General features: G+C 37.4%; 1 pseudogene; it reads right to left on the bottom strand.

Annotated features, from left to right (window-relative positions):
• Positions 1-16,869: 16,869 nt before the first annotated feature.
• LOC138984369 (rho GTPase-activating protein 17 pseudogene) lies at positions 16,870-58,486 on the bottom strand (annotated as a pseudogene).
• Positions 58,487-72,089: the final 13,603 nt, after the last annotated feature.

Raw genomic sequence — 72,089 nt, 5'->3', positions numbered from 1 at the left:
TATAAAACATGTGTGAAAGATTAATAATTGACTATATAGTAGACAGAACTATTCAAGGGGTCTAAGTATTTAATTAGCTGAAACAAAGTTAATTGGAAGTATCTATCTTAATCTTGTTTTATAAGGCAAATGAATAATACTGAGTTAAAAGCCATTGTTAATTGAGTTTTCTGATATTTTCAGCCCAAATATTCCTTAAATAAATAAACCAAGTTCAGAATAAGACATTATTTTGCTACTGTCTGTGCTTCCTTAAGTCCTATAGCAATTCCCATATGCATTTAACAGGTCTTTCCAAGTATTTAATATTATATTGATTGTTAATTTTTGCCTCTGGTTATAAAAGTTTTGAGTGATTTTATCCTGAAAGCATGGGCTTCTCTGGTGACTCAGTGATAAAGAATCTGCCTGCAATGCAGGAGACCTGGGTTCTATCCCTGAGTCTGGAAGATCCCCTGAAGAAGGAAATGGCAACCCACTCTAGTATTCTTGCCTGGGAAATCTCATGGACAGAAAAGCCTAGCAGCCTAGAGTCTGTGGGGTTGCAAAGAATCAGACACGACTTAGTGACTAAACAAACACACATCCTGAAAGCATAACCCTTTTAATAAATCACATAAAAACACTTACGTTTACCTCAGGTATAAATGGCATTGTTTTATATAGAATGACATATGTTTGTATTATATACAATCATTGTATGAATTATTTGCTATCCATTTTTTTTTCTAAGACATGACAGCTCATTTCATATTTTCACTTTCTATTTTAGGTTTTGAAACATGAGAAAAGCTGACAGGCTAATTAGCCCAGATCATTTGGATGAGACTTTTCTTCTTTCAGTTCAGTTCAGTTCAGTTCAGTCGCTTAGTCGTGTCCAACTCTTCACGACCCCATGAATCACAGCACACCAGGCCTCCCTGTCCATCACCAACTCCCGGAGTTCACTCAGACTCACATCCATCGAGTCAGTGATGCCATCCAGCCATCTCATCCTCTGTTGTCCCCTTTTCCTCCTACCCCCAATCCCTCCCAGCATCAGAGTCTTTTCCAATGAGTCAACTCTTCGCATGAGGTGGCCAGAGTACTGGAGTTTAAGCTTCAGCATCATTCCCTCCAAAGAAATCCCAGGGCTGATCTCCTTCAGAATGGACTGGTTGGATCTCCTTGCAGTCCAAGGGACTCTCAAGACTCTTCTCCAACACCACAGTTCAAAAGCATAAATTCTTTGGCACTCAGCCTTCTTCACAGTCCAACTCTCACATCCATACATGACCACAGGAAAAACCATAGCCTTGACTAGACGGACCTTTGTTGGCAAAGTAATGTCTCTGCTTTTGAATATGCTATCTAGGTTGGTCATAACTTTCCTTCCAAGGAGTAAGCATCTTTTAATTTCATGGCTGCAGTCACCATCTGCAGTGATTTTGGAGCCCCCCCAAAATAAGTCTGACACTGTTTCCACTGTTTCCCCATCTATTTCCCATGAAGTGATGGGACTGGATGCCATGATCTTTGTTTTCTGAACGTTGAGCTTTCAGACAACTTTCTCACTCTCCACTTTCACTTTCATCAAGAAACTTTTGAGTTCCTCTTCACTTTCTGCCATAAGGGTGGTGTCATCTGCATATCTGAGGTGATTGATATTTCTCCCAGCAATCTTGATTCCAGCTTGTGTTTCTTCCAGTCCAGCGTTTCTCATGATGTACTCTGCATATAAGTTAAATAAGCAGGGTGATAATATACAGCCTTGACGTACTCCTTTTCCTATTTGGAACCAGTCTGTTGTTCCATGTCCAGTTCTAACTGTTGCTTCCTGACCTGCATACAGATTTCTTGTTTGGTACTTGGTTAATGATTCTTTTCTAAACTAAATTTTTGATTGAGCTATTATTGTATTATTTACATTCTCCTTTTAATCTTAAAAAAGTTCCACTAGAATTTTGATATTAGATATTTGACACGGACATTTTAAAGAGTCCACAATAGTTGTATTGTAGAACTATTCACATTGCTTCCTCTGTATTGCTTTTTTTAAAGTTAGTCTGAAACTTTTGTTCATTTTCTTTCCTTTTTTTTTAACATAAGGGAGTGCTTTGATATAGTTCCAAATTTAAGAGGATTTGCCCATATTTCTTGTTTTTCAAAAACTGTTTTATCATTTGGAAAATGCAGCAGTGGCCACAGGACTGGAAAAGGTCAGTTTTCATTCTAATCCCAAAGAACAGCAGTGTCAAAGAATGTTCAAACTACTGCACAATTGCATTCATTTCACATGCTACCAAACGAACGCTCAAAATTCTCCAAGCTAGACTTCAATAGTACAAGAACTGAGAACTTCCATATGTTCAAGCTGGATTTAGAAAAGGCATAAGAACCAGAGATCAAATTGCCAAAATCCACTGGATCATAGAGAAAACAAGAGAATTCTAGAAAATCATCTACTACTGCTTCATTGACTATGCTAAAACATTGGACTGTATGGATCACAACAAACTGTAGAAAATTTGTAAAAATATAGGAATATCAGACCACCTTACCTTGCTCCTGAGAAACCAGTAGGCAGGTCAAGAAGCAACAGTTAGAACCAGACATGGAACAACAGACTGGTTCCAAATTGGGATAGGAATACATCATGGCTGTATATTGTCACCCTACTTATTTAACTTATATGCAGAGCACATCATACAAAATGCCAGGCTGAATGAAGCACAAACTGGAATCCAAATTGTCAGGAGAAATATCAATAACCTCAAATATTTAGATGACACCATCCTTATGGAAGAAAGTGAAGAGGAACTAAAGAGCCTCTTGATGAAGGTAAGAGAGGAGAGTGAAAAAGCTGAATTAAAATTCAACATTCGAAAAACTAAGATCATGGCATCCTGTCCCATCACTTTAGAGATAATGGTAATTTAGAGATAATGCTAAAATGCAAATTGAACACATCAATATCTCATTGAAAGGGATAGAGTATTTAATCCATAAATATTGTATTTTAATGCATTTGAGTGGGTGCCTTGTTCTTCATTAGCTACCTCATTTTGTTAAGATCTCTCAAAAGATGTATTTTTAGTTTGAATTTAGATTTCTTTTGCTTTAATGAATAGAGTATTTGAAGAAAAATATATAAATGCATCATATGATGTGGATTTCCTAATAAATTCCAGAAAAATTGGCCTATCTATGTTCTATATAAATATGTGTGGATATGGCCCTATTTGTTTCCCTATTCTGGGTCTGTTGCTGGGGGTTACAGTAATGTAGTCTACTGTAGATGATGTAAAATGCAAAATATTTACACAAAATACTATTGTTGTTTTTCCAGGATTTTGAAAAAATCATATGGAACTGCATTTAACTATAATGCTGAGCCAGGAAACTGTTCATACAAATGATGTCAAATGGATTTATGTGCCACTTATTTATGAAGACCTGAAAGAATCAATGTTTTCAGAGTTAAGTAAATCTCAAAATGCCCCTTCAATAATTTTTTGAAGGAGATGTGGGACAAGTATATAGACCTAATGAGGTTTTAATTGATCAAACAGAATTCTATACTAAGCAAGAATAAAAAGTATAAGTCAAATTGTATGTAGTATATATACAAACATAGACTAAGATGTAAAACAATTACATATGCCAATGTTTTTCACAAATTACTTAGGACAAATGTACCGAAGTCTAAAAGTGATGTCCCATTTACACTTTAAACGTACTTTGGACATAATCTGCTTATATCCTTGCCAATTTTTAGTATCAAGCATTCATGTGTACAAGCTACAGTCTTGCGATAAACAATTTATATTTTTGATGTCTGGATTTTCCATGTCATAACTGCAAGCTTCTTTCCAAGTTTCCAAGTTCAAGTTTTGAACCATAAAGGAAAATTGGAGCAGGTCGTGAGTGACTCAGCTCCTCTCCTTCCAACAAGGTGGCTCAGGTAAAATAGTCATGTACATCTGACCTTTAAAATGTAATACTCCAGTAATTGCAAAAAGGCCAGTTTGATGCTTTACTGCGTTGCTGCACTTTCACATATAATACTCAGGAGCTGACATTTATAAAACTGCTGGTGCACTCTGGAGAAACCTTGATAGCTGAGGTGTTATATGAGTCTATCATTATCATGATAATGGATATGCAAGTGTGTTAGAGAGTTACACTGAAATATTTTGAAAGAGAAGAGACATTTATAATTAGTTGACTTGAGTAAATATAATTTCATAAAGGTATTTGCTATTCATATACAAATTAATATTATTTTTACTCAGAGTAACAATTTGAGCAAACCAGCAAGAAAAATGTAATACAAAAACTGTCAAAGAAAAATGTTAAACAACTTTTAATAATCCACAACAGATATTAATTTTTTCACTTTCCCTATATAATATCACTGATATAATATTTACTTGGCAATAACTTTTCTCATAGAAGGTAAATGGGAGATACTTCATATGTAGCTAAAAAATAAAAACAAACAAAAATTTACTTAAATGATTTTGGGGGACTTTGTCAAGATAAATTATTTCTAATATGTTCCTATATTTTAATAAATTCAGATGAGAAAAAAGTGAATATTGTTTAAATATATAATGAATGCTTTTAGCAATCATATCCAACTGTATAGAACATTTAAAGCGTTAAATACATGTGCTGTGTATAGGTTTAACCATCCTGGTGAATTTCTTCAAGATTACAATCAAACAGAAATTAACTTTCAGATATGCAATCTGGTCTATTATTTATGTCTATTTTAATGTTTTTAAAAATTGGATATCCATGTCTAGTTATTTATATTATGGACATCACTACATTTCTCATGTTTAAAATTTGATATAATTGACAGAGGATGTGTTTTCAGTTAGAAGATTCTTCCTGAATTTAACTATTTATATAATACTTATGTTGATAATGACATTTATTATTTTCATTTAAATATACTTTCAAAAAATGCAAGATTACATTTCATTAAAACATCAGTGATATTTACTTATAAAGCCATAAAAATATTTTGAAAATATTTGTTCACTCTTTGTACAACAAATTGGCCATGATACATTCCTGAGAAACATCCACATGAACATGCCTTGCCTTGCTAAAAGCCACTCAGTCGTGTCTGAGTTTGCAACCCTGTGGACTGTAGCCCACCGGAATCCTCTGTCCATGAGATTCTCCAGGAAAGAATACTGGAGTGGACTGCCATTTCCTCCTGCAGGAGATCTTTCCAACCCAGGGATCAAGGCCACATTTCCTGCATTGCCAGGTAGATTCTTTACGACTGAGATGTCAGTGAAGCCCAAAGAACTTGTACACAAATTAGATAAGGAATACTCAAAACTCAACAGAGTGAAGTAAGCCAGAAGGAAAAACATCAATACAGTATACTAACGCATATATATGGAATTTAGAAAGATGGTAACAATAACCCTGTGTACGAGACAGCAAAAGAGACACTGATGTATAGAACAGTCTTATGGACTCTGTGGGAGAGGGAGAGGGTGGGAAGATTTGGGAGAATGACATTGAAACATGTAAAATATCATGTAAGAAACGAGTTGCCAGTCCAGGTTCAATGCACGATACTGGATGCTTGGGGCTAGTGCACTGGGATGACCCAGAGGGATGGTATGGGGAGGGAGGAGGGAGGAGGGTTCAGGATGGGGAACACATGTATACCTGTGGCGGATTCATTTTGATATTTGGCAAAACTAATACAATTATGTAAAATTTAAAATAAAAAATTATTTTTAAAAAAAAGTCAGAAAAAAAAACAATAAACAACTAACCCAATTAAAAGTTGATCTTATATTTTTCTAGAGAATAAATATATATGGTAAATAATCATATTAAAAGATGCTTGGCATCATTATTCATTCACTTCAATTCAGTTCAGTCGCTCAGTTGTGTCTGACTCTTTGCAACCCTATGAATCGCAGCACGCCAGGCCTCCCTGTCCATCACCAACTCCCAGAGTTCACTCAGACTCACATCCATCAAGTCAGTGATGCCATCCAACCATCTAATCCCCTGTCGTCCCCTTCTCCTCCTGCCCCCAATCCCTCCCCGCATCAGAGTCTTTTCCAATGAGTCAACTCTTCACATGAGGTGGCCAAAGTACTGGAGTTTCAGCTTTAGCATCATTCCTTCCAAAGAAATCCCAGGGCTGATCTCCTTCAGAATGGACTGGTTGGATCTCCTTGGAGTCCAAGGGACTCTCAAGAGTCTTCTCCAACACCACAGTTCAAAAGCATCAATTCTTTAGTGCTCAGCTTTTTTCACAGTCCAACTCTCACATCCATACATGACTACTGGAAAAACCATAGCATGACTAGACAGACCTTTGTTGGCAAAGCAATGTCTCTGCTTTTCAATATGCTATCTAGGTTGGTCATAACTTTCCTTCCAAGGAGTAAGCGTCTTTTAATTTCATGGCTGCAATCACCATCTGCAGTGATTTTGGAGCCCCAAAAAATAAAGTCTGACACTGTTTCCACTGTTTCCCCATCTATTTCCTATGAAGTGATGGGACCAGATGCCATGATCTTTGTTTTCTGAATGTTGAGCTTTAAGCCAACTTTTTCACTCTCCTCTTTCACTGTCATCAAGAAGCTTTGTAGTTCCTCTTCACTTTCTACCATAAGGGTGGTGTCATCTGCATATCTGAGGTTATTGATATTTCTCCCGGCAATCTTGACTCCAGCTTGTGTTTCTTCCAGTCCAGCATTTCTCATGATGTACTCTGTATATAAGTTAAATAAGCAGGGTGACAATATACAGCCTTGACGTACTCCTTTTCCTATTTGGAACCAAGATACTAAGCATTGGCAGATGATGGAGAGCAATCAGAGCACCCCAAGGAACTCTCATTTCCTTGGAGTAATAAAAATTTGTAAATCCCATCAGTAATAGTTGGACAGTTACTGACAATATTAAATATATACTTGTCACATGATCTAGTAATCACACGTCGAGAAGTCTGACAAAGCAATATGAAAACCAACATTGACACAAAGCTGTATGTGAACGTGTATAGAGGCTTTATTAATAATTACTAAAAACTGAAATCAACGCCCATGTCTCTCAAATGTGAAGTGAGCAAACAAACTATGAGACATTCAGATCTTAACAATGGACTCCTAACTATTCTTCCACCATAAGGAATAAACTATGGCTACATGTGACAATATGGATGTAGTGAAAAAGTCCAAGTGAAAAAATTATAGACAAAAAATTACATAAAATTCTATGATTTCATTTAGATGACATTACTTCAAAGGAAAACTTTAGGAATAGCTAACAGGTCAATGGTTGCCAGAGTCAGGAGTAAAGTGCAGAGACTGGCTACAAAAAGACATGAGCATTTTTTTAAATGATATGCTTCTCATGTCCTGAATTTAGTGATAGCAATAAGTCTGTATACATTTATAAAGATTCACAGAACTGAGCACTTGTGTGAATTTTACTGTATATTAATTATGGCTTCAATTTTTAAATGAAAAAAAATCTATAGTCAGCATTTCATACAAAGCCTGGTTAGTTCTCACACAATATAACCTAATAATATAATTGTTATCGATTGCACACAAATATATAAAATAAAGATGTAAAAATTGAATAATAGAGAAATTTTATCATTTTGATAAATTTACTTTGCTATACTTCACATTTTCTTAAAAATCTCCTTGGTGGACCAAATTTCAAAAATTGAAAGACACTATTTCTCTGATGTGTATTTTAATTCACTCTTTGAATAAAAGAACATCATACTTTCCCAGGCATATAATTTTTCATTTGTATAAATTAATTAAAATATATATCAACATTGAATATAAATGCAAGTGTTCAATAAATTGTACAGACAATTTTTTGAGTTACATTTACAAAAAAACAGGTTTCTTTGCCTTATCATTATTCTCGTAATATCATTTGTTGTTTTTGTTTTTGAGTTGCTAAGTCCTGTCCTGTCTGACTCTGAAACCTCATGGACTGCAGCACACCAGGCTCCTTTGGCTCCACCATCTGAGTTTTCTCAAACTCATGCCCATTGAGTTGGTGATATTTTTTAGCCATCTGATCCTCTGCTGCCCCCTTTTCCTTTTGCCTCCAATCTTTCCCAACATCAGAGTCTTTTCCATTAAGTCAGCTCTTTGCATCAGGGGGCCAAAGTGCTGGAGTTTCAGCTTCAGTATCAGTCCTTCCAATGAATATTCAGGGTTGATTTCCTTTATGATTGACTGGTTTGATCTCCCTTCAGTTCAAGGGATTCTCAAGAGTCTTCTCTAGTGCAATAAATTGAAAGTATCAATTCTTTGGTGATCAGCCTTCTTTAGGTTCAACTCTCACAAGTATACATGATTACTGGAAAAATCATAGCTTTGACTATAGGGATCTTTGTCTGCAAAGTGATGTCTCTTTTTAATACAATGTCTGTTTTTATACATTGCCTAGGTTTGTCACAGGTTTTCTTCCAAGCAGCAACTGTCTTTTAATTTCATGGCTACAGCCACCATCTGCAGTGATTTTGGAGCCCAAGAAAATAAAATGTGTCACTGCTTCCACTTTTTCTCCTTCTATTTGCCATGGAGTGATGGGACCAGATGTTGCTATCTTAGTTTTTTGAATGCTGTTTCAAGCCAGGTTTTTTTCATTCTCCTCTTTCACCCTCATCAAGAGGCTATTTAGTTCATTTTCACTTTCTGCCATTAGAGTGGTATCATCTGCATATCTGAGGTTGTTGATATTTCTCTTGGCAATCTTGATTTCCGCTTGTGATTCATCTAGCTCAGCCTTTTGCATGATGTACTCTGCATAGAAATTAAATAAACAGGGTGACAATGTATAGCTTTGTCATACTTCTTTCCCAGCTTGGAACCAGTCAGTTGTTCTGAGTGAGGTTCTAACTGTTGTTTTTTGAACCTCATACAGGTTTCTTAGGAGACTGGTTACTTAGTCTGGTACTGCCGTCACTTTGAGAATTTTCCACAGTTTGTTGTGATCCACAGAGTCAAAGGCTTTAGCGTAGTCAATGAAGCAGAAGCAGATGTTTTTCTGGAATCCCCTTGCTTTCTCTATGATGCAACAAATGTTGGCAATTTGATCTCTGGTTCCTGTGCTTTTTCTAAATCCAGCTTGTACATATGGAAGTTTTCAGTTCACATACTGCTGAAACCTAGCTTGAAGAATTTTGAGCATAACCTTGCTAGTATGTGAAATGAGCAAAATAGTGTGGTAGTTTGAACATCCTTTGGCATTGCCCTTTTTTGGGATTGGAATAAAAATTGACCTTTTCCAGTCCTATGGCCATTGCTGAGTTTTCCAAATTTCACCCACTGTTAAAAAAGAATCTCCTTGAATAATGACCTTGTGCATTAAAAGTAATTGAATGTTCTTTAAAACATCATCTGAGGCAATATTCAGTGAAAATGGAAATAATTAGGGTAGGAACTTTTCTCAAAGTCTAGCTCAAATACTAAAATTAATATTGATTATTTTTACTCAAAGTTTCCAAGTTTTTAATAAAATGTAAAATATCTCAAGACAAATGTTCAATAATAATAAAAGTTACATAAATTTGCTAAGAAGTAATTATAATTTCCAAATGTGCAATAAGAGAAAAATATAAATGATAAACCTTAAGGTAAACATTAAATGCATATAAATAGGAAGGTAATTTAGTATTTTTATTAGCATTATTATGGTACATCATTCTTTGCCCTTTTGTTTTTAACTCATCTATGTCTTTAAAGTGTTTGGTTTTTTTTTTAGTTTATGACATATAGCTGCGTCTTATCTTATTTATTCATTTTGGCACTGTTATTTGGTTGGTGTGTTTAGAACATTTCTATTTGAAGAGACTATTAGTACAGTTGGATTAATTTCTACCATATTTATATCTGTTTTCTATTCATTGTGTTTTTTGTTGTTTCTCCCTCTTCCCCTTTTTCTGCCTTTTCTAGTTTTAACTATTTTATATAATTCCTTTCTCTTCTCCCTAAACATATATATTATTTATATATTTTAAAAAATGTTTAGTGGTTTCTCTAGGGTTTAAAATGTATATTTTAAAACAATCTAAGCTCACCATTGAATAATACTATATGGCTACCCATGCTACTATTGTACTGCTATGCATGCAGTGCAATGACCTTTAGGCACTGCTTCATTCATTTCCCTTATCTGTACCCCATATTCACCCAGTACATGTGCACTACCATTACTTAGATAAAGTATTAATATTCCTTCTCTCATGCTCTTCTTTATTTAGATCCTGTGTCAGATCAATGGAAGTTTCCTCTCCCTGAAAAAACTTCTTTTAACATATTAATATTTTGCAAGGCCAGTATGCAGGACATGACTGTTTTTATTCATATGAGGGAGCCTGTTACTCTTTCACTTCTGAAGGATAATTTCCTGGAAATGAAATTCTAGTTTGTTTTGGCTTTTACTTTTAACACATTAAATATTTAACTCCCCTCATTGCTTGCATAGTTCAGCAGAAATTTCACTATAATTCTCATCCTTGTTCCTCTCTAAGCAAGGTGTCACACATCCTCCTCTGGCTTCCTGTAAGATTATCTTTTTGCATTTGGTTTTCTGTGTTTAAAAATAATGTGCCAAGGTATGGGTTTTGGGGTAGGGGAGATATTTATCCTTTTGATAGTCTCTGATTTTTTTTGACAGATGGTTTGTTTGTTGTCTGTTGTCAATTCTGGAAAGCTCTTGCCCATTATTTCTTTAAATATTTCTTCTGTTCCATTCTCTATAGTTTTTGTAATCCGCTTATGTGTGTGTTACATATTATGATTTTGTTAAGCAGTCCTTGGATGTTTCTTTTTCTTTTGTTACTGTTTTTAGAATCTTTTTTTTTTTATCTTTGCATTTCAGTCTATAGAATTTCTACTGGTCTCTCTTATTCTTCACTAATTCTTTCTGGCCATGTTGAATCTATCGTTGAATCTATCAATGGATCCATTAAAGTCATTCTTCATTTCTATTACTGTTTATTTGATTTCTAGCATTGACCTTTTTAAAAATGTCATTGTGAATTGCCTTTTGAATCTTTCATAGCTTTTTATCCGTCTACATTACCCACCTTTGCTTACATGCTGTTTTCTCTCTCCATTAGATCCCTTGCCATCTTAGTCATAACTATTTTAAATTTCTTTTCTCACAATCCCAATGTCTATTTCATATATGAATATTGTTTAGATGTTTGTTTTACCTTCTCAGACTATGGCTTTCCTGACTTTTGGCATGCTTTTAAATTTTTTGTTGACAGCTATACAAGTTGTATCAGGTAATAAAATGAAGCACATACATCTTTTATAAGAATTTATGTTAATTTGGCTAGTACTTGGGAGGTGTTATTTTAATGGTTAATATGTCTAACGCTTATTTTATCTTTAGGTACAAGAAGTTTCAACTTATTCCTCTGTGTGTTTGGCTTTGTTTTCTTTTTTTGGCTTTGAGTCTTTCTACAGGCTGCTCTTGAAAAGTGTCTGTGTCATGTAACTCTTTCAACCTGTAACCCACTGTAATTAAACTGGATGCCTGTTGGAGGTGGTGGTAAGGTATTAGGAGTATTCTACAAACTTCGGATTTACTATTCATCTTTCAATGGCATTGCAGGAGTGTGGCTTTCACAAGTGTTTCTGTTCCTTCTCCCCACTCTCTACTCCCTTCTCTAACTGCAGAATCCCCAATCTATTTCTTCAAAGTACTGTCCTCAGTGAGAATCTTGTTGTTCTGTTTTTTTTCCCCTCCAGGAAGACAGGATATGACAGAGCAAGGACAAATGCTCTTCCTCTATGTAGAATACACTTCCAGATTTGCACTCTGTTGAGGTTCTTTCCCTTGAAGTATAGGCCACTCTCATTGTTGAAATGCTGCTCATTCCCAGGTGGCTCAATAGTAAAGAAACCACCTGCCAAGCAGGAAGTGCTGGTTCAATTCCTCGGTTGGGAAGATCCCTGAGAAAAAGAAATGGGAACTCACTCCAGTATTCTTGCCTGGAAAATTCCATGGACAGAGGAGCCTGGTAGGATACAGTCCATGGGGTCACAGAAGAGTTGGATATGACTTAGTGATTAAACGCCAACAATGACACCTTTCACAATAATTTCATTTTGCCTTCCTCCTCCAGTGCCGTGAGGGGATCTTTCTCAAATCTCACTATGATTATCAGCTGAAATTCTCAGAAAGAGAATTCACACAAGTTTGGGCTCCCACTAAGAGCACCTCCTCCCACTTCCTCCCATAAGACTGATGTCTCTTAGAGTTTCTCATTCTCCTATTGAACCCTTCACTGAACAATCTCTGGTGCTCCCTAGTCAGCCCACTGATGGCAACAGATGAGTGGTAATAGATATTAATCAATATTTCTCTATGATGATTTTTATCACTGTAGAGACAAACTGGCTACAAACTCAAATCAACATTGATGGGAAGCTTTAAAAATACATCTGAGGTTATTTTTGTGTCATTAATCACCTGTCAACCACTTAAACCTGGAAAACCTGTAAAGGTGGGACCGGATCAGGAAGCAAATCCTTAAAGAATATTTGAGCAACCTGCATGGCTTTGATCCAATGTTCCTTCATGATGGGATTTGAGGATGTTTTAGTTGCTATATGACTATTTTCAGAATAGACTGAAGAATTATTTTGATAAAAAGTCACTACCCTAACAGTCACTAAACTGCTGCTTGATTTTATGCTCCGACCTGGGGCATTTCAACATTCACATAATGTGCCCAAGGCACATACTTGGAAACCTTTACAAAAGAACTCTGTAAGATGTTATCCACTGCTGAAAAACCACACTGTGCTCGCCAGTCACAATCTTCTGGAAAGGTTGAAAAACCCAATGGCACCCTTAAATTACAGTTAATATAATTTTGAAAACCTTTTAATTTCTTTGGTCTAAAAGTACTTCAGTTAGCCCTAATGGCCATACAGTCCTTTCATTCACAGACATGTTGATTTACTCTTTATGAATTGGCAACTGAAATGTCTATGTATTTAGAGATTTTTCTCTTTTATACTAGTATATGATTTGTTATATGCAGCCATGGCAAAATATTGCAAGGAACTTATGTACTCTACCCTGTTCTATCACAAGCAAGTTAAGATTGCCTTCCTTCTTCATAATTTTGAACAAGGAGTTTCATATACCAGGGGGTAGGGGGCGGGGGACTGGAGGGGAAAAAAAAAAACAACTACTTTTAACCTTGTAAATGATTTTATCAGGTTCTATTAACAATTAAAAAAGCAAGTTTCAAGAAGTCAATGCTTAGGTTTATATTTCACAAGTAAAGAAGCAATGTAGAATTGCATGCAATTGGATAGGTATTCCAATAGGGGACCTCAAAATGAGGGTTCATGGATACCCTAAAGACACAGCTCATCTTCCTAAGTACAAAGCTGACCAAGACCTTCAGAACAAGCAGATGATGTCAGATAGTGGACTGCTTCCACTCAAGGTGTCAAACCTAGGTTAGTTTGACACCTAAATCCTGTTTTCTTTCTTACTTTCTCACTTAGAATCATTCTTATTTTCTATAGATTCCTCATTGCTGTAAACCTATAACAACCCTTTTTCTCCTTTATTTGCTCTTTATATTTTTTTAGATCAAAACATATATAACAAAATTCTAATTGGGTCATAGGGATAAAAATGTATACTATGGCACATTTTTTAGAGTGTGCTATAGTACACATTTTTTTTAAAAATGCATTAAAAATACACATTCTAAGATAATTTTTAGATTATCCCAAATGTAGTTACTGCTTCTAATTTTACTTATTATTGAATATACCATGTATCACCAGACCCCTTTGATAAGTATTTCTGGCCAACTCTGCTCTCATAAAATGATACTTTAGGGAGTTACAGGTAGATAGTGTCTTTACTTGCAAGTATAAAAACAAATGACCATACACAAATCAACCTGTGACTTGGCCAGCACCACTCCCTCCCCAAAAAAGAAAAAAACATTACAAATCTATTAATCAGATGTTAGGTAATTTAACATTTGAATTCAACAATCTTCTTGGGGCAATAGGCTAAGTACTTGTCACTTGGAAGAGATTAACAGAGATCCAAACATGTAACCAAGCTAATGAAAGGCTTCGAGTCTGACTCTGTATTGTGGACAATGCCTTTGTTTCTCAGCATCTCTGAGTGCTTCCAGCAGGTACTAAATTATCTGTAGCCAGGGTTCCAGGTCTTGTTTGCCTTAGACAGATAACTCATGAAATTTAGGAATAATATAGAAAGGAATAATAATATAGGAAGATGTTTCTATGCATAGAGACCTTAATTCTATAACAGCTAAGTTGGAAATTCTTACCCAGGCACAATATCCACCACAACATCACTTTTGTTTATTCATAGAAATTAGTGATTCATTTTTTAACATGAACAATCAGGGCAATGTTCCCATTGGTACTAATAATACACATAGAAAAGAGTAAAGGAAACAAATTAGTAACTCTGACAGAAGTTATGAAAGACATCACCTCTGCCCTAGATGGAATATTGGCTAGTCTGAACTCATTAGCATGACTGGTGACGTGTACAAGCTGCATGGCTCTCAATTCTGTGTTGGCAAATTATAATGACGTCTGTACCATTGCTGACACTTCTTGCTGTATTTGGATGAGTGGAACAAGCAAAGTAAAATAGGGTAGGTATTATTGCCTTAAGGAAGAAGCTACTTGAATGTCTTAAATTTCCTCCTTGTGGTCTATGAGGCTTATCTGTTGGCCTTGTTTGGGATGGCTGCATTCCTGGTTCCAAACATCTTAAGGGAATTATTAATTATTGTTACTTCATGCTCATTTTAGTAAAAAATATGCTGTTTCACTACAATATATCCAGGATCTTAAATGCTTCTATACAGCTGCTCTTTTGTCAGATGATTACCAGAGCGGTACAACAAAATGCCAAGAATAGTTTTTCATACAATTGCATGGAAACAATCCTACAGCAGTGAGGATCTGGGTCTAGCCTTTTCCTCAATTGGTCAACTTCTTGCAAGGACCATATGATCAGAAGAAGGACCAAGAGACAATGTACATATGAACAATAGCCAGGGCCTACGTGACAATTAGAACTCTCACCCACAACCTCCAAAAGAACTAGCCCAGGAAGACAAACCACTACTTCTACAGACACCGACCCATAACAGTCAAAGACTTTTGGCTTCCTGGTTGTTTTCCTCACTTCCAACTAAGGACCACCCAAGTTAACATGAAAGGTTTTGGATTGAGAAGGTTAGGGGAGAAGTGGACCATATTTAATACTTGCAGCAAGAATGAAGGAGAAGCACTCATTCCTAATATATAAGAATAAAAGTCCAAGTAGCAGGAAGTAGATAATTTGCAATAAATGCATGTTATTAAATAAATCATTAATACATTGCTTCTTCCTCATTTCAAATTGCCTTGATGCTACTTGCATTAACAGCTGTGACTAAATAACAATACTCTTTCCAGGCTAGGTATTTTTGTTTTGTTTTGCTTTTGTCATCATTTCTTTCCCATTTAAAGAAATTCAACTTTCAAGACACAAGCCATTCAGCATTGTCAGCCTCCACTCTTTTTTCTTCAGCTGGGCAAAAGGTGAAGTCTTGCATAGTAAGATCTCCTTCTTCCCTCTACTGAAATCTTTTCACTTGTTTGTGAAGATAAATGTTTTCCTGCCCTATTAACTCACCAGGAAAGCAGAGGTCAAGGGCCAGAAGGTAGCTTTTTTCATAAGGCTATACTTTCTGTATCATCCATATGTAACAAAATGCAGCTGAGCAATTTTTGCTTCCTGAATATGAGTGCATTTCAGGAAATATGCTGCCAAGTGGTTTTGAAAACCTAGAATTATTGTCATAAAACATTATTAAGTTCAGTTATTACTAAAGGCAGATTGTATATCCATTACTATTTTAGGAACTGTTAGTGCTTTGTTAGTGAGGTTACCTTCCTCAGAAGGATGGCATCAGGAGAATAAGGGGTTGAGGGAACACTGGGTCAGTATCATAGCTTTAGTAGCTGTGTTGGCCTCAGTAAAATTCTGCTATGTAATTGCACAGACTCAAGATGAACTCACAGCTTGAATCTAAGAAGCTAACAGTCAAGACTGCCCTCTTTGGGTGGATTACCAAGGATGCTAGTCTCTGGAGAGACGTGAGATGACTGTTCAAGTCAGTATTCACTGGGCAATGCCATGGGGTTGGAAGGGTTCTGGTCATCCAACTTGACTGACCTAGGTTGGAGCTGTGTCAGTGGGTGTGTGTGAGGTTGTACAGGGCAGGCCATGGGAATACCTCCAGAGCCCAGAGCGCCGGAAGGCAGTGGAGGGCCAGCCTGGATCCTGACCTATACTCTGAGTGCAAGGAGCATCTGGTGAGAGACTAAGTGGATGCTGAGATATTCTTGGACAACTCTGGTCACCATGATACCCAGAAGGTAGCCTTCCTGGATTTAGGGATACTGAAGTAAGATTTAAGATTTTTAACAGCTCAGAGCAAAGTATGAGTGCTAAGATCAGAGGGCCTGTGAGCTGGGCCAAAGCTGATGGGACTTGGCAGCTGCCTCAGCTTGGTTTTGCCTAACAGTTATCTGACTCCAGTTCCTCCCTGGTGAGGAAATGGCTATGGGAATAAGTCCTCAGGTTTCAGAGGACTGCTGTATCTGGGCTCAGCCCCTGCTCCAGTGTGTCCATAGAGTAGAGGTAGTCCTATTCACTTCACTGCTTTCAGAAGTAGAGTTGTGGGAGGGTGCTTGGCCCACTGAAACCAAGGTGATGTGGTCTGCTGATGGGAGAGGCAGCTGGAAAACAGTGGTTATATGCTTTCTTTAGACTGCTATCCTAGCAAACCATAAGCTTTACATTTAAGTTCCCCTTCTTAGCCAAGTCTCCCTCCATCATCACCGTACTGGCAGGCCACTTGTCCAGGGCCCCTGAGTTAGTCATGTCCAGTGTGGGATGAGTGATGGAATTCATGTGCAGAAGAGCACAATACTCTGATACACTGCATCTCACCCTCATAGGGAAGAGCCAGCTGGCATCCTGCATGATTGGTTCAATCACCGTAACCATGTGAGTGGCTGCAGCCACAGCCATTTCTGAGAGCATTCCTTCATTTTGGTCCATAACAAGCTAACTACAGAAATGCTTACAGCGCATTTTGTTACTGTTGTTGGTATAAGCAAGCTTTGCAAGGAATTTAATTAAACATTTAAAGTTAACAAAATTTTGTGGTGGCAACTTTTGACCTGTTCTCCATAAATCTCGAAGTTTTTTTGTCTTAGCCTTGCACACTTGCTTCTATCCATTATCCATACAGATTAAAAGTCATCAAAATTTAAGGCAATTTCCATAATTAGGGTTTTAAATCAACAGCTTACAGCATGGGGGTTATCCAGGTGAGAAGCAGGGCAGTCTAAAACAGCTCTGTTTCTTTAGCTTGGAGGCCCCAGCATCAACTTAAAAATGCCCTTCTTTATCTGCTTCCTTAGGAGAAGCAATAGCACAGGCTTCAACTACAACCCCCTTTAACTATTCTCAAAGGAGTCTCCAAAGCTGGTCTTTCCCCCCACCTATCTTGATTGGCTCACATTTCAGGGAGAGCCCTTCCTAAGACTGCCAGTGCTTTTTGATGGGATTATACAGAAACATCACAATGAAACAAATAATTTGCTATACTTCCTATCAATGGCCACACAGTTGCACCTGTCTGCTGCAAATTGATCCTTACATGCTCTACTTGATTTTCTTGTTCTACTTTATTTTCTTTGGCTCTAGAATCACTGCAGATAGTGACTTCAGCCATAAAATTAAAAGATGCTTACTCCTTGTAAGAAAAGCTATGACCAACCTAGACAGCATATTAAAAAGCAAAGGCATTACTGTGCCAGCAAAGGTCCATCAAGTCAAAGCTATGGTTTTTCCAGTAGTTGTGTATAGATGTGAGAGTTGGACTATAAAGAAAGCTGAGTGCTGAAGAATTGATGCATTTGAACTGTGGTGTTGGAGAAGACTCTTGAGAGTCCCTTGGACTGCAAGGACATCAAACCAGTCCATCCTAAAGGAAATCAGTCCTGAATATCCATTGGAAGGCTGATGCTGAAGTTGAAGCTCCAATACTTTGGCACCTAATGAGAAGAACTGACTCATTGGAAAAAACCCTGATGCTGGGAAAGATTGAGGGCAGGAGGAGAAGGGGAGGACAGAGGATGAGATTGTTGGATGCCATCACTGATTCAATGGATGTGAGCTTGAGCAAGCTCTGTGAGTTGGTAATGGACAGGGAAGTCTGGCGTGCTGTGGTCCATGGGGTCACAGAGTCAGACACAACTGAGAAACTGAAATGACTGACTTGATTTGTAGCTTCAACCATTTCTCAAGGCTTTTTTTTTTTTTTAATGGAAGTCCCTGAAAGTTGATTTCTGAAGATTTGTGAGCTTAGTTCCACCTGCCTCTAACCAAATCCCAGTTTATCAAGCAGTTTCCTCTGTTTCTGGATATTTAGGGATCTCCACTTCTGTTATGCCATACAGAAAGTATACCATCTTTTCTTCAACAAGGAAAAACTCTCCATCATGATGAAGAGAGATTAGAGTTAGCTGATTCTCAGCATCCCCATGTGTCCAGTATTTTCACCAAGAGAAAGTCTTCTCGCTGAGCTGATGCTTCTTGAATATTTTGAGTTCTTATAGGGGTTCCCAGTACCTCCTCTGATATCAGTGCCATGCTGGCCCTGGAAGCACACCATCAGGTTCTTGTGAGGACAGTAGTACACTACACCATGTTCATGCACAGCTTGAATTCCCACAAAAGACTTTTGCTTTCTCACCTCTGCCCACAGTCAGCAGTGGCTAGGCTTTAGGGACTGGAGCCTGACAGGGCAGGGAGGCAGTGCCAGTGATTCTCCAGGCCCTCCACTGACCACGTCATATGTCACTCACAGTGACTCAGCCCTAATTCCTTTTTTATGTTTCTGTTTCTGCTATCTCACCTCGCTGCTCTCTGATAGGAACTCTAAGTAGAATTTGGCTAAATCATCACGTCACTTGCACATGGAGGTGTGCAAATTCATGGAAGCCTGGTCCTTCTATCAGGTGAAATGTGGAAGCACAGAAACATATGGCATATGCATGATGATGCTTTAGTTTAAAATTGGTTGCATGATGCAAATATAAACATTATTATAAAATGCATATAAGTATTATAAAATTATATAAACATATATGAATTTATAAACATTAATAATCATACAGTTTGAATCTTTGTAGGAGAAATTCGTTTCAGGATGTATTGTTCTCTCTTGTAAGAAATAATTATACAGCTGCTTAATTGCCATTTCTGGAAAAAAAAATTAATTTTAACTTGGTTGTTGCTGAAGTGTGACCTTGAAAATGACTTGTCTTTTAACAAAGGAAATGGTGAAATATGTGCTACCAAAATACAAATTTGCTCTGTCATCTTTTAAAGGTACTTCTGAAAATATTCCATACACACTTTCCATATGCAGTATAAACATCAATATTAAAATAGAAGTTAGGGGGTTTTGTGCCTGCTATGCACTCTATCCAATATTTCAAACCAAACAGTTTTTAGTTAATACTGTCTCTAGTAATCACTCTATTGTTTCCACTAATGTTGTTACTTTATGCATAAAACAAAAGAACTTCTGAGTTTTAGTTTCAGCCTTTACCCGATAAAGAGTTTGAAATGTCAGTATGCAGTGTAGTATAAATACATATTAGACAAACTGAATTTAGAAGGCAATGATATGGATGCAAATTTGAAAGGAGATTTAGAGTTTGTTTATATTTTGCAAGTTCAGCATTGCTGAATCAAGTGATCAAGGTTACTATAATAGATAGTTGTCAGTCAGAGTCCTTCAAGACAGAGAAATGGACAGTTGAATTGTCAAAGTCTGCATAAAAAAAGAATACATTATTAATTCACACACCAAAGAAAAAAGATATCCTGGAAAATATTTTCTAGGAAGAATTTTTTTAGTGGTTTTCTCATCAATCACACTAATTATCAATTTACAGACTACATACTAATAATATAGATTCAGTAGTTCCATTATTCATCCCTGCTTACCTACACATCTGACATATTTCCATTGAGTATTTTTTTTCAATTACATATTTTTCTAGAACAAATTTTGGCGTCAATTTTCCTACAATCAAATCAGTTCAAAGTTCAATGCCATTTTTTTTTTTTTTTCAAATCACATGCAACTGTGTTGGATTTTGTCACAGACAGGATAAATAACTATTGTCCCTATGTTAATTCCTCAGAGGGGGAAAAAGTATTGCAGTTGTGTAAATAATGATTTGTATTTATCAAGAAGCATAAATCATTCTGAATTTTATGGAGAGAAGGGAAAACACCTTTAATAAAAAGAAGCCAGAGTTTGAGAAAGCCGGCTTAAAACTCAACATTGAAAAAAAAAAAAAAACTAAGATCATGGCATCTGGTCCTATCACTTCATGGCAAATAAATGGGGAAAAGGTGGAAGCAGTGACAGCTTTCCTCTTCTGGGCTCTAAAATCACTGAGGATGGAGCTTGCAGCCATAAAATTAGAAGACGACTGCCTCTTGGCAGGAAAGCTGACAAATCTAGACAAGCAAACAAATCTTTTTTTTGTTAAAAAGCAAAGACATCACTTTGCCAACAAAGGTCCGTATAGTCAAGGCTATGGCCTTTCTGGTAGTCCTGTATCAATGTGTGAGCTGGACCATGAAGAAGGCAGAGCACAGAAGAATTGATGCTTTTGAACTGTGGTGCTAGAGAAGACTTGAGAGTCCCTTGAACAGTAAAGATATCAAATCAGTCAATCGTAAAGTAAATCAAACCTGAATACTCATTGAAATGACTGATGCCGAAACTCCAATATTTACCCACCTGATGCAGACAACTGACTCATTGGAAAAGACACTGATGCTGGGAAAGATTGAACGCAGAAGGAGAAGAAAGAGCCAGAGGATGAGATGGTTGGATGGCATCACCGATTCAATGGACATGAACTTGGGCAAACTCTGGGAGATGGTAAGGGACAAGGAAGCCTGGCATGCTGCAGTTCATGGGGTCACAAAGAGTAGAAGACGACTTGGCAACTCAAAAACAACATTGTTTGAGAACAATGTGCACATGCACATTTTTAAATTTTATTGAATTGTTAATAGAGAATGTTAGGGCTTCCCTCATAGCTCAGCTGGAAAAGAATCTGCCTGCAATGTGGGAGACCTGGGTCCGATCCCTGGGTCGGGAAGATCCTCTGGAGAAGGAAATGGCAACCGGCTCCAGTATTCTTGCCTGGAGAATCCCATGGACTGAGGAGCCTGGCAGACTACAGTCTATGGGGTCACAAGAGTCGGACATGACTTAGCGACTAAACCACAAACCAAGAGAGACTGTACGAGGAACACTTTAAAGGCATAAGAAGATGTCCAAGCATGCTTAATTTTTATAAAATCAGAATCATATAGCTGAATGTTGTCACACTGGGCAGTATAGAGAGAATGTTTCAACTTGGCTCTGTTTTGGTGTGATGAGAGCATTTGACAGAAATTCCATAACATACTGCTATGATTTTTGTAATGTAAGAACATTTACAATATCTGCCCATCTTACATTATTATTTTCTCTACGTTACTAGGTTTCACAATGCTTTTCTAAAAAAAAAAATGGTTTACGTTTTATCTTGTGAATTCACTGAATTGCATGACTCTTAGCTGCTATATGGCTGTGGAGTTCTTCTGTCAAAAGTGCAGAACCTCAGAGCACACACAACACACACAGGCCTTACTCAGTTTACCGTCGCTTTCTTGCTCTCTTGGTCGAAATCATTTGTGTTAGGACTATTGTGTAATAAATCATGTATTTAGAATGAGGCAAGGAATAAATGAAAATGATACGATCAAAAACACAAGATTGATTGAGGTGGTAGTTTACATAATCTCTATAGAGGGAAAAGTCACAGGAACTGCTCAAGCAGTTTTCATTATAGACTCAAAAGTCTTATGTTGATGTTTTAAAATGCCAGTTATTTTTACATTGAGACATTTTGAATGGAAGGTAGATTATGTCGTGGTGCTACTTTTCTACCAGGGCCACGTATTTTACTTTTAGGTAGCTATTTATTCCTTCTATTAGATTCAGTGGTTTTTCTTTTATTAGTGACAATATACAGCCTTGATGTACTCCTTTTCCTATTTGGAACCACTCTGTTGTTCCATGTCCAGTTCTAACTGTTGCTTCCTGACCTGCATATAGGTTTCTCAAGAGGCAGGTAAGGTGGTCTGGTATGCCCATCTCTTTCAGAATTTTCCACAGTTTATTGTGATCCACAGAGTCAAAGGCTTTGGCATAGTCAATAAAGCAGAAATAGATGTTTTTCTGGAACTCTCTTGCTTTTTCCATGATTTATATAAACTCTATATTTAACAACATGCTTTATGCTCTTTTTGATGAAAACATGAATGCTTTACCCATAAGGCTAAAAATAAGGCAAGGATTTGTACTTTCAACCTTATTTATTCTACATTATACTTGAGATCCTAGTAAGTTCAACAATGACAAAAATGAAATAAAATGTATACATTTTACTAACGAAGGGATAAATCAGCTTTATTCATTGCAAAGATAATGTTATACATCTAAAAGCTTAAAAGTATACAAAACTATTAGAATTAATTTGATAAGTTCACTTGTTATATCACTATTTAAAGTTTAATTGTGTTCTGTATACTATCAACAAACAGAAAATAAAACTAAAATAAATACATATTTTACAAAAGCACTAAAGAATATAAAACATACATGGATTAATGTAACAAAATATATATAAGATGTCTAAAATAATACCTAAAGGACTGGTGATAGAAGTCAGACAAGACTTAAATTGAGATTTATATAATGTTTATACAATGCTTCCCTGGTGGCTCAACTGGTATAGAATCTGCCTGCAATGTAGGAGACCTGGGTTATATTCCTGCCTTGGGAAGATCCCTGGAGAAGGGAATGACAATCCATGCCATATTCTTGCCTGGAGAATGCCATGGACAGAGGAGACTGGTGGTCTACAGTCTATGGGCTCTCGGTCAGACATGACTCAGCTACTAACACACACAATGTTTATGGATTCAAAGATGCAATATTGTTATATTAATTATCCCAGAAATTACTATTATAATTAACACATTCTAACAAATTTCTGAAAGAAAATGTTTTTTAAAATTGATAAAATGATCTAAAATTAATGTAGAAACTCAGGTCTAAAATAGCCAAAATAATTGTGAAGACATAATTTAAACATTTTGAAAAATCATACTACTTTTTCCATAATCAAGACATATTGTGGTATTGACACAGAGACAGGTAACTAGATCAACTGAACCAAATTAAGTGTCCAGAAACAGACATACATTTATATGGCTAATGAATTTTTAAAATGTACCAAAGCCAATTAATGGCAAAATGTAGTCTTTGGCAAATTGTTCCAGGGCACTGACTATTGATATGTGAAGAAAATGAACCGCTATTTCATACCACACAAACACTGAGATTGATATGTGACCCCAGTCTGAAAGCTAAAACTACACATCTTCTATAAGACTATATGGTATAATATCTTTACAATCTTGGCATAGTAAAGATTTCCTAGAGAGGACCCAGTAAGCATTGAAAATAAAGATCTTTAATTAAAAAAAAATTAATCAACAGACATAGGTATGAAAATTAATAGGAAGTCACAGAGTGGAGGAAAATAAGGGTTATACATAAATGTTTGGCAAAACACTTGTTTTCAGAAAACATGAATGAATGAGAGTCACTCAGTTGTGTCTGATGCTCTGCCACCCCATGAATTACCTGCCAGGCTTCTCTGTCCATGGAATTTTCCAGGCAAGAATACTGGAATAGGTTGCCATTTCCTTCTCCAGGGAATCTTTCCGACCTAGGGATAGAACCCGGGCCCACTGCACTGCAGGCAGATTCTTTACTATCAGAACCACAGGGGAAACTAAAAAGTTGCTCAGTCCTGTCCGACTCTTTGCAACCCCATTGACTGTAGTCCATGGAGTTCTCCAGGCCAGAATAATGGTTCAGTTCAGTTCAGTCTTGTCCGACTCTTTGCAACCCCATGAATTGTAGCACACCAGGCCTCCCTGCCCATCACCAACTCCCGGAATTCACTCAGACTCACGTCCATTGAGTCAGTGATGCCATCCAGCCATCTCATCCTCTGTCATCCCCTTCTCTTCCTGCCCCCCAATCCCTCCCAGCATCAGAGTCTTTTCCAATGAGTCAACTCTCCACATGAGGTGGCCAAAGTACTGGAGTTTCAGCTTTAGCATCATTCCTTCCAAAGAAATCCCAGGGCTGATCTCCTTCAGAATGGACTGGCTGGATCTCCTTGCAGTTCAAGGGACTCTCAAGAGTCTTCTCCAACACCACACTTCAAAAGCATCAATTCTTCATCGCTCAGCTTTCTTCACAGTCCAACTCTCACATGCATACATGACCACAGGAAAAACCACAGCCTTGACTAGATGGACCTTTGTTGGCAAAGTAATGTCTCTGCTTTTGAATATGCTATCTAGGTTGGTCATAACTTTTCTTCCAATGAGTAAGTGTCTTTTAATTTCATGGCTGCAGTCACCATCTGTAGTGATTTTGGAGCCCCAAAAAATAAAGTCTGACACTGTTTCCACTGCTTCTCCCTCTATTTCCTGTGAAGTGATGGGACCAGATGCCATGATCTTCGTTTTCTGAATGTTGAACTTTAAGCCAACGTTTTCACTCTCCACTTTCACTTTCATCAAGAGGTTTTTTAGTTCCTCTTCACTTTCTGCCATACTGGAGTGGGTAGCTTTTTCACTTCTCCAGCGGATCTTCCCAAACCAGGAATCGAACCAGGGTCCCCTGCATTACAGGAGGATTCTTTACCAGCTGAGCTGTCAGGGAAGTCCCATGAAGGAATACATGAAGACTGTCCATAAATCAATAATGAGCAAGTAAATCAGCAAAACAATAAAAACTTCAAAAAGAAAGTTACACATTTATCAAGAATTTAATAAAGAAGCAATCAGCATCATTAGTTATGAAGGGTGTAGAAATTCAAATATAGCACTGTTGGTGAAGACTTGAGTTCCTGACCAAAAACCTATGTATGATTTTTCAGTCCTGACCATGGGAAACTAGAAAGGCTCTACCTGGCAGGCCTCTTGGACTAAAGATGCCCTCTCCACCCCAGAACTGGCACACAGCCAGCACACTGCAGTCTTTGAATGGAGTTTCAATCAAAGATGCAGGCCTTCTCTGGCTGGCCATACTCTTAATAATATCTGCATTTCTAACCTTGGTACTTATTTCAAAGACTGTATAAGTGAATGTTGTTAGTTGCTCAGCTGTGTCCAACTTGTCACAACCAATGGATTGTAGATGGCCAGGCTCCTCTGTCCATGGAATTCTTCAGGCAAGAATACTGGAGTGGGTTGCCATTTCGTTCTCCAGGGGATCTTCCCACCCAGGGATCGAACCCAGGTCTCCTGCATTTCTTTACTATTTCTGCAGATTCTTTATCGTTTGAGCCACCAGGGAAGCCCATAGGATCATGAACATGATTGTGTCCTGTTTCAGATGATGTACTGGGCTTTATTCACTCAAAGAAAACATTTTAGTATTACTTTCAGTAAAACCTTCACTTAATCAACAGGTAATTATTAGATACATTTTATTGCCCTGCACTATATAATGTTTATGAACGCCTGAAGAAGAAAATCATTAAAAGGGTTTATCAAACATGCCAAGTTTCATAATGGAAAGAGCAAGTGAATTCACTTGCAAGAATATTTTCTTAAGCAAAATATAAATGCATCCTGAATAACTCACTATTTTTGGATGAATAATTGAGAAATCATAGAATATATTTTTTTTCATTTAAGCTTTTTAATGCTATGTCATACTATAAATGGGGGCTTCCCTCATAGCCCAGTCAGTGAGGAATCTGCCTGCAATGCAGGAGACCTAGGTTCGATTCCTGGGTCAGGAGGATCCTCTGGAGAAGGACATGGCAACCCACTCCAGTGTTCTCACCTGGAGAATCCCATGGACAGAGGAGCCTGGCAGGCTATAGTCCATGTGGTTACAAGAGTCGGACATGACTTAGCGACTAAACCACCATACTGTAATTGTCTGTATTCCCTATTTCAAAAATAATAGCTATGAGGGCTTCCCTGGTGGCTCAGTGGCCAAGAATCCACCTGCCAACACAGGAGACATGTGTTCAATCCCTGATCCAGGAAGATCCACTGAAGCCCTCAAATTCTACAGCCCATGAGCCACAATGAGACGCTGCTGCAATAAGAAGCCTACGCACTGAATTAGATAACAGCCTCCGCTCATTGCAACTAGAGAAAAGTCCATGCAGCAACTAAAACTCAGCACAGCCAAAAGTAAATAAATTAATTTTTTAAAAAGACTCTGAGAGAAAATGACTTTAAATAAAACACTAGTTATCAAATTAAATATCATTAACTATTATTATTATAATTGTTGCAACAATTATAGAAAATATTTAAAGAGCACTTATTATGTACCTGACATTGTTTAGGTACTTTACACCTCAAAAATCATTCTGTGAGTCAGGTGCTAATACTGTCATTATTGTAGCAAGTTTAGTGTCTGTCTATAAACTGCCAGAGTATTCAAGCCTGAAAAAAATGTTGACTCTTAATGAGATGATAATTATTAAAGTTGTGAATTTTATTTTTTATCTTTATTTTATTTGTTAAATTATGAAAATATGATAACACATTTACAGGAGACTTGGAAAAAAACAAAACAAAGTTACATATAGTTCCACTATATATTATAATTGTTTTAAGCAGATAAATCAAGATTTTTAGTTGGAGTTTCAAAATCAAACCCTCAGAAATTAATAGAACAAATGTACAGAGAAGTAGAAGAATATAGTAGACCTGAAGAGCATTATGAACCAATTCAACATAAGCTTTATATAATTTTCACACAATAGGAGGATACAAATTCTATTCAAGTTTCCATAGACTATAAACTAGAAAACAGCAGGACATATCCAGAGACATGAGACCAGGTATAGAAATTTCATGTCTAAAGGTATAGAAATCATACAGTCTGTTCTCTTATGACTATGGAATTATGTTAGAGATTGATATCAAAAGATATTTGAAAATAACCCACATATTTTCAAGTGCTATGTGACATGTACCAAGAGATATCTTTGATTTAGCCATTGAAAGTCTCAATAAAGTTAGAAGACTGGAAAGGATGATGGCAGAGAAGAAAGTGTGTAAATGAGAAATTAATATCAAAGACACTTTAAAAAATCCCATGTATTTGGAAATTAAATGTCCACTTTTAAATGAGGGGTATATCTAAGAAGCCATAACAAGGAAAATTAGAAAATATCTGTAGTAGAACAAAACTGAAAAAAGAATTTACCAGGTTATTTCATGCAGCTGAAGCTGCTCAATGCAATTTAGTACAATTGCAGTGGAGTCTTGAATAAGGTATGGAAATAAATAAAGGACACTAGCATAACATTTCGTGAGATTTGAACAAAATCTGTACTTTAGTTAATAATACTGTATTGGATTAGAAGTTGAAAGCCTCATTCAATTTTATTTTTAATCACTCAGATGATAAGCTTCCTAGACTTTTAGCAGTTATACGAGATGCTAAATACATGTAACTCTATAAAATTTTTGAGTGAATATAAGTTAAAAATCTAACATTCTACTCATACCAAATCAAACAAGTAGAACCAAAATGTCATAAATTATTTGGCTAGGCAAAATTTCATAAGTTTTCTAAAATATATGTATTATACATACTACATGTGTGTGTGTGTGTGTGTGTGTGTATTTATACAAAACCTTTTCCACTATGTTTGGTAACGACTTGAGAAAGAACATGAGAGACAGAGAAATTGGAAAACATAAACTAAATGAAATGGGAGCACTGAATATGAAATAGAAAAAGTGAAACAAACTAGATAAAAGTAAAAAATCATCATATACCAATAGTTTTTAAATGTTATCTTGAAATTTTTGAAAAATACAAATGCCCAGATATATTGCTATTTTTTCCTCCAAAGCTCCAGATATGTTTCTAATGAGTAGCCATGTTTAAACTTGTGCATTTTAAATAAATTCATGATTTTAGGCAGGTTATAAAGAGATTTTGAAAAATGTTTATTTGACCTATTTTTCTAGGAATTTCAGTAATACTATCTATAGTGAAATTGTGAAGTAGCAAAGAGAGAAACTTCACTATGGTGGAACTTGAAATTCTTGTTAAAGAGAAAAATATGACTTAGGGACCAAATCTTTAGTGGAATTGCTTGCACCCTTATGTTCACAGCAGCACAATTTATAATAGTCAAGACATGGAAGCAACCTAAATATCTATCAACTTAAGGATGGATAAAGAAGGTTGTATGTATGAGTGAAAGTGTTAGTTGCTCAGTCGTGTCTGACTCTTTGTGACCCCCATGGACTATAGCCTGCCAGGCTCCTCTGTACGTGGAATTCTCCAGGCAAGAATATTAGAGTGGTAGCCATTTCCTTCTCCAGGGGTTCTTCCTGACCCAGAGATCTGAACCCAAGTCTCTTGCATCACAGGCAGATTTTCTACTGAGTCACCAGGAAAGCGCGCTCTCTCTCTCTCTCTCTCTCTCTCTATATATATATATATATATATATATATATGATACATATGTATTCATACATATACAGTATATATAAGTATATATAATATGTATAGGAATATTACTCAGACATGAAAAAGAATGAAGTAATGTCATTTGCAGCAACATAGATAGACCCAGAGATTATCATATTAAGTGAAACAACAAGCAAAAGACAAATATCATATGATATCACTTATACGTGGAATCTTTAAGAAAGAGGAAAAAAATAACTTATTTATAAAACAGAAATAGACTTAAAGGCATAGAAAACAACCTTATGGTTACCAAAAGGGAAAAGTAGGGGAAAAAATTAGTATTAACAGCTACACACTCCTGCATATAAAATACATAACAAGGTCCAACTGTATAGCACAGGGAACTATAGTCAATATCTTGTAATACCTATAATGGAAAAGAATATACTTTCAGAGTCAAAAAAAGTCTGAGTCATGTTTCTGTACACCTGAAACACTGTAAATCAACTATACTTCAATTAAAGAAAACAGGGATTGTGCTTTTTATATCCTTGTACCAAGATGAAGTACTTTCTCTAAGAACAAATTATGACATATTTTAGCTTTTTGTCCATTCCACAGTAAAGTGACATTCCACTTGTTAAGTCTGGAAAATAAATCACTGAACTTAATCAATAGAGCTGTTTCTTCATCTTTACAATTTCTCATTCAGTACTGGGAGGCCTGCCTTAATTAGAGCTGCCTGTAACTGGGTGGGTAAATCAGCTTCTTACTAGTTTGATTTAGAATTACTACTTCACCTAAGATTTAGTACGAAAAATGTTGACTATGTTATCTCCTTCTACCACTCCTTTGTATTTTTAAGAAATTTTACAGACTCTTGTGTAAAAGAGATGTTATTCATTAGATATCATTGAATAACCTAAGGTACACATTAATTTTACACAATTAAATTCTTTGAAATCCACTTGCCAAATAACTATTAATTTATTTATAATACTGTATTTGCATTTAGTGCTAATAAATTATTAAGACCATCTCAGTGCAGACCAATGTGCATTTCTATCATGTTACTTTGCACTTAAGAATGATTATGTCAGTTGATTTTATGATATGAAAAATTAAGTGGCAAAAGAACTACAAAATTTTAAATTTCATCTGAAGCCTTCATGCTTGAATGCATGATAAATTCACAGCCAAGTTCTCAATTTAAGCATTTGAATTCAGGCATGAATGCAAAAAAAGGCAGGCAAGTCCCAATACTTTACAATCTACAATAACAATTTGAAGTTTCCATGAGTAGGCTGGGGAAATAAATTATTCACTGACTTTCACAGAAAATCCTTATGAATTAGATCCTGATTGAAGTTCTGTCTTCTACTAAAATGGTTTAAAACACTGCTTTTATAAAAATTCAATTAGCACTCTTGCTTTATGATGCTAGTGTATATATATATATATATATATATATATATAATTTATGAAATCCTTTTTGAGAAATATTCTGATATTAAGGTAGATCAGGTTTGCTTTTAGTAAGAAGATCTCAATTAAAATTTATTAGAAATTTCTTTTGATGAGGGAAATTAAAGATTTGTTGATATAAGCAAATGATTTATATATTGATTTACTTTGCATAGCACATTGTTGCTTTTAGCAGTAGGGGATGGTTATTTAAGGAGGCAAATTGCTCTGCAGGGTATAGAAGGAGCCAGGCAATGAATGGCTCCAATCAAGCTACTCATATTCTGGCAGGCTGTCTGTGGCTGTGGCATTATAGATGTCATTACCCAAAATGTGCTGCTAATTGTAATCTTTATTCTGAATCCAGGGGGAATTTAAATGGTTTTTGACTGATAAATTCTTATAGTAGTGTAAAATCTCTATAATTTTACTACATAAAGACATCTCTTTATTCACACTGAGCGTATCACAAGACAACTGACTATACTATACACACACACACACACACACACACACACACACACATCAAACTTTGAGATTCAGACACGTTTCTTGCTGTATCTGGGAGACTGAGACTTTGATCCTTTTGTATAAAAACTGAGTATATACATCATTCTGAGGGAAGAATCCAGGCACAGTAGGCTTAACCCAATGTGAAACTTTACTTATTACTGGAAGTAAGAATTTGTCATAGATCCTATTGTTTGTCACACCAGTTGTTTCAAAGGATCAGGACCCTGGGTGTCCAGGAGGGTCCTATTATGAGAGAGTGCTATAAGTATTCATGAAGACTGGGGCATAAATTGCCCTACTTTGGGAATCCTGTAATAAAACCAAAGGAAAAGGTAAAGTGCTATTAATCTCAACCTCTCACACTGCTCTTTAATGGACAGTCAGCTACACAGCAGAGTGGGAGAGTGATCATGCAGAACAGAGGAAAGAGTGGAGGAGAGCAAGTGGACTTGTCAAGCAGAGCAGAGTCTGGCTACACTGAGGTACTCAGTGAAAAAGTGACACTGGCCTTGCTGACATAGAATTACAAACACACACAGTAGGAAAAGTTGCCACAATAGCAATTGCCAAGACACACTCAGGGGAGACATATTCAAACATCTGTAAAACACCCTCTACATGTCTAAATCCTAGACATGATTTAAGAGGAATTCTGAAGGAGCCAAGGTCCTCAATGTGTAGATGTAGGATGGAAATTTCTGACCAATTCTTTCCATGTGAGGTAAGATCAAAGAAACTGGTAATGCATATAAACACTATATAGTTTGTTAATTATTTTTAATAAGAATAATAAAGAGAATGGAAGAAAACTTTTTGAAGAGATGAATAGATTTATGACATAGTGCTGTAATGGTTTCACAAATGCATACTTATCAAGCCGTTTTGTATGTCAGTCATATCTCAATAAAGTACCTTTTAAAAAGGAAAAAAAATTAATAGACATGGAGAAAAATAAAACAGAAAATACTCAAACCTTATTTCTGTTTCTTTAACTAGGACTAATATGTCTATATATGACTTTATATATGTGTTAGGTAGTTAGAATAGGAAAAATGAGTCCAAAATGGCGATGGCTAAAAGACAAAGAAGGGAAAAAGTCCCTGAAAATGGAACAAAAGGAAACCCAAGGACCCAAGTGAGAACCTCAGGTGAAACAAACAGCCCTCCTGGCTAGCCCAATTTGCACAGGGAAGGCTCAATCGGGGGAGGAGACAAAATGTACAAAAAAGAGGAAGCCAAGATGGACTGGGGTCTCTTCTTTTGGGTGGGTCCACCCTCACACCTCGAGGATATACTTTCCTTTGCTTGTCAAACAAACCCTGAGCTGTAACACTGGCTCACCGTTTCAAATCTTTGCTGTGGTCAGACAGAACTGAGGACATTACACATTCCCCCAACATATATGTAACTTAATTATTAATATTTTTGAAGACTCAATAAAATCATGTTCCTGTTTATCCCTATTTATCTTCTCTTTTATTTCTTCTTTTTATTTATTTTTTCCAACTACAATTTTATTTTATTTTTAAACTTTACAAAATTGTATTAGTTTTGCCAAATATCAAAATGAATCCGCCACAGGTATACATGTGTTCCCCATCCTGAACCCTCCTCCCTCCTCCCTCCCCATACCATCCCTCTGGGTCAGTTATCAGAGCTATCCAGTTATCACTACCTGAAGTGATATTAGCACATATGCAATCAATACAGTGTGTGACAGTATAAGCTTTGAAATGAGATAAACCTCTATCTGAATGCAAATTTAATAAACTGAACTATTATCAATATATTAAGCTGACTCATTTGAAAAGACTCTGATGCTGGAAAAGATTGAGGGTAGAAGGAGAAGGAGGTGATAGAGGATGAGATGGTTGGATGGCATCACCAACTAAATGGACATGGGTTTGGGTGGACCCCGGGAGTTGGTGATGGGTAGGGAGGCCTGGCATGCTGCGGTTCATTGGGTTGCAAAGAGTCGGACAAGACTGAGCAACTAAACTATCACCATATGCAGGCTTTTATTGGCCAGTTCACACCATGACTAATTTCAACAAGAGTAATTATCACCAGTTTTCATCATTCATAATTTCCTTGTCTTAATTATATTATCTACACACACACTTTATATATATATATATATATATATATATATTATGTGTGTGTGTGTATAACTAATTCACACACTGTTTCTGAGAATTAAGCAAAATACTGTACATAGAGTGCTTTTAGGTGGCACAGTGATAACACTCCACCTGCCAATGCAGGAGACACAAGAAACATGGCTTCCATCCCAGGGTTGGGAAGATCTCCTGGAGGAGGAAATGGTAATCTGCTCCAATACTCTTGCCTGGAGAGTCCCATGGACTCCGTAGCCTGATGGGCTACAGTCCATTGGTTTGCAAAGAGTTGGACACGATGAGCAACTGAGCACACACACTGCAGAGCGCTTTTAATATGAATGGCATATATCAACTGCTTGATGAATATCAGTCTTACCCCTTATGTGCTTTAGAATCTGCTGTGAACTAGATTTCTGGCTTGCTGCAATTAGTCAACCAAAATCCACATATGCATTTAGAACCTATTTCATTTTCAGGAGCTCATCTTGCCAGTTAGAGGTTAAATATAAGAAACTTTATGTTAAACTCAATGATTCATGATTAAACTTTCTCTCATTCAAATCCCAATTCTGTCTACCATCTTACTGTCGGTAAGTGACCATTTGTTTCCATTGATTCCTGTGCCTCATTCCACAACTGAGTTTTGAGGTTTCTGCTTTGCCTCAAGTATTTTTGATTACTATGATGACTGGTATTAATCATTCACTGACGATGTCCACAAATGAACTTGCACAAAATCCTGCAGTGATCCAAATAAATTTAATATTATTTTCAACTCCATTTCACAGAAGAGAGAACTGATACACAGAAAAGCTAAGAAACTCGTTGGAGGTCCCAAGGCTATATGTGGCAATATGGGATTGTTAACTTCAGCAATACATGAACTGTGAAATTCCAGATGTTCAAGCTGGTTGTAGAAAAGGCAGAGGAACCATAGATCAAATTACCAACTTCCACTGGATCATCGAAAAGGCAAGAGAGTTCCAGAAAAATATCTATTTCTGCTTTATTGACTATGACAAAGCCTTTGACTGTGTGGATCACAATGAACTGTGGAAAATTCTGAAAGAGACGGGCATACCAGACCACCTGACCTGCCTCTTGAGAAATCTGTATGCAGGTCAAGAAGCAACAGTTAGAACTGGACATGGAACAACAGACTGGTTCCAAATAGGAAAAGGAGTTCGTCAAGGCTGTATACTGTCACCCTGCTTATTTAACTTATATGCAGAGTACATCATGAGAAACGCTGGGCTGGAAGAAGCACAAGCTGGAATCAAGATTGCTGGGAGAAATATCAATCACCTCAGATATGCAGATGACACCACCCTTATGGCAGAAAGTGAAGAGGAACTAAAAAGCCTCTTGATGAAAGTGGAAGAGGAGACTGAAAAAGTTGGTTTAAAGCTCAACATTCAGAAAACGAAGATCATGGCATCTGGTCCCATCACTTCATGGGAAATAGATGGGGAAACAGTGGAAACAGTGTCAGACTTTATTTTTCTGGGCTCCAGAATCACTGCAGATGATGATTTCAGCCATGAAATTAAAAGACGCTTACTCCTTGGAAGGGAAGTTATGACCAACCTAGATAGCATATTCAAAAGCAGAGACATCACTTTGCCAACAAAGGTCCATCTAGTCAAGGCTATGGTTTTTCCAGTAGTCATGTATGGATGTGAGAGTTGGACTGTGAAGAAGGCTGAGCGCCGAAGAATTGATGCCTTTGAACTGTGGTGTTGGAGAAGACTCTTGAGAGTCCCTTGGACTGCAAGGAGATCCAACCAGTCCATTCAACAGGAGCTCAGTCCTGGGTGTTCTTTGGAAGGAATGATGCCAAAGCTAAAACTCCAGTACTTTGGCCACCTCGTGTGAAGAGTTGACTCATTGGAAAAGACTCTGATGCTGGGAGGGATTGGGGGCAGGAGGAGGAGGGGATGACAGAGGATGAGATGCCTGGATGGCATCACCAACTCGATGGACATGAGTTTGGGTGAACTCTGGGTGTTGGTGATGGACAGGGAGGCCTGGCGTGTTGCAATTCATGGGTTCGCAAAGAGTCGGACATGGCTGAGTGACTGAACTGAACTGAACCTTAGCTCTCTGGCCCTAGTGCATTTACTTTTAACCACTATGCTATGTGATTTCTCATAAAATACTTAGCATATTCCCTATTATTTAAGGTACTCTAGATGAATGTAGCACTCCAGATGTTCAAGCTGGATTTAGAAAAGGCAGAGGAACCAGAGATCAAAATACCAATATCCAGTGGATCACTGAAAAAGCAAGAGAGTTCCAGAAAAACATCTACCTCTGCTTTATTGAGTACACCAAAGCCTTTGACTGTGTGGATCACACTAAACTATGGAAAAGTACTCAACAGATGGAATACCAGACCACCTTACCTGCCTCCTAAAAAAACGGTATGCAGGTCGAGAAGTAACAGTTAGAAACAGATATGAAACAGCAGACTGCTTCCAAATTGGGAAAGGAGTACGTCAAGGCTGTATATTGTCACCCTGCTTATTTAACTTATATGGAGAGCACATCATGTGAAATGCTGGGCTGGGTAAAGCACAAGCTGGAATCAAGATTGTAGGAAGAAATATCAATAACCTCAGATATGCAGATGGCAGCACCCTTATGGCAGAAAGTGAAGAACTAAAGAGCCTCTTGATGAACGTGAAAGAGGAGAGTGAAAAAGTTGGCTTAAAACTCAACACTCAAAACAATGAAGATCATGACATCTGGTCCCATTACTTCAAGGCAAATAGATGGGGAAACAAGGCAAACAGTGAGAGACTTTATTTTGGGGGGCTTGAAAATCACTGCAGATAGGTGACTGCAGCCATGAAATTAAGAGATGCTTGCTCCTTGGAAGAAAAGCTATGACCAACATAGACAGCATATTAAAAAGCAGAGACATTACTTTGCTAACAAAGGTCCGTCTAGTCAAAGCTATGGTTTTTCCAGTAGTCACATATGCATGTGAGAGTTGGACTATAAATAAAGCACTGGGATGACCCTGAGGGATGGGATGTGAAGAGAAGCAGGAGGAGGGTTTAGGACGGGGAACACATGTACACCTATGGCTGATTCATGTCAATGTATGGCAAAAAATACCACAATATTGTAAAGTAATTAGCTTCCAATTAAAATAAATAATTTTTTAATGAAAACCAATAAAGCCTGTAAGTATATATTTTTATGGAAAAAAAAAAAAAGAAAGCTGAGTGCCAAAGATTTGATGCTTTTGAACTGTGGTGTTGAAAAAGACCCTTGAGAGTCCCTTGGATTGCAAGGAGATCAAACCAGCCAATCCTAAAGGATATCAGTCCCGAACATTGATTGGAAGGACTGATGCTGAAGCTGAAACTTCAATACTTTGGCCACCTGATGTGAAGAAATGACTCATCTGAAAAGACCCTGATGTTGGGAAAGATTCAAGGCTGGAGGAAAAGGGGACAGGAGAGGATGAGATGGTTGGATGGCATCAATGACTCCATGGACATGAGTTTGAGCAAGCTCCAGGAGTTGGTGATGGACAGGGAAGCCTGGAGTGCTGCAATCCATGGGGTTGCAAAGAGTCAGACACGACTGAATGCCTGAACTGAACTGAGATGAATGTAGTAACTCTTTCACCATTTTATGTTTACTAGACAAGTTTCTTTGATGCTTTCCATAGTCTTTCTAGGGTTGCTAATCTATACTGAACCCTCTCATTGCTTGATTACCTTACTCTTTTTCTGTTTTTTTACTTCCAGTCTTCATTAGATGCCAGACCCCTCACTACCGCTTTGGACTTGGATTATCATCTCTTCCTAAATTATTATTTCCTAATTATTTGGCTAGCCATTGGAGATGTGACTCCAGTTTGCTTTCCATGTAAATCAAAACTAGTTGTTTCTTTTCAAGTCACCCATTCAGCTGGTTTCACTGGTGCTGGAAAAGTCTTCTTTTAAGCTGTACAAAGTAGTTATTTTTTCTGTACTTAGGATCCCATCCATTCTTACTTTCCTAAGACCCAGCTACTGGAATTATTGCTGGCAGGAAGCCTTCAGCTGTTCCTATCTATGGTGACTGCCTCAGGTAGTCACATTCTCCTAACCCCAAATTATACCAATTTCTAGGCCAACTCACACCTAATAACTGATTTATGGAACTAAAAAGCCTCTTGATGAAAGTGAAAGTGGAGAGTGAAAAAGTTGGCTTAAAGCTCAACATTCAGAAAACGAAGATCATGACATCCGGTCCCACCACTTCATGGGAAATAGATGGGGAAACAGTGGAAACCGTGTCAGACTTTATTTTTGGGGGCTCAAAAACCACTGCAGATGGTGATTTCAGCCATGAAATTAAAAGATGCTTACTCCTTGGAAGGAAAGTTATGACCAACCTAGATAGCATATTGAAAAGCAGAGACATTACTTTGCCAACAAAAGTTCATCTAGTCAAGGCTATGGTTTTTCCTGTGATCATGTATGGATGTGAGAGTAGGACTGTGAAGAAGGCTGAGCGCCGAAGAATTGATGCTTTTGAACTGTGGTGTTGGAGAAGACTCTTGAGAGTCCCTTGGACTGCAAGGAGATCCAACCAGTCCATTCTGAAGGAGATCAGCCCTGGGACTTCTTTGGAAGGAATGATGCTGAGGCTGAAACTCCAGTAATTTGGCCACCTCATGCAAATAGTTGACTCATTGGAAAAGACTCTGATGCTGGGAGGGGTTGGGGGCAAGAGGAGAAGGGGATGACAGAGGATGAGATGGCTGGATGGCATCACTGACTCGATGGACGTGAGTCTGGGTGAATTCCAGGAGTTGGTGATGGACAGAGAGGCCTGGCGTGCTGCGATTCATGGGGTCGCAAAGAGTTGGACACAACTGAGTGACTGAACTGAACTGAAGATGACCTGGCCACCTTAGCCTAATTTATGAAAATTGTTAAAGGCTATTATACCTATAGGATTTCTAGTAAAGTTCCTTGAAACTATTATTGGTTCTGTATCACAGCTGATGTCTCCTTCTGGAAAATTCATCTTCTTTCCACAGAGTCTATCCTGTGGTTAATCTTTAATAAACATCCTATCTTCTTTCATCTTCAGTTCAGTTCAGTAACTGAAACTGAGCTTTAAGCCAACTTTTTCACTCTCCACTTTCACTTTTATCAAGAGGCTTTTGAGTTCTTCTTCACTTTCTCATAAGGGTGGTGTCATCTGCATATCTGAGGAGACTGATATTTCTCCAGGCAATCTTGATTCCAGCTTGTGTTTCTTCCAGTCCAGCGTTTCTCATGATGTACTCTGCATATAAGTTAAATAAGCAGGGTGACAATATACAGCCTTGACGTACTCCTTTTCTTATTTGGAACCAGTCTGTTGTTCCACGTCGAGTTCTAACTGTTGCTTCCTGACCTGCATACAGATTTCTCAAGAGGCAGATCAGGTGGTCTGGTATTCCCATCTCTTGAAGAATTTTTCAGTTTATTGTGATTCACACAGTCAAAGGCTTTGGCATATTCAATAAAGCAGAAATAGATGCTTTTCTGGAACTCTCTTGCTTTTTCCATGATCCAGTGGATGTTGGCAATTTGATCTATGGTTCCTCTGCCTTTTCTAAAACCAGCTTGAACATCAGGAAGTTCACGGTTCACATATTGCTGAAGCCTGGCTTGGAGAATTTTGAGCATTACTTTACTAGCGTGTGAGATGACTGCAATTTTGTGGTAGTTTGAGCATTTTTTGGCACTGCCTTTCTTTGGGATTGGAATGAAAACTGACCTTTTCCAGTCCTCTGGCCACTGCTGAGTTTTCCAAATTTGCTGGCATATTGAGTGCAGCACTTTCACAGCATCATCTTTCAGGATTTGGAATAGCTCAACTGGAAATCCAGCACCTCCACTAGCTTTGTTCGTAGTGATGCTTTCTAAGGCCCATTTGACTTCACATTCCAGGATGTCTGGCTCTAGGCCAGTGATCACACCATCGTGATTATCTGGGTTGTGAAGATCTTTTCTGTACAGTTTTTCTGTGTATTCTTGCCACCCCTTCTTAATATCTTCGCTTCTGTTAGGTCCATACAATTTCTGTCCTTTATTGAGCCCATCTTTGCATGAAATATTCCCTTCTTATCTCTAATTTTCTTGAAGAGATCTGTAGTCTTTCCCATTCTGTTGTTTTCCTCTATTTCTTAGCATTGATCGCTGAAGAAGGCTTTCTTATCTCTTCTTGCTATTCTTTGGAACTCTGCATTCAGATGCTTATATCTTTCCTTTGCTCCTTTGCTTTTTGCCTCTATTCTTTTCACAGCTATTTGTAAGGCCTCCCCAGACAGCCATTTAGCTTTTTTGCATTTTTTTCCACGGGGATGGTCTTGATCCCTGTCTCCTGTACAATGTCACGAACCTCATTCCATAGTTCATCAGGCACTCTATCTATCAGATCTAGGCCCTTAAATCTATTTCTCACTTCCACTGTATAATCATAAGGGATTTGATTTAGGTCATACCTGTATGGTTTAGTGGTTTTCCCTACTTCCTTCAATTTAAGTCTGAATTTGGCAATAAGGAGTTTATGATCTGAGCCACAGTCAGCTCATGGTCTTGTTTTTGCTGACTGTATAGAGCTTCTCCATCTTTGGCTGCAATGAATATAATCAATCTGATTTCGGTGTTGACCATCTGGTGATGTCCATGTGTAGAGTCTTCTCTTGTGCAGGAGCTCATCATATCAATTTCAATACAACATAACTGGAGCTCCCTAGTGACCTGACATTAAAGAAATTAAGTTGCTCAGTCGTGTCTGACTCTTTGCGACCCCATGGACTGTAGCCTACCAGGCTCCTCTGTCCATGGAATTTTCCAGGCAAGAGTACTGGAGTGGGTTGCCATTTCCTTCTCCACAGGATTTTCCTGTCCCAAGGATCGAACCCTGGTCTCCAGAATTGCAGGAAGACACTTTATCATCTGAGCCACCAGTGAAGCCCATTAAAGAAACCACCTGCAATGGAAGAGACTTGGTCTGGATCCCTGAGTTGGGAAGATCCCTGGAGAAAGTGACGTGAAGTCGCTCAGTAGTGTCCAACTCTTTGCAACCCATGGACTGTATCCCACCAAGCTCCTCCATCCATGGGATTCTCCAGGCAAGAATACTGGAGTGGGTTGCCATTTCCTTCTCCAGGGGATCTTCCCGACCCAGGGATCAAACCCAGGTCTTCCACATTGCAGGCAGACGCTTTAACCTCTTCGTTGGGAAGATCCCTGGAGAAGGGAATGGCTACTCACTCCAGTATTCTTGCCTGGAGAATTCCATGGACAGAGGAGTCTGGCAGGCTATGCCCATTGGAAAAGACCGTGATGCTGGGAAAGATTGAAGGCAGGAAGAGAAAGAGGAGACAGAAGATGAGACAGTTGGATTGCATCACTGAGTCAATGGACATGTGATTGAGCAAACTCTGGGTGATGATGAAGCACAGGGAAGCCTGGTGTGCTGCAGTCAATGGGGTCATAAAGAGTTGGACATGACTTAATGACTGAACAACCACATAATTAATTCATTATTGTATGTCTCTCCTGGGACTTTGAGCTCTTCATCTTTATGGGGTTTCTTCTAGTAGTATTTGCATATATTCAAGTCAATTTTATATTCCAATGATAATGATAAAAATCTCTCTCAACTTTATACCATAGTAATCTCTCTCTTAATTTTGATCAGACATAGTATAATGCTTGAGTTGTTGTCCACATTATCTATCTGCATTATTTATTTTAATCTCACTGCCTCCTTAATGCATTGCTATATGTTTGCAAAAATGTCATTTCACAAAATCTGCTCTTGTCAAGATTAACAATTATTCTGAATCCTGTATTCACTTCCTATTTACTGTATTTGAATTTGACTTTTAAGCACAATTTTCTTCTCTCAAACCACGTTAATTTTTAGCATCAGGAGTACCTTTCATTCCTTTTCTGTCCTTTTTATGGTTCTTCTTTAATGATTCTGATCACTAATTACAACGTAGTGGCTCTACACCACCAAGCAGTTCTTGGACACAAGCTGCTTATCCCATAATTCAAATCAATTTTGACATTACCTATCTGAAGATATATGACCATAGAAAAACCATAGCCTTGACTAGACGAACCTTTGTTGGCAAAGTAATGTCTCTGCTTTTGAATATGCTATCTAGGTTGGTCATAACTTTCCTTCCAAGGAGTAAGCGTCTTTTAATTTCATGGCTGCACTCACCATCTGTAGTGATTTTGGAGCCCAGAAAAATAAAGTCTGACACTGTTTCCACTGTTTCTCCATCTATTTCCCATGAAGTGGTGGGACTGGATGCCATGATCTTCATTTTCTGAATGTTGAGCTTTAAGCCAACTTTTTCACTCTCCACTTTCACTTTCATCAAGAGGCTTTTTAGTTCCTCTTCACTTTCTGCCATAAGGGTGGTGTCATCTGCATATCTGAGGTTATTGATATTTCTCCCAGCAATCTTGATTCCAGTTTGTGTTTCTTCCAGTCCAGTGTTTCTCATGATGGATGTGAGAGTTGGACTGTGAAGAAGGCTGAGTGCCAAAGAATTGATGCTTTTGGACTGTGGTGTTGGAGAAGACTCTTGAGAGTCCCTTGGACTGCAAGGAGATCCAACCAGTCCATTCTGAGGGAGATCAGCCCTGGGATTTCTTTGGAAGGAATGATGCTAAAGCTGAAACTCCAGTACTTTGGCCACCTCATGCGAAGAGTTGATTCATTGGAAAAGACTCTGATGCTGGGAGGGATTGAGGGCAGGAGGAGAAGGGGATGACAGAGGATGAGATGGCTGGATGGCATCACTGACTCGATGGACATGAGTCTGAGTGAACTCCAGGAGTTGGTGATGGACAGGGAGGCCTAGCGTGCTTCGATTCATGGGGTCACAAAGAGTCGGACATGACTGAGCGACTGATCTGATCTGATCTGATCTGAATGTCAGATGATCATCACATCTGACAGACTAAGGTCCCAATCCTAAAAGACTGCCCACTCCCTGCACTTCAGATGCCAATCACAAGCCCATATTGTCACTGTCAATGTGCTACCTGACTGGATACAGACCAGAAGTTCCCATGATCTCCTCCTAAGGTTCCATACATTTGCTATAGCAGATCACACGACACAAAGGAACATTTTACTTCCTAGATTGGCAGTTATAAGAAAAGGAACAATCAGATGGAAGAGATACATTGGGAAAAGTACAGGGAAAAGGCATAAAACTGTCATGATCTCTTCAGGCATGCCCCTCTCCTTAGACCTCTCCCTATATGTTTACTAACCTGAAAGCTCTCCAAACCCTATCTTTTGGATATTTGTGAAAGCATTTCACAGGCATGATTTACTGATTAAATCACTGAGTACTGGTGATTGAACTCAAACTCTTCTCCTCCTTTCCTCCCCAAAGGTTGGAAGGTGGGACTGAAGTTTCAACCATTTGATCACAAGATGTTGTCTCCTGTGGCAAATAGCCCACATCATTAGGTTACCAGGCACTTTCCAAAGTTGCCTTCTAAACAACAAAGGAGATCTTTAAGCTCTCATCACCTAGGAGAACCAAAGGGTTGTGGTGTTTTTACCAGAAACAGGGATGAAGGCCAAATACACATTTCTTATTATAAAACACAATATCATACCCTTCTTCTTCCCAGTAATTAATGTTGTTGCTCTTGACCCATTCTGTGCTTGGCTTAATTTTCATTCTCTATATTATTTTTGAATCATCTATTCATCTAACTTCAAAAGACTATTTGGACACTATTGTTACCTTAAACAAATAGACTGTCAGATATTATTTCAATATGGATGGGTTCCACAAAATAAAATTCAGTTTGGACTGTGAGTCTGGGGTTACCAGATGCAAGCTATTATATATAGAATGGACAAACCAGAAGGTCCTATTGTACAGCAAGGGGACTATATTCAATATCCTGTAGTAAATAACAATAGAAAGTGATATGAAAAAGAATATTTAAAAATAAATAAAAATCATATTTTATGGTAAGACAAAAAAATTTAAACATAAAATTTAAACACAAAATTTTCTTTCCTACCCTCCCCTTTAGTATGCATTGTGCATCTGCAGTAATCAGAACTACTTAGGAGACAACATTCCTCCTTAATCTCATAAAGGGTCACAGCCCTTAGGAGATAGTCTTCTTTCTTAATCTTGTAAGGGACCAGGATGACCCATAATCCACTACTTGCTTTGTATGTATAGGTATAGATTGTGTAAATTGTCAATAATACATCATTGAACATATAACTCTTTGTCTTGAAAACTTATATAACTGTGCTTTGACCTCAAACAGAAGGAACAATCCTCAGAGCTTTCTAAAAGACTATGCTATAATCCTCAAGTTGGCATGAAAAAAAAAATGTTCCACTTCTTTTTTAGGTACACTTTTAATTAATTTTTTTCATTGGCAGATTTATTTGGGATCAGCAGATAACTGCAATCAGGGTCTGTAACAATGGTTAGTTATGTGCAAGTCCCCATACTTCAAGGGAAGAAGAACATTCTTATAGAGGAGAAAAAGAATTTGGGAGGGCTATAGTCAGGACTCAATAACTTCACTGCATTGAGTCTTTTCCAGTAAAGAAGAGGAGTCTTTCTTCTTCCTGTTGGCCATTCTTTGCAGAACATGAGAGCCCCTTCTTCTGGCCTCCTGACTCTTCTTAACTGAAAGTGTCAGTCTCTCAGTCATGTCTGACTCTTTGTGACCCCATGGACTGTAGCCCACCAGGCTCTTCTGTCCATGGGGATTCTCCAGGCAAGAATATTGGAGTGGTTAGCCATTCCCTTCTCCAGTGGATTTTCCGAACCCAGGGATCGAACCTGGGTCTTCCATATTACAGGCAGATTCTTTATCATCTGACCCATCAGGAAAGCCACTTACTTGATGCTGAGATTTTTATTAAATTTTTACACCAAATTTCACAGCAATCAATACTTGCTAAGTTAAAGCATAATAAAGAAGTTTAACTTTTAAGGGGAATTTAAACTACAGAGAGGATTTATGGAAATTATTTTCAAAAGATATAATGGCATAAAATTGTCTAGAAATGAAAATAGTCTTCATATATAATACTCACGTCAATACAGTACTTTGAAAAATATGTTAGAGAAATAAATCTTAAAATATTAGAAGATAAAAAATAAATTGCAAAGTACTTCCAAAAAAAAAAAAAGGTTTACACTGACAGTGTATTTCAGATCAGCTACATACATGCAAGAAGTCAGTGGTATAACATATTCTAATGGCATGGGGTGGGGAGGCAAACAACTGCCAGTCTAAACTATGTCTAAACAACGGAGAAGAAAAATCTCAGACGTGTATTATTAGAAGTTGTCTTGTTTTTTTGTTTTTTTTTTTACCTTAATATTTGGAACTATTGGATCTGTTGGTATACAATTTATACCAAGTTTAGAAAGCCTTTAGTCATAATAATTCAAATAATATTTTCAGTTTCTCCACTCTGTCTTCTTTGAGGTTTGCTATTACACATATATTAGGCTGCTTCAAGTTTTCCAGCAGTCAACTGAAGTTCTATTAATCTTTTTAGTCTTTTTTTTTTTCTTTTTGTTTCATTTTGGATAGTTCTTATTGCTATTCCTTAATGCCACTAATTTGGAAAACTCAGTAGTGGCCACAGGACTGGAAAAGGTCAGTTTTCATTCCAATCCCAAAGAAAGGCAATGCCAAAGAATGCTCAAACTACTACATAATTGCACTCATCTCACATGCTAGTAAAGTAATGCTTAAAATTATCCAAGCCAGGCTTCAGTAATACGTGAACTGTGAACTTCCAGATGTTCAAGCTGGTTTTAGAAAAGGCAGAGGAACCAGAGATCAAATTGCCAACTTCCACTGGATCATCAATCCAGCAAGAGAGTTCCAGAAAAACATCTATTTCTGCTTTATTGATTATGCCAAAGCCTTTGACTGTGTGAATCACAATAAACTGGAAAATTCTGAAAGAGATGGGAATACCAGACCACCTGATCTGCCTCTCGAGAAATTTGTATGCAGGTCAGGAAGCAACAGTTAGAACTGGACATGGAACAACAGACTGGTTTCAAATAAAAAAAGGAGTACATCAAGGCTGTATATTGTCACCCTGCTTATTTAATGTCTATGCAGGGTATATCATGAGAAACGCTGGGCTGGAGGAAGCACAAGCTGGAATTAATATTGCCAGGAGAATTATCAATCACCTCATATATGCAGATGACACCACCCTTATGGTAGAAAATGAAGAAAAACTGAAAAGCCTCTTGATAAAAGTGAAAGTGGAGAGTGAAAAAGTCAGCTTAAAGCTCAACATTCAGAAAACTAAGATCCTGGCATCCAGTCCCATCACTTCATGGCAGATAGATGGGGAAACAGTGGCTGACTTTATTTTTTGGGCTCCAAAATCACTGCAGATGGTGACTGCAGCCATGAAATTAAAAGACGCTTACTCCTTGGAAGGAAAGTTATGACCAACCTAGATAGCATATTCAAAAGCAGAGACATTACTTTGCCAACAAAGGTCCGTCTAGTCAAGGCTATGGTTTTTCCAGTGGTCATGTATGGTTGTGAGAGTTGGACTGTGAAGAAAGCTGAGTGCCGAAGAATTGATGCTTTGGAACTGTGGTGTTGGAGAAGACTCTTGAGAGTCCCTTGGACTGCAAGGAGATCCAACCAGTCCATTCTAAAGATCAGTCCTGCATGTTCTTTGGAAGGACTTATGTTGAAGCTGAAACTCCAATACTTTGGCCACCTGATGTGAAGAGCTGACTCACTGGAAAAGACCTGGATGCTAGGAAAGATTGAGGGCAGGAGGAGAAGGGGATGATAGAGGATCAGATGTTTGGATTGCATCATTGACTCAATGGACATGGGTTGGGTGGACTCCAGGAGTTGGTGATGGACAGGGAAGCCTGGCGTGCTGCAATTCATGGGGTCGCAAAGAGTTGGACACGACTGAGTGACTGATCTGAAGTGAACTGAATGCCACTAATATCACCTGGTGTACTTTTCATCACATGCATCACAGTTTTTATCTGCACAAGCTCAATTTGGTTCATATTTTATGTTCTATGTCTCTACTTACCTTTTTGAGGATATGAAATATAATACACAAAATATTTTAAATACTTTGCTAATTATTACATCTGTGTTAATTCTTGGACTGTTTTTATTGCTTTTTCTAATTATTATGGGTTATGTTTTCCTATTTCTTTGGTAGTATGGTAATTTTATATTGCATTGCAAACAAAATTTTTTTGTTTGTTTGTTTGTTTTTAAACATTACCCTAGTTACATGCTGGATATTTTTATAATTCTATAAATATTCTGAGTTTGTTTGGGGACACATTTAACGTACTTAGAGGTAGATCCTTTCAAGCCTTGCTTTTAAGATTTGCTATACAGGACAAAATCAGTGTTTAGTTTAGAGCTTACTATTCTTTACAACGAAGGCAAGACTCTTCTAGGTACTCTACCAAGTGCTCAGTAATTTACTAAATTTTCCAGTTCAATCCTTTGGGAACAGGTGTTATTCTCAGCTCTGTGTGAGTACCCAGAGAAGGCAACCCACTCCAGTACTCTTGCCTGGAAAATCCCATGAACCTGGTAGGATGCAGTCCATGGGGTCGCCGAGAGTCAGGCACGACTGAGTGACTTTACTTTCACTTCTCACTTTAATGCATTTGAGAAGGAAATGGCAACCCACTCCAGTGTTCTTGCCTGGAGAATCCCAGGGATGGGGGAGCCTGGTGGGCTGCCGTCTATGGGGTCACATAGAGTTGGACACGACTGAAGTGACTTAGCAGCAGTGTGAGTACCAGATACTTTTAATCCTTTCAGATTGTTTTCCCCAACATTAACAAGTTGTCTTGAGTCCTTGTGCCAATCAATACCCTACTGAATATTTGAGGGGGACCCTCTGCAGATCTCCAGAGTTCTCTCTCTGTAAAGTTCTTTCCTGTCTGATATATTATCCCACAATTTCAGCTACCCTCATATCCTGGAATCTCAAGCCACTTCTTTAACTCAGGATATTGATTTTCTCTGCCATCCTCCACTACTGCCAGCTGGAAAATCAAAGCAGTAAGCTTAGGCAATTGTAAGATTCACCTTGCTTGTGTCTTGTCTCTTAGAAATCACTGTTCTTCATTGCCTGTGTTCAATATCTTAAAAATTGTTGTTTCAAACATTTTGTCAAGATATTTCATTATTTCAGGCAAGAAGTTAAATTTGTCCCATATTATTTCCAAGTGGCTGACAACTGAAGTCCTAGATAACATATAACAATGGTATTTGCTGGTTCTTCCTACCTTGATTTATGAGGTGGTATTGTCTGAATAATTTCCATTAAGATCATATGTTATTTGTCCTACTGAGAAAATCTGTATAGAGTCAAAAATATCAGTAGCCCAATACCTCTATAAATTTTATATATATATATATATATATATAATATACGATTATATTTGTGGTTAGAGGAATAGCATGTAAATATCATCAATAAGAAACAAGTTATACACTAAACTTGATAGCTTATCCTGTAAAATATTAAACTGAAATTCAAAATATTTGTTTATTGAGGAAAAAACTCAATGTTTTGACATGTCTAGTTAGAATACTTGGCTGTGAGAGTATATATCTATATCTTTGTATAGATATCATTATATAAACACTTCATTATAATTATAATTCATTGTATACATTTATGTTCTCCTGTAGGAAATGGCAATGCACTCCAGTGTTCTTGCCTGGAGAATCCCAGGGACGGGGGAGCCTGGTGGGCTGCCATCTAGGGGGTTTCACAGGGTCGGATACTACTGAGGCGACTTAGCAGCAGCAGCAGTAGTCAAAATGGGCTGATTAAATTTTAATCAATTTTGAAGAGAAGAGTACTGAGCTATTTATTACTCTTCAGATTGTTGTACAAGCTTCAGAAAAAATTAAACAATTTCTGCAAAAAGAATTTTCCCTCTGGTTTTATTTTTTAATTTAATGATAAATCAAATTTACTATTAAAATAAAAATCACCATGTGAGGTTTGACAGAAAACAACAAAATTATGCAAAGCAATTATCCTTCAATTAAAAAGTAAATAAATTAAAAAAAAAATCTAAATATTGAAAGGTGAATATTAAAGGTTACTAAAATAAGTAAAAATCAATAAAAATATGTATTCCAGATTTATTATTTTTGAATCTCTTTCATGAGTACCTGTGTCTACTGATGTTCCTGTGGTACTGTTTTTGATGTTCAGGCCTAAACTCTTTCACTGAAAAGTGTAATATCTGTTATAAAAATTATGCTTACTTTTATATATACTTTAACACTGTATTCTTTATGTGCTTATGTTTTCAAAGGATACTATTAATAGCTTGCTAATGATATCAAATTTAATTTTTGTAGAAAAACAATTTATTATCTCACATGTATGTAGACATGCACTTAAGGCACTGCCACATCTAAAACATACACTTAAAATAGCACTATATTTTTGTGCTGCAAATTTTACCCAATTGTATTTTCTTTACCTAAACAATATTATCAAATATACTTTCCATTAAGCAAATCTTTTGTTTGTTTTGTGAAGCAGAGAAGCACAACCTTTTAATCAGGATGCACTCTCCTAAGAAAGGTACTGATATTTTGTAGAAGTCACTAAAATTTACTTATTTTCCAGCTTAGCACTGATGTAATCTATTTCAAATAAGGGGAATACTGACAAACAGAGAAGACAGTCATTACTTTGTTTTTGTAATTTTTTTTACAACATAGTATTTCTTTATATTCTCATTCAGATTAAATATTTCAAGTGTCATTCAATTTTTTTAATCACTAAGAAAATAAACTTTCTAGACTTTTAGCAGTGATCCTCAATGCCAGAGTAAATGGAACTGTATCAAAGTTTTTGTGAAATAATTTAGAAATCTAGCATTCTATTCATACTTAGTCAAACAATTAGAACCAAAATGTCATAAAGTTTTAGCTAGGCAAAAATTCATAACTTTTCTAATATATATATTATATTATATATAATATATATATATATTATACATACTATCTACTGGGGCTTTCCAGGTAGCACGGTGGTAAAATATTTTCCTGCCGATGCAGGAGATGCGGGTTTAATTCCTGGGTCAGGAAGATCCCTTGGAATAGGAAATGGCAACCCACTCCAGTATTCTTGTCTGGAAAATCCCATGGACAGAGGAGCCTAGTGGGCTACAGTCCATGGGGTCACAAAGAGTCAGACATGACTGAGTGACTACACACACACACACACACACACACACACCATTATGTATGATCCTCTTACCATTTTCTTGTTTGGGGATTATTTTCTGTCGATCTTTTCCTTTTCTTGTATTTCCTTCCTAGAGAAGTTCCTTTAGCATTTGTCATAAAGCTGGTTTGATGGTGCTGAATTCTCTTAACCTTTGCTTGTCTGGAAAGCTTTTGATTTCTCCATCAAATCTGAAGCAAAGTCTTGCTGGATAGAGTATTCTTGGTTGTAGGTTCTTCCCTTTCATCACTTTAAAGGGAATGTGCTATTCCCTTTTGGTATACAGAGTTTCTGCTGAGAAATCAGTTGATAATCTTATGGGAGTTCCCTTGTATGTTCTTTGTTATTTTCCCCTTGTTGCTTTTAATACTGTACCTGTGTGTTTAATTTTTGCACTTTGATTACTATGTGTCTCAGTGTGTTCTTCCTTGTTTCTATCCTGCTTGAAACTCTGTGCTTCCTGGACTTGGTTGACTACTTCCTTTCCCAAGTTACAGAGTGTTGCATTGCTGTGCTGTGCTCAGTCGTGTCTGACTCTTTGCAACCCATGGACTATTGCCCACCAGGATCCTCTGTCCACAGAATTTTCTAGGCAAGAATACCAGAATGTAGTACCATTTACTATACCAGGGGATCTTCCTGACCCAGGGATCGAACCCACGTCTCTTGAGTCTCCTGCATTGCTGTAAGTTCCCAGCTATTATCTCTTCAAATATTTTTTCAGGTCCTTCTCTCTCTCTGCTCCTTCTAGGACCCCTACAATGAGAATGTTGGTGTATTTTACGTTGTACCAGATGCCTCTTATGCCGTCTTCATTTTTTTTTTTTCTATATTCTCTTTTGAGGCAATGATCCCACCATTCTGTCTTCCATGTCACTTATCTGTTCTTCTGCCTCAGTATTTTGTTATTTATTCCTCCAGTGTATCATTCATCTCTGTTTGGCCTGAAGCAACCCACCCCTTGACTCTACAGGCTCTCAGTTCAGTTCAGTTCAGTTCAGTTGCCCAGTTGTGTCCGACTCTTTGCGACCCCATGAATTGCAGCACGCCAGGCCTCCGTGCCCATCACCAATTCCCAGAGTTCACCCAGACTCATCTCCATCAAGTCGGTGATGCCATCCAGCCATCTCATCCTCTGTTGTCCCAGTCTCCTCCTGTGCCCAATCCCTCCCAGCATCAGAGTTTTTTCCAATGGGTCAACTTTCCCATGAGGTGGCCAAAGTACTGGAGTTTCAGCTTTAGCATCAGTCCTTCCAATGAACACCCAGGACTGATCTCCTTTAGGATGGACTGGTTGGATCTCCTTGCAGTCCAAGGGACTCTCAAGAGTCTTCTCCAACACCACAGTTCAAAAGCATCAATTCTTCAGCCCTCAACTTTCTTCACAGTCCAACTCTCACATCCATACATGACCACAGGAAAAACCATAGCCTTGACTAGACGGACTTTTGTTGGCAAAGTAATACCTCTGCCTTTCAATATGCTATCTAGGTTGGTCATAACTTTCCTTCCAAGGAGTAAGCGTCTTTTAATTTCATGGCTGCACTCACCATCTGCAGTGATTTTGGAGCCCCCAAAAATAAAGTCTGACTCTGTTTCCACTGTTTCCCTGTCTATTTCCCATGAAGTGATGGGACCAGATGCCCTGATCTTAATTTTCTGAATGTTGAGCTTTAAGCCAACTTTTTCATTCTCCTCTTTCACTTTCATCAAGAGGCTTTTTAGTTCCTCTTCACTTTCTGCCATAAGGGTGGTGTCATCTGCATATCTGAGGTGATTGATATTTCTCCCAGCAATCTTGATTCCAGCTTGTGCTTCTTCCAGCCCAGCGTTTCTCATGATGTACTCTGCTGCTGCTGCTGCTAAGTCGCTTCAGTCATGTCCGACTCTGTGCGACCCCATAGACGGCAGCCCACCAGGCTCCCCCGTCCCTGGGATTCTCCAGGCAAGAACACTGGAGTGGGTTGCCATTTCCTTCTCCAATGCATGAAAGTGAAAAGTGAAATTGAGGTCACTCAGTCATGTCCGACTCTTCGCAACCCCATGGACTGCAGCCTACCAGGCTCCTCTATCCATGGGGTTTTCCAGGCAAGAGTACTGGAGTGGGATGCCATTGCCTTCTCCGAATGTACTCTGCATATAGGTTAAATAAGCAGGGTGACAATATACAGCCTTGACGTACTCCTCTTCCTATGGTAGGGCTAATGGTGACCTTCAAGAGGGCTTACGCCAAGAGGCACGTTCCAGGAATTCTGCTGCCAGTGATTCCCATCTCCACAGGGAGCCACTGCTGACCCACACCTCCACAGGAGACCCTCCAGTACTAGCAGGTAGGTCTGGTTCAGTCTCCTGTGGTGTCACTGTTCCTTTCCCCTGGGTCCTGGTACATGTAACATTTTGTTTGTGCCCTCCAGGAGTGGAGTCTCTATTTCCCCCAGTCCTCTGGAGGTCCTATAATCAAATCCTGCTGGCCTTCGAAATCAGATTCCCTGGGGATTCCTAGTCTCTTTGCTGGATCCCCAGGCTGGAAAGCCTGAGCTGGGACACTGAACCTTCACAGCAGTGGGAGAACTATTTTGGTATTATTGTTCTCCAGTTTGTGGGTCTCCCACCCAGCGGGTATGGGGTTTGATTTTATTGTCATTGCTCCCGCTAACTGTCTCATTGCTGCTTCTCCTTTGTCTTTGCACATGGGGTATCTTTTTATGGTGGGTTCCAGTGTTCTCCTGTTGATGGCTGTTCAACAGCTAGTTTCAATTGTGGTGTTCTCACAGGAGGAGACAAGCACATGTTCTTCTACTCTGCCATCTTAAACCAATCTCTCAAATGTATTTTTTAGCATTCTTTATCAAAACAAGTATAGATAAATGATACATCTACTCACTGTGACAGAATATTTTATTCTCTGTATATTTTGATATGTAGTAGATGTCATATGTGACTCACTATCACATATTATTATTATAAAACAGATGTCTTATGCTACATAGTATATCATATTCAGTATGAAAGATACTCCTAGAGGCCATCCAAAAAACATTTTTGCTCTCTCTGGGCCATAGATGGTTGTTTTCACTACTTAGACATCTCACTGTACATCATTCACTGCAATCTCTGACTTTCCTATTCCAATTACATGTGCTTACACATCAGGAAAAACTATATTAAAAAGAGATAATAACTTAAGATGGTAACTATGGCATCTGTCATAAATATCTTTATGCAGGGAAATACTGGGGCTTCCCTGGTAGCTCAGCTGGTAAAGAACTTGCCTGCAATGCAGGAGACCTCCGTTTGATTCCTGGGTCATGAATATCCTTGAGGAGAAGGGATAGGCTACCCACTTCAGTATTCATGGGCTTCCCTGGTGGGTTAGACAGTAAAGAATCCGCCTGCAATGTGGGACACCTGGATTTGATCCCTGGGTTTGAAAGATCTCCTGGAGAAGGGAATGGCAACCCACTCCAGTATTCTTGCCTAGAGAATCCCCATGGACAGGGGAACCTGGTGAACTATAGTCCATGGGATCACAAAGCGTCCAACATGACTGAGCAGCTAAGCACAGCACAGCACAGGGAAATACTGATGATAAAACACTCTCTCAAATAAATATTAACAAAGTCAAAATTAACAAATTTTATTTAAATATGAAAGAAAAGTTTCCTTTCATAGTTATCCTTAGACTCCCAAAAAACAGTATTATATTGAGATTATAGGAAGTGGTGACAGGGCCATGACAGGTCAGAGTAGTATCTCATGGAAACTACTCTTTTGAACAATTGTGGTTGTAAAAGAGCCTTTTGTGGAAACATTTAATCCTTTACTATTGCTTTTGTTTTGGAAAAGTAAATCTATTAAAAACTTAATCAGCCAAAATTAGATACCACTACATACTCATTAGATGGTCATTATAAAACAACAACAAAAATAACAAGTGTTGGCAAGAATGTGGAGAAACCAGAATCCATGTGCACCGCTGCTGAGAATGAACAGTAGCATAGCCACTGTAGAAAACAGTATGGTGCATCTGAACATAATTAGATTACTATCAGATTCAGCCATTCCACTTCTTGTTATGTGCTCTAAAGAACTGAAAGCAGAGGCTTAACCAGTTTTCACAGCAGCACTGTTCACCAAAGCCAAAAGATGGGACCAATCCATGTATCTATCAATAGACAGATGGATGAACAAAGTGTGGTGCATACATATAATGCAATAACATTTAAAAATGAATAAAATTCTGCTCCATTCTACAATATGAATGATATTGAAGAAATTATGCTAAATGAAATAAAAGTTAGTCATAAAAGGACAAATATTGTACGATTACACCTATATATGGAACCTAAGGGCTTCCCTTGTGGCTCAGCTGGTAAAGAATCTGCCTGCAATGTGGGAGACCTGGGTTCCATCCCTAGGTTGAGAAGATCCCTCGGAAAAGGGAAAAGCTACTCCAGTGTTCTGGCCTGGAGAATTTCATGGACTGTATAGTCCACTGGGGTCGCAAAGAGTCAGACACGACAGTGACTTTTACTTTCACTTTTCATGGTACCTTAAATAATCAAATTTCCTTCTCCAGGGGATCTTCCTGACCCAGGAATCGAACCCAGATCTCCTGCACTGGAGGAAAGATTCTTTACCAACTGAGTTATCAGGGAAGGCCAAAATAATCAAATTCATAGAGTTAGAATGTAGAGTGATGGTTACCAGGGGTTAGAGGAAGGGAGGAATGGGGGATTATTATTTAATGGGTACAGATTTTCAGTTTGGGATAATAAAATAATTTTTGGAGACAGTGGTGATGATTGCACAACAATATGAAGGTACTTAATACCACTGAAATGCACACTTAAAAGTAGTTACATGGTAAATTTTACATTATGTATATTTTACCACATTAAGAAAAAGAACTTAACAGGGCTATCCACATTCTGTCACAGTTGTTATAATTAGCTATTATCACACAGAAACTCCAGGTATTATATAATATTACCTTTAAAGTATAAATTTCAAAAGCTTATTAACAGCAACTGTTTAAGGACAGCACATGGACCTTTAGCTGAGCAATGCATGCATTGAAATTAGATCTGTTTTACTGAATAGCTAAGGAAAATTAACATAATAAATTACATTTCACACCAAATAAAAAATAAATCATTTACTGGCCTTTACCAAGATTCCTATAACTATGCTTCCATCATCAAAATAGTTTTGCCAACTGGGCAGAATTTAAATATATATATATATATATATATATATATATATAAATTTAAGAGAGAGAGAGAGAGAAGAGAGAGAGAGAGAAAGAGAGAGAGAGAGAGTACTTCCCAAATGGAACAGTGTTAAAAATCTGTATGCCAATGCAGGAGACGCAAGAGACATGGGTTCAAATCCTGAGTTGGGAAGATCATTGGAGTAGGAAATGTCAACCAACTCCAGTATTCTTGACTGGAGAATCCCCATGGACAGAGAAGCCTGGTGGGCTACAGCTGGACACAACTGAGGGACAGAGTATATATATATACACACATATACACACACACACACACATATATATATATATATATATACACACGTATATGTATGCACACACACGTGACACACATACATACTTTTCTTCTAAAATAACAGTGCTAATAATGATATGCAAGGTTATATTAAGCTATTTCCATTTTTTAAGGTTCAGTTCAATTCAGTTCAGTTGGTCAGTCGTGTCCAACTCTTCGAGACCCCATGAATCGCAGCACACCAGGCCTCCCTGTCCATCACCAACACCCGGAGTTCACTCAGACTCACGTGCATCGAGACAGTGATGCCATCCAGCCATCTCATCCTCTGTCATCCCCTTCTCTTCCTGCCCCCAATCCCTCCCAGCATCAGAGTCTTTTCCAATCAATCAACTCTTCGCATGAGGTGGCCAAAGTACTGGAGTTTCAGCTTTAGCATCATTCCTTCCAAAGAAATCCCAGGGCTGATCTCCTTCAGAATGGACTGGTTGGATCTCCTTGCAGTCCAAGGGACTCTCAAGAGTCTTCTCCAACACCACAGTTCAAAAGCATCAATTCTTCGGCACTCAGCCTTCTTCACAGTCCAACTCTCACATCCATACATGACCACAGGAAAAACCATAGCCTTGACTAGACGGACCTTTGTTGACAAAGTAATGTCTCTGCTTTTGAATATGCTGTCTAGGTTGGTTATAACTTTCCTTCCAAGGAGTAAGCGTCTTTTAATTTCATGGCTGCCGTCACCATCTGCAGTGATTTTGGAGCCCCAAAAAATAAAGTCTGACACTGTTTCCACTGTTTCCCCATCTATTTCCCATGAAGTGGTGGGACCGGATGCCATGATCTTTGTTTTCTGAATGTTGAGCTGTAAGCCAACTGTTTCACTCTCCACTTTCACTTTCATCAAGAGGCTTTTGAGTTCCTCTTCACTTTCTGCCATAAGGGTGGTGTCATCTGCATATCTGAGGTTATTGCTATTTCTCCCAGCAATCTTGATTCCAGCTTGTGTTTCTTCCAGCCCAGCGTTTCTCATGATGTACTCTGCATATAAGTTAAATAAACAGGGTGACAGTATACAGCCTGGACGCTCTCTTTTTCCTATTTGGAACCAGTTTGTTGTTCCATGTCCAGTTCTAACTGTTGCTTCCTGACCTGCATACAGATTTCTCAAAAAGCAGGTCAGGTGGTCTGGTATGCCCATATCTTTCAGAATTTTCCACAGTTTATTGTGATCCACACAGTCAAAGGCTTTGGCATAGTCAATAAAGTAGAAATAGATGTTTTTCTGGAACTCTCTTGCTTTTTCCATGATCAAGCGGATGTTGGCAATTTGATTTCTGTTTCCTCTGCCTTTTCTAAAACCAGCTTGAACACCTGGAAGTTCACGGTTAACGTTTTGCTGAAGCCTGGCTTGGAGAACTTTGAGCATTACTTTACTAGCATGTGAGATGAGTGAAATTGTGTGGTAGTTTGAGCAATCTTTGGCATTGCCTTTCTTTGGGACTGGAATGAAAACTGACCTTTTCCAGTCCTGTGGCCACTGCTGAGTTTTCCAAATTTGCTGGCATATTGAGTGCAGCACTTTCACAGCATCATCTTTCAGCATTTGAAAGAGCTCAACTGGAATTCTATCACCTCCACTAGCTTTGTTCATAGTGATGCTTTCTAAGGCCCACCTGACTTCACATTCCAGGATGTCTGGCTCTAGGTCAGTGATCACACCATCATGATAATCTGGGTCGTGAAGATCTTTTTTGTACAGTTCCTCTGTATATTCTTGCCACCTCTTCTTACCACATCTAATAAGAGAACTTTTAGACATATTGAAGTATACAGGGCCAGGTAAAATGTCACAACTTTTCTTTCAAAGGTGGGAAGATTTGGGAGAATGGCATAAAATTCATGTAAAACGAGTTGCCAGTATACAGGGGATGCCAGGGACGACCCAGAGGTAAAGGAGGGAGGAGGGAGGAGGGTGTCACAACTTTTCTTTTGATATCTGGCAAAACAATTATGTAAAGATTAAAAATAAAATAAAATTAGAAAAAAAAAAAAAAAACTTTTGCGGCTGTGTGTTTCTATAGCTGCTGATTTACAAATGTTTTCAGGGTTGGACAGTTCTAGTATATCTTTGCTGAGGCACGGCAGAGCCAACTACTATGTTTTCGTAGAAAATTATGTGGACCTTTTATCTCAGTTTATCTAAGGAATAAAGGGGATTGGTTCAGCAAAATGTAGGATTTTATAAAAGAAGAGTTAACCTTGGGATCATGTATAAAGATGGTATAATACAGATGCATAAGGAGACAGTTTTCAAATGATGGCAGAGTCCTTTGGATATACTTCACAGATGAAATAAATTTCCTAGGATGCATCAGCATTTTAATTTATATTTAGGTATATAGGGATGGTAAGTAATTATTTACAGACTCTAGTAAGCTCACATAGGTTTAAGGACATTATAGGGAATCTACCTAGAAAATTATATTATATAATCATGTCCTGAAGAAAGAAATTAAGTGAAACAAGCACAGATAGTGATCAGCTGTCTTCTAGCACAGTGTTCTTTTGGGAAGAACTGCCTTCCATTCTTTACTCCATAAATCCTCTTTCAAAATTAAAAATAAGCTCAATTTGTTTCTCTAGCAGAAATCTTATATAGGTCTCTACTGCCTATAGATGATTTCTACCTCTTAGAATGGCATATCGTGAAGTTCTTTAATGGTGTGTACTTAGAAAATCTTGCCTCCTTCCCTCTCTTCTTGATACCCTCTCTTCCTCTCCTTTGCTTTTCCATATATGGTATCAAACTTGTAACCCTAAATATCATATTTCCTTCCCAAACTCTATGCCATTTCACATATTACTCTTCTACTAGGATGTGGTAGGCATCTGCGCTTAGTAAGATATAAGAGGGTACTATTTCTGGTCAATTACTACTATTGTAGGCATGTAGCAGACAAATTAGCTGTTTTCAGTATGTCTACCTTGGGTGTTAAGGCCTTTAAGTAATTTAGTAAACTTATTCTTGGTTACTTGAATTTTTTAAAATTTAATCAAGATCAGATCAGATCAGTCGCTCAGTCGTGTCCGACTCTTTGCGACCCCATGAATCACAGCACGCCAGGCCTCCCTGTCCATCACCAACTCCCGGAGTTCACTCAGACTCATGTCCATTGAGTCAGTGATGCCATCCAGCCATCTCATCCTCTGTCGTCCCCTTCTCCTCCTGCCCCCAATCCCTCCCAGAATCAGAGTCTTTTCCAATGAGCCAACTGTTTGCATGAGGTGGCCAAAGTACTGGAGTTTCAGCTTTAGCATCATTCCTTCCAAAGAAATCCCAGGGCTGATCTTCAGAATGGACTGGTTGGATCTCCTTGCAGTCCAAGAGACACTCAAGAGTCTTCTCCAACACCACAGTTCAAAAGCATCAATTCTTCAATATAAGTGTAGATAAATGTGTTCATCATAAATATAACACTTTCTGAATTCTGACACTTCAGGCAAACCCTTTGAAACTTTGTAACTAAACTTCATGGAAAAAAAAAAAAAAAAGATGAGAATGGTAGTAAGCAACTGGTAAGAAAGCCAATAGTAAATGTGTTAGCAGCAGATACAGAGGTCTTAGAGGAACTAAGGGGGTAATGTTGACCTCTGCCCAGGACAGGTATGGTTAGCTCCATGGGAGAAGACAGCTTCAAAAAACACTTGAAGTTAAAACTTGGGGCTGAGAAGAGCCAAAGTGCTGCCCACCTGGACCCTCACTCTACTGGGATGGGCGATGCTGCCACAACTGCAGTAAACACAGGAGGTTCCTGGGGCTTGCAAGACATCGGGACTCAGAAGTCTGTCCTCAGCAAACTTCACAAAACCACAAGACAAATACAACTATAACATCTAATAGTACAGATATTTTACTCTAGAGATGAAATTATATGTGATATGTTATTTAATCTGGCTTCCCAGGTGGCACTAGTGGTAAAAACCTACCTGCCAATGCAGGAGATGTAAGAGACTCAAGTTAGATCTTTGGTTTAGGAAGATCCTTGGAGTAGGAAATGGCAACCCACTCCAGTATTCTTATCTGGGAAATCACATGGACAGAGGAGCCTAGTGGGTTATAGTTCATAGGGTCACAAAGAGTCAGACATGACTGAAGCTACATAGCACATATTTAATCTGGCAGGTTTTGCTCAAAATTATGGATATAAGGAGAAGGCAATGGCACCCCACTCCAGTACTCTTGCCTGGAAAATTCCGTGGATGGAGAAGCCTGGTGGGCTGCAGTCCATGGGGTCGCTAAGAGTCGGACACGACTGAGCGACTTCCCTTTCACTTTTCACTTTCCTGCATTGGAGAAGGAAGTGGCAACCCACTCCAGTGTTCTTGCCTGGAGAATCCCAGGGATGGGGGAGCCTGGTGGGCTGCCGTCTATGGGGTCGCACAGAGTCAGACACAACTGAAGCGACTCAGCAGCAGCAGCAGCATGTATATAAGAGTCACTGACTTTTTAAAAATAATTACAATTGTTTTATTCACACTAATATATTAAATTATATCAGTTTTATTATTTAAAGTGATTATCAAGAAATTTATTTCATTATAGGAATATTTATTTACAACTATTTCCTCAAGGAGGAAATCAGGATCCCAAAATATGATAACAAAATATTTGTAATTAAATTACTATATATATGTGGAGTATAATTATGGGTGAAAACTCATCATATAAGCAAATCTGTAGAATAATCAGAGGAAAAGTTAAAACTATGCACCATACATCTCTCAAAACACAATGAAGCTACAGAAATTTGAGACAGCTGCACAACTACTTGTCAGATTTTAGTACAGCTTTAAAAGAAGCTTAAAGAAGTCTATTGGATTTATTAAGTAACAGCTTCCTTTAGAAGCCACAGATAAATAACTCATAAATATCTAATTTATACGGTTTAATTATAATAATGCCATATTAAATGTGACGATGTTTAGTTTTTAGATTATACAACTCACATTATGAAATGATCAAAACCAATAAACATTTTTTTGTCTCATTTGAGAGCTCTTTTTTAGTGTTCTACAATCTTTACAATGTACATGCCTTAGAGTCAGTAGTTATTTGGCTTTGTGGAACTTTAAAATGCTGCTGAACTTACAAGTGTTCCATGACACTGAAAATGTGAACAAGGTAACATCCACACCATGAATGGTGTGCTTATGCATTTCCAAATAAAATTTAGACATAGAAGATGTTGCAAAAAGAAAAAGCCGGCAATCTACATTTATTTTCTCATCACTAGGTTATTTTTATGCTACTGAAAATTATGAATTTGGAGTCAAATTTTGACTGAAAATATTTCCTCATTCATACATACATACCTTTTCATTGGTATTAAATTTATGTCTTTCTAATATAAATATTAGAGACAGAGAAACACAGAGACAGAGATGGATTTATCCAGAAATTCTGATTATTTCAGTCTCATTTTCCATAGGGAAGGATCGATCATATGAATAAGCAAAATTGATCAGGAATGTTTCTTTTACCTTTATAACACTTCATTAGAGGGGTCCATATTTCTAAGAACACCATGCACTTTACACCCTAAACAAAGGACTGGATTTTAAGATACAATTTGACTGTTCCAAACTTTATATGTTAATTATGATTTCCAACATGAAGTGATTATTTGTTTTCCTAACAGAACTGGTCCATTTAAAATTGCATTTGTAATGTTTTAAACAATACTAATCTGGTTATATTTTGTAGCTGTTTTTATTTTCAAATTCTTTGGTAACCAGATGCTTATTCTGGAGCTGGTTTTATTTACAGCCACTTTCTCTATGGTTTCTATGTCTCTCTCCCTTGAGACATTTCCTTAATCGAGATTTGAGAAGTCGATAAGAAAACTGCAGAGGCTATTGAATTTAATGGTCAATCACCTGATGGGGCTTGATCACTGTGACCTTCTCACCCCAATACACCTCTCTTGAAAGGAGACATCTGTGTTGTTTATCTTCTCTCCAGAGACATGCAGGAATTTACCTGATTCACTTTTTCGCTCCAACACTGTAGTGTTTGAGTATTTTGCTCAACACTCATGTGTTCTTAGTTTGACATTGTGTAAATATTGTGTAATGTGTAATGTGACATTGTGTAATGTGATCAAAGTTTGACATCGTGTAAAATGATTTTCCCTTCAGAAATATGGAGTTGTTCAACTATTTGTCCTTTACTTACGTAAATAAATCAGATGATTTGGAATCTTCTGGTCCTGATATTGCCACATTCTATTACTTTACTGTAAGAATTACACATTGGAATATTTGCATAATATTTGAAAATGACTGGTGATTTCACTAGTATGTTGTCAAATACTTAGTACAATTGTACATTTATACATAGAGTTTAGTTTGGCTAGGTATTAAGAATAACATTTAATTAACTGTTTAATGACTGCTCCCTAAGAATAGTTTTCAGAGGTATTTGGCTCAGCAAATCATTAGATATTCAACACATTCTAGTGAGAGAAAATGAAGAATATTCTTATTTCTAAAACTCAGAAGCTACTGAACAATCATTGGTGATTCCAGTTGTTGTTGATGTGTATATGCATGATTTCTAAGGAACTGTCAAACTCTTCTAAAGTAGATGTATGATTTTACATTCCCATCATCAATGTCTGAACATTTCAGTTCCTCCACATCTTTGCCAGAATGATGAATTGTCGGTCTTTTATGTTGTATACCTAATAACTGATGTTGAACATCTTTTCTTATAATAAGGACAATTTATTCATTTTATAAGGTCTAGTATGCATCTTATGTGACTAAATGCAATTCTCTTTTTGCTAGTTTTAATGGATTATAAGAGTTCTTAGTAAATATTAAGTCCCTTTTCAGATGCATGGTTTGCAAATATTTTCTTTCAGCTTATGGGTTTTTGTTTTTTGTTTTTGTTTCACTTTCTTAATGGTGTATCTTGTAGAGCATTCAAAGACTTTTGATATTCCTAACATTACTCTCTAAATATATACAGTATTCTTGCTGTCCTAAGAAAATGTGCCTAGCTCAAAGTCACAATTCTTTTAAAGGTGTTACAATTTTACCTCTCAAACTACTTTGGTAAATTTGTGAGCATAGTTGTTCATAATATTCCTTTACTGTTACTTTTAAATGTTATGGGGTTATTAGTGATGGTCACTCCCATATTGAGATTAGTATTTTTTTATCTTTTCACATTTTCTCTTGGTTATCCTGACTTGATTTTTAAAATAAATGTTACTGATCTTATCAAAAGAACTAGCTTTGTGCTTCATTGATTTCTAGTTTTTCATTTCCAGTTTATTTCTGCTCTAATTTCTGATTATATATTTCTGCTCTTTATTTCTGATTCTTTTATTCTGTTTGTTTTAGGCTTACATTTCCCTTATTTTTCTTCTTCTAACTGGCTAAGATAGGAGAGTAGATTATTGATTTTAGATCTGTCTTCTTTTATAATACACACATTCAATGTTATAAATTCCCTCTAGGAAATGACTTCACAGAATTTCAGAAATTCTGTATTTTCATTTTCTTTAAAATATTTTTTAAACTCTTTTGAGATTCCTTCTTTGATCCTGATGTTATTTGGGAGTGTGTTTTTCACTCTCCAAATATTTTGATATTTTATGTTATTGAAAACAACATTCTATAATTGAATTCAATTTTATTTGCTATTCCATTGTAGTCTGAGAACATAATTTATGTAATTTCTATTCACTAAAATTTGCTTAGGTGTATTTTATTGGTGCATAATGTGATCTATCTTAGTGAATATTCCATGTGAGCTTGAGAATAATGTGTATCCTAGTGCTGTGGGATGAAGTAGTCTATACATATCAATTAGATCCAGTTCTCTTCAGTTAAGTTATAGCCTTGATAATTTTGAATTTGATGGCTCTATTGATTGGTTAAAGATGGTATTAAAGTTCCAGCTACTATGATGCATTTATCTATTTCTTTATGTAGTACTATCACTGTTTATCTTACATATTTAGATGCTCTGTTTTTAGGTGCACGCATGCCGTAAATTGTTATGTCTTCCAGGAGAATTGATTCCTTTATCATTATGGAGTGCAACACTTTATCCTAGATGATTTTCCTTGAAGTCTGCTTTCTTTATAATTATATTAAAGCCAAACTTAAACTTTCTTTTGGTCAGTATTAGCATATTATATGGAGAAGGCAATGGCACCCCACTCCAGTACTCTTGTCTGGAAACTCCCATGAACGGAGGAGCCTGGTAGGCTGCAGTCCATGGGGTCGCTAAGAGTTGGACACGACTGAGCGACTTCCCTTTCACTTTTCACTTTTCACTTTCATGCATTGGATAAGGAAAGGGCAACCCACTCCAGTATTCTTGCCTGGAGAATCCCAGGGATGGGGGAGACTGGTGGGCTGCCATCTCTGGGGTTGCACAGAGTCGGACACGACTGAAGTGACTTAGCAGCAGCAGCAGCATATTATATTTTTCTTCATGTCTTTTTCTTCTTATATTTTTCTTCTTATATTTCTTCATATATTTTTCTTCATCTGTGCCCTTATATTTAAAGAGGGTTTCTTGCAGAAAGTATATAGTTGGGTTGTTAACTACTCTAACAGTCTCTGGTTTTTGTTTGTTATATTTGCACCATTTACATTTAAAGCAATTAATTATATAGTCTAACCAATATTTACCATGTTTGCAACTCTTTCTGTTTTATTTTTTTTTTAGGTTTCTATTTTATTTTTTTTATTTTACTTTTAAACTTTACATAATTGTATTAGTTTTGCCAAATATCAAAATGAATCCACCACAGGTATACATGTGTTCCCCATCCTGAACCCTCCTCCCTCCTCCTTCCCCATACCCTCCCTCTGGGTTGTCCCAGTGCACTAGCCCCAAGCATCCAGTATCGTGCATCGAACCTGGACTGGCATCTCGTTTCATACATGATATTTTACATGTTTCAATGCCATTCTCCCAAATCATCCCACCCTCTCCCTCTCCCACAGAGTCCATAAGACTGTTCTATACATCAGTGTCTCTTTTGCTGTCTCGTACACAGGGTTATTGTTACCATCTTTCTAAATTCCATATATATGCGTTAGTATACTGTATTGGCGTTTTTCCTTCTGGCTTACTTCACTCTGTATAATAGGCTCCAGTTACATCCACCTCATTAGAACTGATTCAAATGTATTCTTTTTAATGGCTGAGTAATACTCCATTGTGTATATGTACCACCGCTTTCTTATCCATTCATCTGCTGATGGACATCTAGGTTGCTTCCATGTCCTGGCTATTATAAACAGTGCTGCGATGAACATTGGGGTACACGTGTCTCTTTCAATTCTGGTTTCCTCAGTGTGTATGCCCAGCAGTGGGACTGCTGGATCGTAAGGCAGTTCTATTTCCAGTTTTTTAAGGAATCTCCACACTGTTCTCCATAGTGGCTGTACTAGGTTGCATTCCCACCAACAGTGTAAGAGGGTTCCCTTTTCTCCACACCCTCTCCAGCATTTATTATTTGTAGACTTTTGGATCGCAGCCATTCTGACTGGTGTGAAATGGTACCTCATAGTGGTTTTGATTTGCATTTCTCTGATAATGAGTGATGTTGAGCATCTTTTCATGTGTTTGTTAGCCATCTGTACGTCTTCCTTGGAGAAATGTCTATTTAGTTCTTTGGCCCATTTTTTGATTGGGTCGTTTATTTTTCTGGAGTTGAGCTGTAGGAGTTGCTTGTATATTTTTGAGATTAGTTGTTTGTCCGTTGTTTCATTTGCTATTATTTTCTCCCATCCTGAAGGCTGTCTTTTCACCTTGCTAATAGTTTCCTTTGATGTGCAGAAGCTTTTAAGGTTAATTAGGTCCCATTTGTTTGTTTTTGCTTTTATTTCCAATATTCTAGGAGGTGGGTCATAGAGGATCCTGCTGTGATGTATGTCAGAGAGTGTTTTGCCTATGTTCTCCTCTAGGAGTTTTATAGTTTCTGGTCTTACATTTAGATCTTTAATCCATTTTGAGTTTATTTTTGTGTATGGTGTTAGAAAGTGTTCTAGTTTCATTCTTTTACAAGTGGTTGACCAGATTTCCCAGCATCACTTGTTAAAGAGGTTGTCTTTAATCCATTGTATATTCTTGCCTCCTTTGTCAAAGATAAGGTGTCCATATGTGCATGGATTTATCTCTGGGCTTTCTATTTTGTTCCATTCATCTATATTTCTGTCTTTGTGCCAGTACCATACTGTCTTGATAACTGTGGCTTTGTAGTAGAGCCTGAAGTCAGGTAGGTTGATTCCTCCAGTTCCATTCTTCTTTCTCAAGATAGCTTTGGCTATTCGAGGTTTTTTGTATTTCCATACAAATTGTGAAATTATTTGTTCTAGCTCTGTGAAGAATACTGTTGGTAGCTTGATAGGGATTGCATTGAATCTATAAATTGCTTTGGGTAGTATACTCATTTTCACTATATTGATTCTTCCAATCCATGAACTTTGTAACTCTTTTCTATTTGTTATACTTGTTGTTTGATTTTTGTTTCTTAATATTCCCCATTTTTTTCTAACTTTTGAGGTTTCAAATGAGCATTTTATATTAGTCAATTTTCTCTAGCCCATTAGTATATTAATTATTTTACCTATTTTAAATTACTGGTTATCCTGGAGTTTATAATATACACTAATAAATAACCTAAGTCCACTTTAAAATAACAATATACAGCTTTAGTGACAGGGTAAGTAGTTTTTCAAAGAGAACTTATAATTCCATCCTCCCTCCCATTATAACATTGCTGTCATTTAATCTAGTTTTATTCATGTTAAAAACACTCAAATATTGATATTATTATTTTAGATAAACAGGTATCTATTAGATTAAGAATAAGAAAAATTAAATATTTTCTCTTACTTTCATCTCTGACACTCTTTATGTAGATCTAAATTTTTGATCCACATAATTTTAATTTATCCTGAAAAACTTTTAATATTTCTTGCAAGCCAGGCCTGCTGGCAACAATCTCCTTAGGTTTTTTTGCCTGAAAACATTTTTATTTCCCCTTAACTTCTAAAATATAATTTCACTGGATAGGGAATTCTAGGTTTCCTTTTATTATTTTTTTTTCTTTCAATGCTTTACATATTTTATTCACCTTTCTGTTTGTATGTTTTGTGATAAAGAATCAGATATAAATCTCATTCTTGTTCCTCCTAGATGAGATGTCTTTTCAACTCAGGATTCTTTTGATATTTTCTTTGATCTACAGTTTGAATAGATATGCCAAATGACAGATATTTTTGGTAGTTACTCTGCTCAATATTTGCTGAAGCTATAGATGTCAGAGACTTCGGTTTTGTCTAGTGTTCCTGTCCTATCATCTGTTGTTATGTTTGATTTTTTCTAAGAATTCCTTCTTAAATAAAGATTGTGTCTTGCAGATCTTTCAGTTGTGATTCTCTGTTATACTCCAGCCCTGTTGAAATGAATGATGGTAGGGTGTGCAGAGGGAAACTGTTCTCCAATCTTCTGATCACTTCTGTCTTTTGGTGGGCCTGGGTCCCCAGACTGTGACTTTCACAAGTATCTTTCAGCTTTTTTCCCATTATTCTTACATAAAATAGGAAAGGAAGGCTGAGAGGTATGGGGGATGTGGCTGAAGCTACATAAATAATTGCTTCTTCCCCTGTTAAAACTCTCTAGTAATATAGTTTCCCCTGTAGTGGTCATCTTTGTTGTGGAGAATACACCAAGAATATTTTATTTTCCTTTCCCTCTGCCCAAAACATGAGGACATTTTTATTGGATCATCAACATGAGAAACTGGTAGGATTCCTGGAGGTTAACATCTACAAAAACTTGGACTATATGGCCCCAGGAGTTTCTCTTTCTCAAGCTAGTTCATGCTCAGTCTCAGTAGGTTTGTTGAAATGACTGTATGTGCTCCTCCCAGTTTGACTTCAGAGGCTTCTGTTCCAGGTAAATTGATAAAGACTGCTAATAACTATATTGCCTGCCTCCCCAAAGTATTGATTATAATTTTTCCACTGACTTCCAATCTCTGATGAGTCTAACAAAAGTCACAGCTTTTCACATTGCTCAGTTATTTTTCTATAATGATGGCATGATAACTTCCAAGTATTATACAGGTTGGAGCTAAAATTGGAAGTCCTACAATCACATTTTAATATAAAGAGAGTATTTTACAAGTTATAAAAGTTACAAAAGTTGTAATGTATTCTGTATAGTACATATCTAAACACACTAAGAATGGACAAAAAATTATCAAGCAATAATCACAAATTTATATATAAATTATTTGATGAAAGGTAGTTCCTCTAAATTAATTACTTGTTCATTTTTTTCTGTACTTTTCACACAGTTTTCAGCATGAATATGGATTATCTTGTCAAATAATTCAAATGGAAAAAGCACTGTAAAAGGCAGCTTTGTAAAGAGTAATTTCGAATATGCAAGGTAGATAACTGCTTAGGAGTCATCGAGGTTTGCTTTTTCCATATACATGATATTATTACTTTAATTTTTAATTAATTGTGGTGCTTTTGAAATAGGGTTGAATTCTCAAGCATCAGAACTGATATTCCTGATTATATTCAGAATACAAAGACACAGTTTTCCAGCAGTGTAAACAATATTCTGCTTTATTCAACTTGTTCTCTTCTACTTTATTCAACCTGGAATACCTCTAAATGTGTTACTGGCATGTGAAAATACTGAGTCTGGTCATCTGCTAGATTTAATAAGTCATTTGAGTTCTTTCTTTGAAACAGGTGCTTGCTTTCTGCAGTTTTAAAAATGGTGTCTACAACAGTCAAATTGAGAATAAAGTTAATTGGAAAGTGTAACAATGAGGACTGGACATGGTTTGAAGAATGATATAAGATAGTGGTAAGATTCCAATGAAAATAACATGACCATTAATGTGAAGAATTTATTCAATGTTCTTTCATCATAACTTTCCGTCAGAGATAAAGTGATCTCTTTACTAATGAAAGTCATGACTTATTTGTCAGTACAATTTCACTTATGAATGTAAGCTTTTCAAATTACTTTACATTTTAATAAATGTTGATACATAAAATTCAGGGTATGGCTTCTCAAGGGTTCTAAATGTCATCATTCTTAAAAACCAACCTTTTAAATTATTTTCTCTACATAATCTATTATACCCATGGGATTCTGCCCTGCTAATTTCCATAGTATTCTATAACTTCCATATCATTGCAAACATATAGGACTCAAACCAGGGTCTCTGACAGCTGGAAAGTAATGCACTATTTTAATGAGTGCATTTCCTATAAAATAAATGTTTCAGCTTATATTAATTTTAGATCATATTAATTTTAGATTAACAGAACATCGTATCCCATTAGAGTTCTATCATTGTTTGAGGAAAGAAAAATAATATAATGAAATGTGTTCAGTACATGGTCTCTATTCTTAACCACTTGAAAATTAAACCTAAATTCATATAAATTTGGTTTATTCCTATAGTGTAAACATCCATGCTTCAGGACTTCATGAACTCTTGGAAAGCATTTTCTGCCTCCTGCTGGTTTTAGAACCATTTTTTCCAGCAAAAAATTCTAGAGATGCTTGAAAATGTGGTAGTCAGTTGGCCAAGAGGTCAGGTGAACATGGCAGATAAGGCAAATCTTCATAGCCAAATTCTGTTAACTTCTGAAGCACTGGTTGTGGGATGTGTGGTCGGGCATTGTCATGGAAAAGAATTGGGTCCATTCTGTTGACCAATGCCAAGCTGCAGGCGTTGCAGTTTTCAGTGCATCTCATTGACTTGCTGAGTATACTTCTCAGATATAATGGTTTTTACGGGATTCAGACAGCTATAGTGGATCAGATGGGCAGCAGACCACCAAAGAGTGACCATGACCTTTTCTTGGTGCAAGTTTGGCTTTGGGAAGTGCTTTGAAGCTTTTTCTTGACCCAGCCACTGAGACGGTCACTGCCAGTTGTTGTATAAAATCTATTTTTCATCATACATCACAATCTGATTGAGAAATGGTTCATAGTTGTGCAGAATGAGAGGAAGATAATACTTCAAAACAATAATTTTTCTGATTTGCAGTCAGCTCATGAGGCACCCACTTATGAGCTTTTTCACCTTTACAATTTGTTTCAAATGTCAAAAGATCAGAATGCTGGACATGGACTTCTTTGGCAACTTCTTGTGTAGTTGTAAGAGAATCAGCTTCGATTATCATCTCAGTTGGTTGTTGTCAACTTCCAATGAATGGTCACTGAGCTCCTCATCTTCAAGGCTCTCATCTCCTTTGCAAAACTTCTTGAACCACCACTGCACTATATATTCATTAGCTATTCCTGGAACAAATGAGTTGTTGATGTTGCAAATTGTGTCTGCTGCTTCAAAACCCATTTTAAACTTAAATAAGAAAAGTGCTTCAGTTTGCTTTTTGTCTAACATCTAAAATAAATGTCTAACAAATAAATATATTTAGTCTAAAATAAATATAAATAAACAGCAAGTAATAAGTCATTAGCAAAAAACATAAAGCAAGAAATGCATACTAAAATGATATATAACATAATCACCTTTATTTAACAATGTATATACCTTATACATGAATGTATATACCAACATCAAATAGCAAAATTCAAGAGTAGAATGCAAAACCGCAATTACCTTTGCACCAACTTAAAACACTTGTGAAAGTTGCTCAGTTGTGTCCAACTCTTTGCAACCCCATGGCCAGAGAGTCCATTGAATTCTCCGAGCCAGAATATTGGAGTGGGTAACCTTTCTCTTCTCCATGAGATCTTCCCAACCCAGGGATTGAACCCAGGTCTCCCACATTGCAGGCAGATTCTTTACCAGATGAGCCACAAGGGAAGCCCATTTGGCATATCTCAATTTTTTTTTTAATTTTCTATATATCTCAAGATATTTACACATACACTATTTAATTTTATGGTAATGTTAAAGCTAGATGAAAATTTTCTTTAATATTGTGGGATTAAGAAAATTTATAATTGTAATAGTGGCATTTTTCTATTAAATAATCAGAAAAGGAACACATTTTATATGACTATATTATGATAAATACCAGAGATAGAACAATGAATAAACTCTGCTCCATGCCCTGAGTCTTATCTCTTAACAGTGATTTCTATTATAGGAACCACAGAGATTTTTGACCAGCTCGTTTTTCACTGAAATTATTAATACCTCACTTCAAGGAGAATCCTATATGCTTTCTTCTCATGAAATTTCTGACTTAAAAACTGGTATTAACAATTATTTTCCTTTCATTCTATCTTTATATCTATCTATATATCATCCATTTTTTTATTATTTGCATTTTCCTCTTATCAACAATTATGTATTGATTTGAGGCATGTGCTCTAGTGAATACAAATAGTAATTACAACCAATTACGATGTCAAAGAGATTACAGTTTTGGTTGAGAGATATAAAGTGTGTAATTTATTCTTTAGAAATATGCTAAAAGCAAGGAGCAGTTTATTTCTACAATTTTGTGAATATCATCTAAACTGACATAAAATAAATGAAAATAAATGAATATGGGTCCCTAAAAATTGAAGAGCATACTTTGAGTAGTGCTAGGAAAGATTTTTTTAAGACATTTAAGTTTAGAGACACACAGGAGGTAGACACCTTTTTTTCAACTTTAATATAGATTTTGATTTTTCAGTCAATATTGCTCATTGCATACAACTATTGTGTCCTTTAATCAACTATGTCTATAAGAAAACCCAGCTTATCCTGTGTGTATCTCTTTTACTCTCACACTGCTACCACACTCACAACACCTCTGACACCAGTTGTGTGAGATTGTTTTCCCCACACCAACAAGCAATTATCTGTGACACTGGCTGGGTGTCCTACAATTTAACTGAATTCTGACATTATCTACTTGGAGATAACATCAGATCCCACAAGCTGAGGGTTCAGTCCTATGAGACGGCTCCCCATTTCAGATGCCAGCCACAAGTAGTAGGTCCCTAGATTACCCACAACTTCTATCCAGTTTGGGTACAAACCTGAAATTCCCATGATTTTCTCCTACTTGAATTTGATTATTTGCTAGAACAGCTCACAGATTCACAGAAAGACTTATGTTTACCAATTTATTATATAGCTTTATATAGTAAAAATGGATATGATAAATGATACAGAAAAACAGATGAAGAGATACACAGGGGGAGGCCTGGGAGGGTAAGAGTATAGGAGTTTCTATTCCCATGGGTTTGAAGTGCATTACCCTCCTGGTAGGTAAATGTGTTCACCAATCTGGAAGCTCTCCAAATCCTATAATTTGGGGATTTTTATAGAGGCTTCATCACATAGGCATGATTTATCAATAACCTTTTGCTAGTTTCTCTCCCCTCTCTAGAGAACTGGGGGTGGAGCTGAAAATTCTAAGACTCTAATCACAGTTTAGGCTTTGCTGGTGGCTCAACGGTAAAGAATCTGCCTGCAATGCAGAAGATGCAGGAGACACGGGTTCGATCCCTGGGTCTGTAAGATGCCCTTGAGGAGGGCATGGCAACCCACTCCAGCATTCTTAGAGAATCCAATAGACAGAGGAGCCTGGCGAGCTACAGCCCATGGGGCTGCAAAGAGTCGAACATGACTGAGAACGCACGCAAACAGGATTTGCCCTTTCTGGTGACCAGCCCTCATCCAGGAACCCTCCCAGAGTCACCTCATGAAAACAAAAGACACAGCTATCGTCCAGGAAATTCCAAAAGATATAGAAGCTCAGTGTAAGTAACTTGGGATCAAAAATCAAATATTAGAACAAAACATGCTCCTAGTGCTTCACTTAGGAAATTACAAGTTTAAAGAGCTCCGTTACAGGAATCAGGTGCAGAGACCAACGAATACATTTTCTATTACTTTACAACATCTAACATCAATTTTACCTGAAAGTAAAAACCATTATGAAAAAAGTGAAAGCCTTTTAGAGATGTGATCATCTATAAATACTCCATTTTAATATTAGCTTAACCTCAGATAGAAGGGAAGAGGAAGAAAAAATAATCATGTGGTACAACAGAAAAAAGAATAAAACAGTTCTAAATAAAGGTAATGATGTTATGTGAATGTCACTTTCTCTGTAATGTGATGTTCTCATTTATTGCTGTTTGTGTTTCCTACTTCACGTGGTTTGAGAGAATCAAAAGAGATAATACATTTTAGGTTTAGAAACACTTTTGCTATTTTTGAATTTATCATTTTTCTTTCCCCCTGTACTGTACTGCTACTGCTGCTGCTAAGTCACTTCAGTTGTGTCCGACTCTGTGTGACCCCATAGACGGCAGCCCACCAGGCTCCCCCATCCTTGGGATTCTCCAGGCAAGAACACCTGGAGTGGGTTGCCATTTCCTTCTCCTAT

Source organism: Bos mutus, chromosome 21 (assembly GCF_027580195.1).
Source record: "Bos mutus isolate GX-2022 chromosome 21, NWIPB_WYAK_1.1, whole genome shotgun sequence".
NCBI lineage: Eukaryota > Metazoa > Chordata > Mammalia > Artiodactyla > Bovidae > Bos > Bos mutus.
The sequence above is the reverse complement of the archived record's forward strand: the minus strand, read 5'-3'. Positions and strand labels throughout refer to the sequence as shown.